The sequence below is a fragment of the Akebia trifoliata genome, chromosome 8, assembly GCF_017979445.1.
Source record: "Akebia trifoliata isolate Shusen 1 chromosome 8, ASM1797944v1, whole genome shotgun sequence".
NCBI lineage: Eukaryota > Viridiplantae > Streptophyta > Magnoliopsida > Ranunculales > Lardizabalaceae > Akebia > Akebia trifoliata.
In genome coordinates, this window is record NC_141382.1 from 7,038,508 (window position 1) to 7,100,670 (window position 62,163).

The 62,163-nt window shown below is 35.5% G+C and overlaps 3 protein-coding genes across 3 annotated transcripts in view; 2 read left to right on the forward strand and 1 right to left on the reverse strand.

The window, feature by feature from the left end:
- LOC147395811 (DUF21 domain-containing protein At4g14240-like) overlaps positions 1–9,239 on the forward strand; it is a 12,104-nt gene extending 2,865 nt beyond the window's left edge. Inside the window, exons 5-13 of the mRNA XM_086450746.1 lie at positions 1,903–1,986; positions 2,126–2,197; positions 3,779–3,846; positions 6,716–6,803; positions 6,916–6,989; positions 7,083–7,458; positions 8,006–8,052; positions 8,173–8,257; positions 8,965–9,239. Coding sequence (XP_086306872.1) covers positions 1,903–1,986; positions 2,126–2,197; positions 3,779–3,846; positions 6,716–6,803; positions 6,916–6,989; positions 7,083–7,458; positions 8,006–8,052; positions 8,173–8,257; positions 8,965–9,069 — 999 coding nt within the window. The 3' untranslated portion in view covers positions 9,070–9,239. The remainder of the gene's footprint in view (positions 1–1,902; positions 1,987–2,125; positions 2,198–3,778; positions 3,847–6,715; positions 6,804–6,915; positions 6,990–7,082; positions 7,459–8,005; positions 8,053–8,172; positions 8,258–8,964) is intronic.
- Positions 9,240–10,169: 930 nt separating this feature from the next.
- LOC147395812 (uncharacterized) lies at positions 10,170–20,277 on the forward strand. Its single transcript, XM_086450745.1, has 9 exons — positions 10,170–10,320; positions 10,835–10,904; positions 12,658–12,883; positions 13,161–13,891; positions 15,535–15,708; positions 17,236–17,352; positions 18,098–18,277; positions 18,399–18,445; positions 19,695–20,277. The coding sequence occupies exons 2-9, from the start codon at positions 10,857–10,859 to the stop codon at positions 20,026–20,028; spliced, it is 1,857 nt and encodes a 618-aa protein (XP_086306871.1). The 5' UTR covers positions 10,170–10,320; positions 10,835–10,856; the 3' UTR covers positions 20,029–20,277.
- A 6,129-nt stretch (positions 20,278–26,406) lies between these two features.
- Positions 26,407–52,915, reverse strand: LOC147395813 (protein HUA2-LIKE 3-like). Its single transcript, XM_086449422.1, has 20 exons — positions 52,475–52,915; positions 51,102–51,178; positions 38,346–40,493; positions 37,631–38,168; positions 36,033–36,141; positions 35,696–35,808; positions 35,420–35,607; positions 34,874–35,318; positions 34,341–34,767; positions 34,026–34,214; positions 33,798–33,901; positions 33,616–33,707; positions 33,470–33,512; positions 31,752–31,823; positions 31,594–31,670; positions 31,422–31,483; positions 29,202–29,320; positions 27,073–27,240; positions 26,885–26,955; positions 26,407–26,687 (listed from the first exon to the last, which is right to left on the reverse strand). Exons 1-19 carry the CDS (start codon positions 52,595–52,597, stop codon positions 26,929–26,931), a joined length of 5,121 nt encoding a protein of 1,706 aa, XP_086305548.1. The 5' UTR covers positions 52,598–52,915; the 3' UTR covers positions 26,407–26,687; positions 26,885–26,928.
- Positions 52,916–62,163: the final 9,248 nt, after the last annotated feature.

Consider the following 62,163-nt stretch of genomic DNA (forward strand, 5'->3'; position numbering starts at 1 on the left):
GACAGACTCCCACCTAAACAAAGAAATTTTCTGTTATTATTTTTCTGATTAACAAACTGGTCAGCTTTATTGAAAAATTATTGGGTACCTTTGGAAGATTTAATATTTATTGGACTGTAAACATAAAATGTTCTAGTTAAAGAAAATATAAGCTGTTCTTAGTCTTTTTTCTTTCTTTCTTTAATTTTTGCCCCTTTCATTGAATTCTTTGTCCTATACATTAGTTGTGTCATGGTTGGTCATTTTGTCTGAACCATGGTTTCAATCAACTATTTTTGTGCCTACATTTGTCAGTTTTCACCAGAAACTTTCTGTTGTTTTTCTGATTAACTGAACTTGTCAACTTTTATAGAATGTTACTGTGTACCTTTGAGAGATTTAATATTTTTGGGACAGTAAATGTAAAATGTTCCAGTTAAAGAAAATATGAGCTATTCTTCATCTCTTTGTTTTCTTTCCTTGTTTTGCCTTCCATTGAATCTTAATCCTTTTCGTTGGTTATATCATGGTCGTCATTTTATGTGCATGCCTATACATCGTGGTTTCACGCAACTATTGTTCGGCCTACATTGGACAGTTTAGCCTGAAAATTTCTGTTATTGTTTTTCTAATGAACTAACTGGTTAACTTTACTGATAAATTAGTGGTACCTTTGAGAGAGTATTGATTTTATGCCACTTAGCTACTTGAATGGGATTTCACATTCCAGCAGGCTGCAATCTTTTGTTGGCTCCACCTCCTCCAGACCAGGTTCAGCTATCAAGAATGCTGGAACCATGTAGTGTTTCAGGAAGAGGAAGAAAGTGGAGGAACCTGTTCTTGGACTAGCCAGCCTGAAACTTCAAACAAGTTCTTTTAAATTTTTGCAGTAACTAAAATTTTGAAATGTAGCTGTCAAATGTCTTGGAAGAATGATATAGGCTGGTTTTAGTGAACTACAGATAACATTTCAAGGCACGTGGAGAACGAACTGCGAAGAAACCCTAGATATGACTGTACAAAGTAGAATTTCTCTATAAATTAATAATAACTTATCTTTTTTTTTGTCAACTACTTTCATTAAGCTAAAAAATCCAAATCTATTACACCCCACCTCCCTGTTCCCTGTTGGTCAAATGGAAACATCGATAAATTCCTCTGATTTCAATCCTACAATAAATCCTAACATTAGGACTACTAAATACTAATAACATGCATACTAAAATCAGATCCCACCAAAATAACCAATTCAAACACTAACTAGGAAACACCCCAAGGTGTCTATCTGCTGGCTTCTCGATCGTTCCATTATGGGCACACTCATCATTTTCTACGATGGAAAATATTTGGATTAGCAGCTTTGTAGCAAGGACCGATGCATCTTGCAACACCAGCTCCCATGTTAAAACACCTAGCACCTAAGATCCTCTTCTGCCGGCCATTGAACTGTATTGCTCTTCCTCATACTCCTTTAGTGTAGGGCTCCATCTTTTTGAAGCTTGGTTCCCTCCTATTTCACACCATTGAGGTGATATTTATTTGGCTCTTGTGATGGCCAGACTATGGTAGTTTGGCATAACCTCTATATTGGGAGTGCTCATCCCTAATTCATTTTTATTTGTTAGTAAAAAAATCTTAAAAACTAAATAGAAGAGATGATTGTCCTTATTCTGCTTCACATGTTTACCTATTGGCTATCACTCTGTGATGGAGGAAAGTATCTCCTTAGACCACTTTTCAAGGTTCTAATTTGTTTTTCTGTTCTTAACCCTATCTCATTTATAAGAGACTGAGTAGATCTTGCACTGTGGAACCTTTACTCATTGTTACCTTCTATGTTGTAAATTATTATATTTTTGCATCTTGAGGTAATTTTCTAATGTTATATGTAGGGTAATCTCTAACCTGTTAAGGTGCCTTCAGGTTTTAGATTTGGTACTAGGACATAATGACGCACTATTTCGGCGGGCTCAGTTAAAAGCCCTTGTTTCTATCCACGGCCAAGAGGTAAGCCTACTTGATATTAGTGGGTGGTTGCAAATATACATTCTATTTCAGTGGATCTAGGAAAGCTATCAATACCAAATATGCCTTGAAACTTCCTTGTGGCTTCCACCATATTAATTTTTCTGTTTTTCCATGTTAGGCTGGTAAGGGGGGCGAACTCACCCATGATGAGACAACAATTATCAGTGGAGCACTCGATTTGACGGAAAAGGTACACATTGCAATGAAAATGAGGCATATCAGAGGCTTATTGTTTCCCTGTTTTCTATGATAAAAATTTCCAATATTGCAGACATTTTGTTTTGTAGAAGATCAAGAGAACTGAAATTTGGTTGTAAGAATGATATAAGTTATGTCTCTAATTTTCACACAAGGGTTAGAAATAGGATGGTATTTTTTATTTTATTTTTTGGTCCGTCTGTTATTCTAGGGTTCCTAAACTTTTGTGGTTGGAAGCTGTTTTTTTTATTTTTTATTTTTTTTATAGATTAAGGGGAAAAAAACAAACGCGCAATAGAAGGAAAGGGTGAGGTGACCAAACCAAAAAGAAACCAAGAAAGAAAAGAGAGTAAAAGAAAGAGCCTCCAACTAGGGCTCGGAAATATTACAAACCAAATCCCAACGGACTTGGAAGTCCTCGAAGAACACCCCCTTGAGCTCTTTGAATACCTTGGACCAAAAGAATAACAACCCGAGAACCGATAAAATAAGCTCATGGCTGGATTGAACCTTTCCTTCGAAGGTTCTTACATTTCTTTCTTTTCAAATTCCTCAATTGATTGTGAACGGGGTGAGACTCCATAGTAATCTCTTGGGGTGTCTGAAAGCCATCCCCAATTGTAGTCATTCCCCCAAAACACCTCTAACCGAACCCGGAAGACAGCAATCAACCCCAAACAATTCTGAAAAGTCATCCACACCTCCTTAGCCACTGCATAGTGTACAAGCAGATGTCTAGAAGAGCGCTCCTCTGCCAAGCACATACAACAACCATTTGGGCCACAAAAACCCCTTCTTCTCAATTGATCGAGCATGAGGATCCTATCCTGAACTGCTCCTATCCTGAACTGCTGTCCAAACAAAGAAAGCGACCTTTGGACCCCACCTTTGTGGATGGAAGCTTTAATCATCCATAAGATTGTGATGCATGAGAGGAAAGACGGGGGCCTCTGAGGGTACCTGTCCCTGTTTTTTTTTTTTTTTTTAATATTTCTAATGTTCTTCCTTTTCCCTTCTCACGGAAACAACACCAGTCCGACTCTGCTGCCACCCCCATTCCAAACCACACCACCTCCAGCGCTATGACATCACCACTGCTGTGGACTACCACCGCAATGCCCATCGCCGCTGTCACTGTACCATGGAGAGGTTTTTATATATAGTTGCTGGAATATCCATTTAAGGTGCCCATCATAAGACTGGGTGAAACTTAGCTCTGAGGTTTTTTATTTCTTGAGTGGAACAATGGCATTACTTTATTTTTTTCAATCTGTTGTTTTTATTCACAAAAATTGTCCTATATATACTTGCTCACTAGCTCACATCTGATCTCTTTTAGCTTTATTTCTATGGATCAGTAAGTTAGTCGACTCTCACTGCCATCAAAATGTGCTTGGTGTCTCATGAAAAAAATCATCTTTTGAAAAGACCATCTCAAAATCTTTATCAGCTAAATGGCTTTCGATTAGTCTAACTTTTAGAATTTTAAGATAACTTCTTGAATCATTCAATCTGCAATATCCACGTGTTGTGTGTCCGAAATTGTGTCTGTTAATTGTCTTTTCGTGAACAGACTGCTGAGGAGGCTATGACACCTATTGAATCGACATTTTCACTGGATGTCAATTCGAAGCTGGACTGGTGAGTTTTTCACCTCAATTTTTTTTCTTGCATTGACAAAATCATTATTATGTGGTGCATGTGTTTTTCGGAAAGGTCACGGTATTATTGGAAAAGGGGTAGTAGAGGAAAGATAATAAAGTTAAAAGTTTTCCTTGAGATTCGTAGCAAAACAAAATCCCAACCCCTCTTTATAGGAGGATAAAAGGAGAGGGGTCCACCATTCTGTTTATATATATATATATAGGGGGCGGTTCACGGGACGTTTAAGAAAACTGCTGAGTAACCGATGGATGTCAATCGTTGGATATGGGAAAAACCACGGTTTGGATTGCGTGCAACGTCATTCCAATCTTTTATAATATTTGTAACAAATTCCAAACACATCCCTCTTTTCTTGTTTTTTTTTTAGAGAAAAGATCGAAACTCTTTCTCTATCGTCACTGTCTCTTCTCTCTATCTCTCTCTCTCTCTCTCGTCACTATCTCTTCTCTCTATCGAAATCACAGATGATAGAACGACGGCTTCAAAGTCTCTCTCTCTCTCTCGATCGATCAACGGCTTCAAAGTCTCTCTCTCTCTCTCGATCAACGGCTTCAAAGTCTCTCTCTCTCTCTCTCTCGGTCTCTGTCTCTAACGATTTGAGTTCTCTCTCTCTCGATCGACTCTCAATCTGTAGCATAATAGTATCCATGCAGTATCTTGTATCGTGTACAGGTCAACGGTCCTATTGCAGGACTCCACGAAGGCAACATCGCCATCGGTCGCAATTGCAATGGAGTCCCAAACAAATTCCGTCCACCACCATTACTGAATCTTGAAGGAGAGGATTGAATTTGGTATAATTCTGGGATATTGTATAAATAATGCTCTACTTTTTCAGACAATTTCATCAATCTAACCAGACATATATTACAGTTTACAGAACAATATTACATACTATACTCTGTTATTCTAACTTTGGATATGGCCATCTCCCTTATTTAATAGTAACAAGAGTCTGTTAGCCTAAAATAGTATTCTTTGAATTTTCTTAGAATTAACTTTGACAACCACTCCTTTTTTCTATTAATTTTATTTTTTCTCCGAAAAGCAAAATTGTTCTAAAAGTGTGAGGGAAGCCTTGCTGGCACCTTCATTCAACCTTTAGTTTCTAATATATTCTTCCATGGTTTTAGTTGCAATTTCTTTCTCTAATTTCGTAGATCATCATTACATCTAACGACTAAAATATGCCAAGGGATCTCTTCTTGCATCTATTACAAATGTAAAAATAAAAAGGCCCAACTTAGATTTGATCTTCTCGAGCAGATTTATCTGTGGTAAAAAATAGAGACTCATGTTTACAAGCTAAAAATTCGTGGACCGTCCATTTTTTGTAAACTGTTTTTGATGGGGTTAGAAGTTTTGGAATGGGCTGATTTTTGGTGATGATGATCTCCTCACCGTAGAGATCATCCTCACCAAAAATCAGCCCATTCCAAAACCTCTAACTCATGTTTTGAAAAATGTTTTGCCAAAAAGTTAGCCATTGATCGCCCCCCTATATATATATATATATATACACATATGGGAAATGTTCAGCAACAAACATTTTGGCAAAACATTTTTCAAAACATGGGTTAGCGGTTTTGGAATGGGCTGATTTTTGGTGAGGATGATCTCTACGGTGAGGAGATCATCATCACCAAAAATCAGCCCATTCCAAAACTTCTAACCCCATCAAAAATGGTTTACAAAAAATGGACGGTCCACGATTTTTCAACTTGTAAACTGGGGCTAGAAGTTTTGGAATGGGCTGATTTTTGGTGAGGATGATCTCCTCACCGTAGAGATCATCCACACCAAAAATCAGCCCATTCCAAAACCTCTAACCCATGTTTTGAAAAATGTTTTGCCAAAATGTTTGTTGCTGAACGGGACCCTATATATATATACCTGATTGTACTCCCGGCCCATGTGAATGACATTTTAGATGATCGTACTGTACATTGAGTCATTCTCAACATGAAACCCATTGTCACCAAAGGTAGTACACTAACATAACTATATTAAAAAGCAACCATAAATTATTGGTTTAAATGAACTCTCCCAATTCTTCATATTCAAGCAAAGATTTAGTGAAGTTTGTCAGAATTGATTGAAATTTGTGACGATGGTCTTCAAAGCATATATAAGTCATTGCATGGTTGGATTGTCTAAAATGATATCTACACGGGCCCCACAAACAGGAGTACAAATAGGGAGCTCTCTCTCTCTCTCTCTCTCTCTCACACACACCCACCCCCACCCACCCACCCACCCACCCACCCACGCACGCACGCACGCACGCACACACACACACACACACATATTGGGTTATTTTCAATTTACAAGGAAATCTTATGAAAATTAGGAAAACAAGGGAAGTTTGAATAGAAATTTGGAATCTCCAATGTTTTGTTCATTAAACTATAGACTTCAATATCTCATCAACTGACCATATAGTTTCAAGAGTTTTGGTACAACAACAACAACAACAAAGCCTCATGTTCCTCCACTCCTCTGTCCAAAGCCAGGTCTTTTGTTATTGAGCATGAGTTCATATCTGCTTTCACTATCTCTATGGTCCTGGTATAGAATAAAATTTCAATCTCTTGCTAAAATATTTTACTTCATAAGATTATTTTTTTCACTTCTGATTTTGAATTGCAAGAAATGTAGCAATACTTTCAAAAGATCCATTATACTTGTGGTAGAGCCTTGGATAAAAAATGAAATTCCAAAATTCTATTACCAATAGTATTTTATTTTATTTTAATCTTTTTGAAATCACAATATTTGTTCTTAGTTTGCAAGTAAGTACTAAAACAAAAGGTACATGAAATATCCAAATCTTTTGATAATTCAGGGAAGCAATTGGAAAAATTCTTGCTCGGGGCCATAGTCGAGTACCTGTCTACTCTGGAAATCCAAGAAACATTATTGGACTTCTACTGGTGGGTGAGAGAATCTATTACATATCAAAGGGATTCATACATTTATTATATATTTCTCGGTATCATCGATTATGCTTTTAATTTTTCTTTTCCCTTCTGAATTTGGGATTAGGTGAAAAGCCTTCTCACAGTACGGGCTGAAACAGAGACTCCAGTCAGTGCCGTTTCCATTCGGAGAATTCCAAGGTGTGTTCATTCAACATTTTTCTATTCTTTTCTTTCTTTTACATTTTCTGAACTTATATCCTGGGATATGTTCATATGTGGAGTGTTTCACAGGGTTCCGGCAGACATGCCTCTGTATGACATATTGAATGAATTTCAGAAAGGAAGCAGTCATATGGCAGCTGTTGTGAAAACCAAAGGGAAAATAAAAAATGCTCTACTGGGTGGTGATGGAGAAAAATCTGAAGAGAGCAAAGTGGTTGAGGATTTCAAATTAACTACTCATTTACTACCTAAGCAAAATGAGAACTCAGAGAGCGTTATTGTTGACATTGAGAAAGTTTCAAGGCCCGTCAACATGAATAGGCAAATCTCCTTTCAGCAAAAAGATGGATCAAGCAATGGATTACTTCATTTGTCAGAAGATATTGAAGATGGGGAAGTCATTGGTATCATCACCCTGGAGGATGTATTTGAAGAACTTCTACAAGTAATCCTCATAGTGTAGTTCATATATGGACCAACCTAATTTCTTACCATCCTGACCAATCTTGAAACATTGATCTATTGGTTAAGGCTAATATTCAAAGAGTTGTGATCCAGAGCAGTGTCCCATTCCTATAAAAACATATGATGTCTACGTGGCATGTTTTGGATGGAGATTAAACACATAGGGCTCCGTGCACTGTAGAAAACTTCTTGGTTAGCCCGATGTGTTTTTAACATCTATTCAAAACATTCCACGTAGACATCGTTCTTATTCTACAGAAACGGGACACCTTACTTGATCCTGTTCCATATTCAAATACACTGACAGCCACAAATAAAAAAGTTCTGTGCGTTTGATTTTTTGGATCATCTGATCAGTGTAATCTTTTCTCTGTATTGTAGAAAATTTTGATCACTGATCAATGAACATGTAGGGAGGGGCTATTACAATATAATGACCCCTGACCTGTCACATTGTTTATCTTTTTCTCTTTTTTACCGGGTTCTGGGTTTAGTAATTTGTGATTGTTTTCCTATACCATTGCCAGGAAGAGATTGTAGATGAGACGGATGAATATGTTGATGTGCACAAAAGGTACTGTAGGATCAATTTATTATTATTATTACCCGCATAAGAAGAGCTTCTTGTTACTTAAATAAACTATAACTTAAATCTTCAAAAAAAATAAAACTATAACTTGTGTTATTTTCTCAGGATACGTGTGGCTGCGGCAGCTGCAGCTTCATCAGTTGCAAGAGCCCCGTCAAGTCGGAGATTGATTGCTCAAAAGGGAGCAGCTGTAAGTGACAACATTTCTGTTATTGTTTTTAATTTTCCTTTCTTGTGCTTTTATTAGTGTTTAGTCTAGTAAGAAAAGATTTACGTTAAGAATTCAGGTTCAGTTGTTGAAATTCTCTTAAGGTCTTAAGAGTTTAAAATTCCATAAATAACAAATCCACCTAATTATACCTTAATGGATATCAATATCTGTGATGGGGGAAACTAGCATAATTGCCGCTCAAAAGTTAACAAAAAAGAGTCCAATTATTCAGATCTTGATACCCGTGATCTATATTCTCTTTGGTAAATTGTTGTTTGTTGGCAATTTATTCATGGTTTGTGGCCAATTCATCTTTTGAGGTGGTTTATATGACTTAAGAGGCAGTATGATGGTAATTTTGCCATCTTAACGAACATATATGGGGATCAGAATAATGAGCCATCTCTTGGATTGACCCCAGCTTGAAATCCAGCTCTACAAGGTGATCCTAACCATCCAATTGACTTCTTATGGACAAGTACATATTTATATCTCCTTTTATGCCCTTTAAATAGTAAACCACGAGTATCAAGCAGTCTTCTTCTCTTATATCTCATTTCTCTGTGTATGTAGTTTGGGACAAACTTTAATAAACATACTAAATAATATATGATCCTTGATATGCTATATATGTATCCCACTATATTCTTATAATAGCTCAAGTTTCTATGATTCTTCTTCTTCAGGGCACCCAAAACAAGCAGGGGACCCCAAAGAAATCCGGTGAAGATGATTCAGGTTCAATGCGACAAGGAAATCTTGTGGAGCCTCTCTTAGGGAAGAAGAGATAAACACGGAGTTTGGTTATGGAAGATAAAGGGCTGCTCTCTTGAAGAGCAGTAAAGACCCATGTTTCTTTCCTCTCTGAAAGAGCTATTGTAATGTAATATTGGAAGTACCGATGGCGTTTTTTTTCGTTTTGTTTTTTTTAATGCATATATCCCCTATTTATCTTTTTCTCCCTCCATTTTTGTCAATGTCAGGTATCTGAACCGAGAATATATTATTGAGTATATTTTGATATCTTTGGGAATATAAATATTGTAATGAGAAAAGTTTAAAATGACGTGGATGAAAGTAGAATAAGTTTACATGGAAACACATAATATTTGAGATAAGATATAGATGATGATTATGAAAATTTGTAGAAAGAAAAGGAACTAAGAAATTTTATATTAATAGATCGATTGTAGAATATATAATAATTTTTATAGATTGTAGAATATATAATAGTTTTAATAGCGATAAACTAAGAGAAAGTCATTTGAGATGATTTTGATGCATTTAATCCCAATTAAAGTAAATATGTAAATTGAAGATTGTACAAGAGGGAGAGGAACATTTAGAAGAACATGGATTGAGGTACACTGAAAGTGGATGTGATCATGTGAACACACTTTAATGATAGATATAGATAGATGGATAGATGTAATTGAAGCAACCACTCTCGTGTACCCGTTGACTAAGGTACGTACATGCATCTAATCAAATCTGATTTGATATAGATAAATTTCATATATTTAAACAAAATAAATAATATAATTTGCATAATTTCTTCTATTTAAAGAAAGAGAGCTTCTATTACCACACCAACTTTTGCTAAGGTTACCTCAAGATGTGTGATTCTTTGTTAATTTACTTATGAATTTGGTGGGGTGGCATTAGTAAAAGTTGGTGTGGAAATAGAATCTCTCTAAAACAAAATTTCTCACATTTTATCGGATTGGAGCACAATTAATCTAGTACCGATCATCAAACCAGATTTAAAGTGAAATTTTTTTCGACTGATATGATGCGTCAAGCAGTATTATATTAAAGTACTATCGAAGCTTAAAATGCCACGTGTTAGCCTTTTTCAACTTTTATTCATTTTAAGTAACGAAACTACCCTCATGAAGTATAAGAAAGGACGTTTCTTTCCTTGATTCCTTCTCCTTCGCACGTCTCTCACTCACTCTCTCGAATCTCGATCACGAAGAATAAGTCTTCAAATAAAACTCTCTATTTCTATAAACCTAAAACCCTAAAAAAACAGTCAAGAGGTGAGTGAAATTCGGTCTCATTCAGCTCTAGGGTTTATTTTATTTTGCATCCAAAAACGCTCGAATTTCGCCTAGTTTCTTCGATATTCATTCTTTTATTAGTTTGATATTTGGTGACATTTTCGATTTGTTTTTTCGTAATTAGTCTCAATTTCTCGGTATTTATCACAACCTAAATGTAAATATTTCGTCTTATTTTCTTCAATTAGTTGTCGCTTAGATTGTGTTTTGTTGATCGGAGCCTATTTTGATTGAAGAACGATAAGGTTATTTGAATTTTAGTCTTGTATGATTATTAGGGTTTGAGATTGAAAATATGATTTCTATGTTCGGACTTCGGACTGCGGTATTTAAACTTTATTAATTAGGGTTCTTGTGTTTGTTGAGTTTCTGTTTCTTCCTGTTATTGGGTTGGTTTCTTTATGGTAATGGATGAAGCTCAGTGTCAGTGAATAATGGATGCACTATGATCATTTTTTTTTTTTTTTGTGTGTGTGTGTGCTTATCTTTGCAGATTAGATTGGAATTCTTCAGATATGGGCTTTAAATCAGTATTTAAATTCCTTGTGGAGGTATTTCCACAGGTATGAGAAATTAGAGATTTTTATTGTAAGGTTATTTTTGTTTTTGTTTTTTAAGCTAATCAGTTGAAGTTTGTTATTTGATTGCATGAACTTTTGCTCTTTGAATTTTATTTTAGAGTCTGTGAAAGTATGGAGAGGTCCCCACACATTATATTGAAGAATTATCTTATATATAACACTACAATTTCTTTTTATTAGTTATTTGATTAAGAAATTGCATTAAAAATCCTTCTTAATAATGAGTTCTTTGCCTACGAAATCGTTCTGTCATGTTATACTTAAACAATGTGATATTTGGTTTCAGTCCTTCCTTCACTTGCAACAAGGGTACCCTTTCTTTCATTTATTTGTTCTTGCACATAAACATGCTGTTCTGCTTATATGTGGCAATGTGACACTATTTAAGTGCACCAGTGTGAATATGATTTGAGTCATGTAATGAGTTCCTTTTACATGCTCAGAATAATTGCTTGCGTAGAAGTTAGAACTGTGTTTTTTTGTCCTGTTTAATATTGATTTTATCTTTTATTTTTTCCTTTCTAAGGATAGTATAACCCAAATGGTTACAAAAGTAGTCCAACAAGGATAGATTAGACAATGTGTGTATCGTCCTTGATAATTAGAGAGTTCTAAGTAAACGCCACATTTGTGAGTTAACAAGTCATTGGGTTCCGTTTGCTAAGGATATGATAAGTACACCGATGACTAATCTAAACATGTAAACCCAATTGAAGATAGCAAAGAGGTGTAGCCCCTAGCAGTATTAATAGTCTTTTTCAGCAACTTGATCACAATGGTGGAAATATGGTTTATTGGATGGTTATTGACTTAATTTTTTTTTTTAATCGGTAAAGATGAATTCATTGAAAATCAAGGAGAAAGCAAGGGGGTCGAGAGGACCCACCAAAAACAGAAAAAAAAACAACAAAAGAACAAAAGTAAACGAAACTAACTACACCACAACTATCCTGCTAAAGAACAGACTTTGTCCCATCTCGCCACAAAATCATCAAAGAAAATTCCTTTAAATTCGTTATAAAGTTTACTCCAGATGAAAAGAAACTCCAAGACCGATAATACCAAACGATCAAAAGAGAAGACTTTTCCTTCAAAGATGCACCCATTACGAGCTAACCAAATACCCCAACGGATTGCAAAGGGAGTCAAAAACCACAAAATCCGTTTTGAGGATGTAAACGAACTTTCCCATGCCACCCAAGATTCCAATGTCTGCTTAACCGAGCAAGGAAAACAACCCATCAAACCGAATAAAGACAAGAAATGCACCCAAATGTGGTTATTGACTTAATCATTATCATTATATATAGGGTTGGATTCAAGAGCCAATAAGATAGCCAAAGTGTTTGTCTTATATGGGCTAGAAGTTTTGGAATGAGCTGATTTTTGGTGAGGATAATCTCTATGGTGAGGAGATCATCCTCAGAAAAAATCAGCCTATTCTGAAACTTTTAACCTCAGTTTAGAAGTTGAAGAATCGTGGATCATCAATTTCTAGCGTTAATTTGTAAACCACTTTTGATGGGTGCTAGAAGTTTTGGAATGGGCTGATTTATTGTTTTAGGATGATCTCCTTGCCATAGAGATCATCCTCACAAAAAAACAGCCCATTCCGAAACTTTTAGCCATACAGGACAAAACTTTGGCTCCCTAAGTTTTGGCTGCTGAATGCTACCCATATAAAAATATATCCGTTGACTATTTCAACACAAGCGGTATTGTTCTTTTGGCACAGGTTGACATTCGCGTACTCAAAGCTGCGGCTATTGAGCACTCCAAAGATGCTGATGCAGCTGCAGAATTTATTATTTCCGAGGTTCTCCCCGCTATTCCTAGTCCACTGGAGGCACCTTATAATCTCATGGATGATTGGGATGTTAAACAACCCTCCATCTACAATCCGTTCAACACCCCTTCTTCCAGTGATAATCACAATGCCGAACATCTATCGACTAGAGGAGGTAATACCTATATTTTTTTTTTAGTTGAGAAGTTACTACAGTTTTGTTGCAAGGATTTGACTTCCATGAGTTGGTGTTATTTTGATCATCTTTTGGTGCTTGTATCTGTATTTTTTTTTTGTGGGTACCTTGCTCATAGTTTCTCAGTCATGTAATACATTAATTGACATATTGAACCACAACTGCCTATTTTTATAGATTTTTGGTATGTATTCATTAGTAAGACATTCATTCAATAGATTAGTGATGACGAGAGATTGTGTGTTTGGATGTGTAGTTGAAATAAAAGAGCCGAATATTTTGCTGAAGCATCAAGAGGCAGTTGAAGTAGCAAACCCTGGTCCTTCTTCAAAACTAGGATCCGTAGAAAGAGAATATCACGAGGATACTGATCATACTAGCAGTGGTCCTTATATTTATTCAACATGCCTGGATGAAGCACTAACTGATTCTTCACTTTCAACTGTTCGTGGAAGAAATAATCTTGATCAGCAATTTTTTGATACTGGCAAGCATCAAGAAATCAACATCACTTTTGGATCACATCAGGGTTCACATACTGCATCAAGCTCTATGATACAAGGAGACATTGTTGTCTCTGACCACTTTGATGATGCTCCGCGTGCCAATATCCAAGACTTGAATGAGCCAGTAACTTATGATTCTGATTCGACTATTTATAGAGATAGCCTTCAAGATCAGTCACGTTTTGAGGATAATCCATTGGAAGCAGAAAAAGTACCAACTTCATTTCTGCTTGATTCATCATCTGTTTACGAAGAAACACTAGATTTTGCTTCTAAAGGTGATATTGTAGCCTCTATTAGTGAATGTGAAAGACCAGAGTGGAGTGGTTTGCTGGAGAATGTTTCCAAAGAAGTGGTTTTTGACTCTGAGGTGGTTGATGTTGAAGATAAATCTTCCTCAACAACTATTGTTACCCAATCTGGCCAAATTTGCAGAATTGATATTCTTGAAGATGCTATTAGTGATGCTAAAAATAACAAGGTATCCTTGATTTCTTGTACTGTTTTTTGATAAGCTACTATACTGTCTGCTGTTGGAACTTGCAAATACTTAACTTGTGTTGAACTTTACTGAACATTTTTTTAATCAGTAAATGCTTGGTTAGTACAAGAATATTGTTAATTGTTAATAGTTAGCATAAGGAGTATGGGTTCGAAGGGTTTGAACCTAGGACTTAGGAACAACCTCCACAAGTCTTACCACTTAGTTAAGTGGCACTTCTTACTGAACCAATTTTATTGCAAGGAATATGACAGTTACTATGTGTTCCAAGAATATGATTTTTCCTTTGCTTTGAACTTTTCTTCTTTAATCAATCAAATTCATAGAGAAAGATCTCATTATATTTGTGTTGTTGGAAGGTTATAGCCAATTCAACCCTTGTTTTTATTTTTTGCATTCAACTTTCCTCAACTATGGATCTCCGTATTTCTCTGTTGCTATAAATACAATACCATGCCTCAGTTCCTACAATCTAAACTCTAATGATTAGTGTATCAGCTGAAAGTGGGCTAGCCATAAATTTATAAACTAATTGGCAGAAATTCATCCAGTGCGATTGCAGTATAAACTAGCACATCTATTATGAAAGGAAAGATGAGTGGCAAGTGCAATAATTTAATGTCTTTTCTGGCTACAAAATTCATCGTCACCAAGATTTATATTATTATTACCTTTTCACTAACAAACTTGAAGAGTTAACTGATGCAATTTAATATCTAAAGCTTTTGGTGAGGATGTGTGCAAAAAGATGAAAATTTATTTGTTTGAGGACTACTAATTAATTTGGGGGTCAGTAAAATCACTAAATTGTATTTGCATACAACAGAAGACTTCAATTATGCAAATGAGGGAAGGAAAAAAAAAACCCACCACTTTATCTTCAGGTTTCTTGAAGGAGAAGGAAATAATCGGATGTCTGCATTATAAATACATAAATATATGGTCAGGTTCAACAGCCAGCGAAAAAAGTCAATGTTGTGTCCTATATGGGTTAGAAAGTTTCAGAATGGGCTGATTTTTATTGAGGATGATCTCCTCACCATAGAGATCATCTTCACAAAAAATATCAACCATTCCAAAACCTCTTAAGACCATCAAAAGTGGTTTACAAGTTTAAGAATCATGGACCGTTAATTTGTAAGCCACTTTTGATGGGGTTAGAGGTTTCGGAATGGGTTGATTTTTATGAGGATGATATCCTTACTGTAGAGATCATCCTCACAAAAAATCAGCCCATTCCAAATCTTCTAACCCAAATAGGACATAATGTTTGCTGTTGAACCTGACCCATATATGTGTGTGTGTGTGTGTTTGGTGAGTGTTTACTCCTTTTTTTTTTCTCTTCTTTTGATGCTATAACAATTGAATGTAGCAATCAATGACCAATGTGAAGATTATGGATCACCGAGCAGATGCACAATTTTGGGATTGTATTTCAGTTTCATTGATATGTAATATTAATTTTTCAATATTTTGTTATATTCATTTCTATTGACCAATGTAAAGTATTCAATTTAGGGCATGGTTCTCATTTATGGCATTATGATTTATGAGTAGTTATCCTTCTTATAATGGGGCTTCACATAAGTTTTTGTAATACTCTTTTTCAAACAATGGTGCAGAAAACATTGTTTTCAGCCATGGAGTCAGTTATCAACATGATGAGAGAAGTGGAATTACAGGAGAAAAAAGTTGAACAAGCCAAAGAGGAAGCTGAAAGAGAAGGCCTTCATATCCTCAAGAAGGTGGAAGACCATAGACAGATGCTGCAACTTGCAAAGGAAGCAAATGAAATGGTTGTGTACTTGTTCTTATCCATACTAGTAAAGATGGACATGCTTAAAGAAAAAAAAAAGATAAAGAAAGCTATCTATATCTATCTAAAACTATAATTTATAAGTTCCTGGCTTTCACTTGATTAAAATAAAAATACCCACTATTCTTCGAATGGTTATTAATGGAAATTCATAAGTAACTAGTATTCTCAGTTCAAAACCCCTCGTTGGCCATCCCCCTGGTGCTTTAAGAGGCCAGTACACTTGGCACGTGTTGGAAGGGGTGACTCACGTGTCCATGGGAATAGTCGGACTAAGTCTGGATACCCATGTATCAAAACAAATAAATAAGTAGTATTCTTAACTCTTCAAAACCATACATTATAAAAGTTTAGAATAAAGGTATGCTTCTGGAGTGCCATGTGATAGACAAATACCAACCAAACTAAAAGAAAACTTCTATTAGAAGACAGTAAGACCAGCTAGCTTTATGGAGCTAAGTGTCGGAAGTTCATGCTAATAGATTAAGCATTGTAGTGATGGGGGCACTGAGATGGATGAGTGAAAAGACTAGGAAAGATAAAATAAGGACGAAAGCATCGAAAAAAATATAGGAGTAGCTCCAATAGGTGATAAACTGAGAGAAAGTTGTCTGAGATGGTTTGGGCGTTTTGTTCAATGAAGGTTGATTACAGCCATAATTAGAAGAAATATTCAAGTTGAAGGTTTAGAAAGAGAAATAGGAAGAAACAAAAGAACGTGTATGGAGATGGTGAAGGCAGATATGAACGCACTTTCATTACCATAACGTGTCCCTAGATAGAGTGGAATGGAGGATCAGGATTTGTTCATCCAACCCCAAATACTTGGGATAAGGCTTTGATAGTGATGATGACCTAATCAATTAAAACAAAACAAACTCTCTTAGTCATACTCTTTAGTAAGCTTAGGACTGTAACTGGTCCCTGTTTGGGTGAGTTAGAGCACAACCAGACTCAACTATTAATTGCCATATTTGACCAGGTTGGAAGTACAACCTTTAGACCCCATATTAGATGGGATGGGCCTAAACTAAGGAGATCTATACCCATCCCATTAAATTATTGGTCAGGTATGGGCTATCCCTATGTGGTTCGATTTGGAAATCTTATTGCACAAACTCAACAAATTGAAATAAAAAACAATGACAAATCAAAGATTTCTAAATCATCTAATTATCTACTTAAATTCGAAATCATCTAATGGTTGGGTCTGGATTAGGTCCACCGTTCCCCTTACATCTCTAAGCTAAGCATCCCATTTACATCTCTAAGCTATGTAACTCTAGCTTTATTTAGTAACTAAATTTGATTTAGCTAACAATTCTAAGGGTGTTGACCAATAAAAAGTTAAACTAAAAATCTATTGCAATTTTAGTGAAGTAAAAGCCATGGAATTTATTAGCTCTTTGAACTTAAGTGTAGATTATGTTCTTACATAATGAAAAGAAGGACTTGCTGTCATCGGGTAATAAGAAGAATAACTGTGTCTATCACTTGTCTTTTACAGCTTGTAGGAGAAGTGTATGGAGAGAAGGCCATTCTAGCAACTGAAGCACAGGAACTCCAATCTCGTTTACTGAATTTGTCGGATGAAAGGGATGTATCTCTCAATATTCTTGATGAGGTTCAATACTTTGTCATTCAGTTCATCATCTTACTGGTTGCCATTAATTATTGTTACCACTTACCATAAATTTTTAATTCCTTTCTTTTCACTATATGTATGCTTGATTATCTGGTTACTTAGAAGTGCAGTCTAGGAATATAATTCTTGCCAATCATTTTAGTTAGTCATTAAAAACACTCATACTCCACTAATTTTATTTTACAACTATGAAATAAAATTACACAAGTAGGAGTCATGATTTTTTCCTAAAAAATGTGCCTTTTTATTCAATTCATGAGATTTGATCATGAATCGCATACTCAAGTTATGAAATTCACAATATAATCGTCAGTTTTGATTTAAAGGGATTCATACATGAAATTCAAGTTGGCTGGATTAAGATTTAATTTTAAATGTAGGATTCAAATCATAAATCATATGATTTTAACAACACTGCCCTTAGTGGTGTTTTGGGGTAACTGCTATGGGTAAACCCTCTAACTAGGATGATAATTTCAGTGCCACAGTTTCTCATGTGGTGGGTCACTGAATTCTGGTTCAAGTCTATGTTGTTTCTTGGATATGTGGATCCAAAAGTCATTCCTAGTGTTGAATTCACAGAACTTCAGTGGAAACCGAATGCTTTCCTACTCCATAAGCTACTCTTGGCCTGGTTATACCTGATACTGGAAATTTCCACTTGGATGCCACTTTAATTAGAGGTCCCTATCCTTTCTTAATTGTTGCATTTTTTTTTTAACAGATGCGCCTATCACTCGAAGCGCGATTAGCTGTTGCAGAAAAAGTGATGAAAGCAGCTGAGCAAGAGAAGCTAGAGAAGGAAGAACATGCGAAGAAGTCTCTTATGGAGGTAGAACTCGAAATGGACAAGGTGGTCCAAGAGTCAAAAAGACTACAACAAGAAGCAGAGGAGAACGCCAAGGTAATAACTATTGCCACCGACAGAGCTATGTTATACTAGTAGCATTCTTGGCGGACCCACCACTTAAAAGAGTTAGTCAAATGCATCAGTAACTTGATTTTCTCATTTTTCTGTGCTGTAGTTACGGGAGTTCTTGATGGACCGTGGCCAAGTTGTTGATACATTGCAGTAAGTCTTTTTGCTCTTAGTTCTTTCGAGGAAATTTGGATTGGGGCGGTAGCTTACCTTATGGTGGGCCCGACCCTACCTCAAGTCATTGAAACAGTCACTGATCCAGAGGCCATCCAACTGATTGAACAACTCATCAATGCGACACACCTACGGACATGCCCAATGTCATATCTCTACAGAGAGGATCCTTGGTTGGATGGTCAGGATCATTTGATGTGACTTTTGGGCTACATCCCAGTGACTTGATGGTCTTTGATCTATGAGAACTTACATCTATTTGTGTCTCATGCTGACCTGTGTCCTTGCCTCATCTATTTGTGCTCTCATACTTCTGGAAATGTTACATCAGAGCTTTAGCCTATGATAGGTCAATTGTGAAATACCAGTTAATGTCAAATGTTTTGGATTGAGGTCAGATCTGATTCAATTTGGTTGGATCAATTTATATTAGTTAAAAGATAAAAAAAAAATATGCATACTTTTTTCTTAAATTACTGTCATTTATTTTCATTGAAAAATAACATTCACACAAACGACGGTTCATTGATACAACATGTTTTATTACAAAGTTTGGTCGAACCTGGTTGGACCAACAGTTTGCTACAATTTTTAAAACACTGGTTAAGGTATGGCTCTGGGTGGGGTGCCAGATTCCCCAAATATTAGGTTAAAGGATAAAAGCCTATGTGACCGATCAACCAATGAACTGCCAAGTTGGCATAGGTACAGGGAGGGTAAGGGGATTGGGATTTTAAGGATACATTCTCTCTTACCATATGCATCAGTGATTTTAATCATTTTGACAACGTAATGGTTGTTTGAATTAATTTCTGATCATTAATTATTCCCTTTCTTGATCCAGACACATTTTTGTTCTCATTGATTCTTTTATTTCTTTACTTACTATTTCCAGCCTCAATTCTCCATGTTTTGGGGTTGCATCAAGGAAATTTGTGCACGAGTCCCTCCACTTTATAGCTTCAAGGTTTCAGTATTAATAAAATGAGCCTTGCACTACGGATGGGGTAGTCCTAAGCTACATATTGAGAAACAAAAAAGATATTTGCTGCTCTAGGGTGACAAGACTTGCTACATCTAACTTGATGCTACAGATGTGGCTTGGTCGTTTGAGAAACACATGACCCTTGATAATCTGGGGCAGCAAGAATTAAAATCTGAAATCAGCGTGAGTATCAGTGTGTCATGTTTCACAAGGTAACAAACCCTTTTGTTCATGAATTTGCAGGGGAGAGATAGCTGTTATTTGTTACGACGTGAAGTTGCTGAAAGAGAAGTTCGATGAGTGTGCCCCACTCAGCGAGTCGCTATCCTCAAGCCAGACGAGTTGCATCTTGGCCTCGTCAGGCTCATCTGGGAAGAACCTAGCATTTGATCAAGTTCTGGAGCAAAATGAGTCGTCCACTACACCAATAAGGACAAGCCCAGCACCCTCAATTGATGGCAAATCACCAAAAAGCAGTCCTGAAGGGAAGGAAATCAGAGATGATCGCAAGGTGCTTTTGGATGACGGTTGGGATTTGTTCGATGACGCAACCGAGCTGAGCAACAGAATTCCCTAGTGGCCATAGAAATTTTCTAAATACTTAAAAAGTGGGTTCATACTGCTCTTTTGAGTTTTTTGGGAAACATATGGATCGAAACAAACACCTGAACGTTTCAGTTTTATAGTTTAGGAATTTAGGTATTGGTAAACTATGCATCGTTAAGTAATTCTGTTTGTTTATAGTAAATTTCAGATTTCATCTGTACATAGCATAGATAAAGATGACATCGAAAACATTTTAAGCAGAAGTACATAGCTTCCTATACTTAGTGCTCTGTTCTTTCTCTATTTCTGTTCCAATAATACTATTGCTTGTGCTTACAAGATAAGCTAATGATCAAAATGAGAAGTATTATTCAATGGGGATGAACTCCACGAACCTACTATGGGGCATGACCCTTGGATTAATTTGATAGCCCATCCCATCAAATTGGGTTTGATTACTCTTTTCATTTGTAGGAATGTTTGGTCGTAATAAAATTGCACTTTGACAGATTAATTAGAGAGGGATGCTTGATCATTATTGACAAATGGAGATTAAAAATATTCTCGAGTGGTGTGTACTCATCAAAAAATGTAAATGAAAACCCCATTCCATTGGGGGTGTGAAACGTCATGTGTGGATGTTGGAGTCTTACTTTCTAGACTCAGTTTGGATCAGGTCATCAGGATGACCCGATCCACTGGCAATTACTACCCAATTTCCCATCTTCATATTCTGTAAAATGTGGATCATGATTACTAGGCTCATATCCAATGTCTAAGAAAAGATTAAAAACAATATAAGACTTAGGAGTTAATTATTTACATTCCTCTTCTCAACCCAAATGAGTTCTACATAGATGGAAGATGAGAACAACATCAGTAGAAAAATGCACATAGATATAAGTTGATATCTTAAGAGTACTTGTGCCAACATAAGAGCATAGTAACGCACACCCTCATAATGTAGAGCTTCCCCATTTGGTTTCTCACCGTTCTCTTCACCTTACCAACTCTCTTGCCCATACTTCCTCTTTGGATTGTTCTAACACCAACGCCACCACTACAACTACTAAGTATGGCCATATAAGATGGAATTTATAAAGCACCTCGTCGTCTCCCTCGCAAAGATTTGACTATCTTATTGGACCCATTTGTATACATAAATATCTTCATCACAGGTCCACCACAACCTTCATAACAAGCATTATGTCTCTCTAAATTCTGACTTAAACCTCTTTCCATGGGAAAAATGTGCCGGCCACTGATCATTGTCCCCGAAGACAAATCAGTATGAAGTCGCTAACATGAATCTTATCTTTGTATGGTGGTGAACCCTACGCCGTGACCTTTATAGTGACACAGGATGCGATCCGTCATACCTTACAACTTCAAATGACCTCTAATGTGACCTTCCTAGGAGACATTAAGGGAACATATTTGGTTCATGGGTTGAGAGCATGACAAGTGTCATTAGAAGTCGTTGTCCATGCTGGATAAAATTCTATTCGTGGGACCTGTCCCACGTGTTAAACCATGCACCAATGCCTTGATAAAGAATGGCAAAGTAGAAAGGTAACCCACCACCCACCTTATCTCCTGTAGAATAATTATGGATATGGATTTAGATAAACCTTTGGCATTTTTTGAGGAGCCTCCAGGCTACATAAAGTGTGATAATTTTGAGATATTATTGGCGTTTACAAAACTGATGACATATTTCTTGATCATGGTCTTCTATGAGAGATTTTTTAATAGAAAATGACCAAAATACCCTCATCTTTGTTTTCACACAAAAACCTTCGACTTTCCTTATTGGTTAAAAACTTTGATTTATTTGGCAACCCTTTTGTCATCATAAATCTATAGTCTTCAATCATGATTTATTTAGTAATCCCTATTTCTTTTGCAAAATTCATGGATTTTTTTACAACTTACAAAGGGTTGAAGTAAGGGTATTTAAGTCATTTTTTAGGTCTCTCACCGAAGATCATGGTCAAAATGGTATGTCATCAATTTGAAAACCCAGGGGTTGTCTGAATTATATAGCAAAACCTGGGGATATTCAAAACTATCCTAATATATGCATAAATTACTACATATATAATTAGCTGATATGGGCTGAATTTGGATGGACTAGATGAAATTTGTCCCTACTGACAAGCTTAGTGTAGACCATTGAGGGCCATACATGTGGCAATTTTACGACACCCCAAAGACCACAATTGGAGACACTGTTGGCAACATGGAGACCATTTTTTCTAGGCATTAGAATGTTATTTTTCTTCCACCTTTGAATGAGCTTAAAAAATACAAGATAGAGTGTAAAAACTCATCTTTGTTGGATTTGGAACTTTACAGTACAAGAAGTATTTTGGGTGTGGGGGGAGAATTAGTTGAATGATTAGATCACAATGTGAATCTCAAGGATTCATAAATGAGAATCTATAGGTTTAATGATGGCTCTTGGAAGGAGAACTTGTTACTGTCTATAAGATATTCATTGCACTTTATAGATTGTAAATATCATAGTTGTGCCAAAAAAGGGAGAGCTCTTGAGTTCAAGACCCCTCGTTGGCCTTTCACAGGATTTTTCTGTCTTACTTGGTATACATGGTTGGTGGGGGTATTGCATGTACCAAGGGGATTTGGGCTAGATATTTACTTTTTTGCTTATCGTGGGAATCCTCACCCTACGGATGAGAATAATCTCATGGCCACATGTACCGCCCCCTTGAAAAGTCCTATGTGTAATTGGTTGAGTCAAGGGTCAACCAAACCCTGGAAGGTTGCCCCTAGGAATTCATAGCTTCATGGGGTTTCAAACACTTGACCTAACCTTCTTGAGAAGCTTATCAAGGCTTGGCTTACCACAAGGCCAACCCCTTGAGGTTGATTTGGGCTAAGATATGGTGCTCAAAGAAGCCAGTTGCCTTGCCTTTGCTAGTCGGGCCTATCGGTCCAGACACTCCTATAATAAAAGAAAAAAAAATGTAAATATCATAGTCATGTGTAAGAATCGAATGTTGTAAAATTGAAAGACAGTCAAAATGCATATAGTAATCCCCAAACGAACACCTGGATCAAAAGTTATATCCTGATCAAGACCATAGCAGATTAAGTTGTCAAAATTTTGAATATGTTTTGTAGGCTAAAAATCACAAATCATTAAATGTATCTTAACTCATAAGAGACATTGAAAAACTCATGTAAAGTAAAAGAGGTGAAAAAGAGTCCTTTAAATCTGTTCTTGAGGTGGGAGCATTTAATATAGTTGATTTTTTCTTACTAATTGGATAATTAGCAAGAAAATCTTATGGTAGGGTGTATTAATTTATATTAAGATGTAAGCATGATTTTTAAACTCAGTATCGCGTCTCGTCTCGTTCAGCTCTGATACCAAGTCGTCTCGGACGAGTTTTCCGATACGTTTGAGACGTCTCGTGAGATAATTCAAAAAATTGAACGTGAGACATAAAACTCGGTCAAAAAATGACTTTTGTGAGTTGGTCTTGTTCAACTTTGATACTGAGTTAACTCGGGCAATATGTCTCAGTCTTGGACGAGTTTAAAAACCATAGATGTAAGACCATTTTAATTAAAATAGATCTATTTTAGCTTGGGATACAAAGGTAAGATGCAAGTGGCTAGAGCTGTAAATGGAACAGGTCCGAACCAGATTGAGGTCAGTTTGGGTCCAATTGGACAAGGATTGGATCAAACTATTGTCAGATATTAAGATCCAAATCTGATCCAATAACAATCGGATTAGGTCTAGATTGGATCAAACTCGATTTGAAATATAAAATCTAAATAAACTTCATCTGTAAAATAAAGTGAATAATATAATGGTCTAGGATTTCCTCTAATTGTTGATGGGATTGACTTTCCAATTATACTCATGATTTGATGAACTTAGTGTTTTAATTAGGTCATTTTGATGAATAATGTCCATCTCTTTTGAGAGTGGAATCCACGATTATACTATTTAGTTATTGAGTGGCTCATTTTAATGAATTTTTTTTATCTAATAAAGGGTCATCTCATATTCTTAGATGTGTAAACTTAACGAACTTTTATGAATTATGAATTACTTGGACATATTCGAATCATACATTTGATCTACAAATTACAAGGGATCGCATCATCTCTTACTTGAGCCCAATGTGGATGCATAAGAGCCATTTAAGAGAACACCACATGAAAACCAACAAGTATCATTGATAAAAGAGAACAATAAAAATTAAAAATCTAACATATTTACACCCACTACCATCATCTTCGATCAATTTTTTTTTTCCCGAAGAGATTAGAAAATTTAAATAAAGTTACAAAATCGCCCCCCCCCCCCCCCCCCCCCCCAACATGCACTCACTCATGTAATCTGTGATTTCAATCTCCACCGTCAAAAAATTCACTCGTGCCAACAGAGAAGCATCACCGTACATCTCCATATGATGTAAGCACGTGCTCGCTGCTGCTGAACGTTCCTCGAACATCGTTTCCATGTTCGAATCCTTGGGATTCTCAACAAGAATGAGTTTGCGGCCGCCATGCTTACTAGAAAATTGAAGGTATGGGTATGGGAATTTGGTGATTGGTTTAGCTATGAAATCAGTAGAGGTCTTGGAGACAGACAGGTTCATATAGAAAGAGGAGGTGAGTGTGTGTTGGCCCACATTGTGTGTTAGATAACAAAGTTGACATAGATCGTTTATCAACTAGATGTTGTAGAGGGCCATACATGTCTCTCATCTTTATTACTTGAAAGCGAAAAATGAAAACAACTATCATATCTTTGGTCCATTATTATTTTTTCTTTTTCAAAGGGATTTTGTTAAATTAAGTTTTTATAAATTAAAATTTGTTAGAGAATAAGATATAATGTATCATAGAGAGAATCTTCACGACTAAGGAAGGAAATGTAGTACAAGAAAACTGCCAAATTGAGGGTTTTTGAAAGTGCCTTTAATGGAATAATTAATTTTATGTGCTATTCAAAAGGATTCTATCTGTCTAATTGGACTCACTTGTGTGCAAATTGGAAGTAGAGATCATGATCAAGGGTCCACCCCGTACCCTGATACCGTCCCTGTGTCACCTAAACTCAACTTAAAACTCTAGCGTTTCACCTACGTGTGTCGGCCACTGATCATTGCCTCCGTGTGACAAATCAGTTTGAAGTCTATCGTCTATGACATTACCAGCCCCACGTACCCGTCTATAGGGGGACACAGGGACACGGCTCTTTAAAAGCTTACAACGACTTGAACATGACCTCTATTGTGTACTCCCTAGGAGACCACAAGATGAGTACCACCTTTATCTTAATTGTAAGCATGACACGTGTATCTCCATATTTTCGAGTCCTGATTATATAACTCGCTAGGTGGCATGTTCAATCGACTCCTTGACGTGGACAAGTTTGGTGTATGCCTCGGATACACAGCTCCCTCGGGATACATTTTTTATGGGGAAGTGCAATCGTGTATCTTGAGACATACAGATCTACAGTTCCCAAACTTATCATGTCAGAATAGTCGATTGAGTATGCCACCTGGCAAGCCATATTATCGAGACTCTATTTTCTAATAATGATTCAGTTACCCTTTAGAAGATTTTAATTCGATTGGGATCCATTTGAATAATGATCTCGAGGGTCATATTGTTTTGAAAATATAAAACAAAAGATCTCTTGATAGACTGTATAAATCTTCTTAGATTCATTTTTTTAGAATCTTGCCATCATAGTTTAAAGTATCAGACCATATTAGTCGATACACATCGGTATCTACTGAGACTAATACAAAATATTGACTCCAATGTTTAAGACCACACGGATTTGCGGTGCGCTTCTATGGTCTGAAAAGAACCCCAAGGGGTTGGCCTAGTGGCAAGCCGAGCCTTGATAAGATCCTTAGAAAGAGTAGGTCAAGTGTTGGTAACCCCATGAAGCAATGAATTCCTTGGATCCACTCTCTAGGGTCCAGTTGACCTCGACTTAACCAGTTGCACGTAGGACTTTCTGAGGGGACGGTGTGTGTGATCTTGGGATTAGTCTCTCCCAAAGCGTGGGGTATACCCACGATGAGCAGAAAAAAAAAAAAACTGGTCTGAAAAGGCTTACTTATCGTCTTTGAATTCATTGCTTGTTACTTTGTTTAGTCAATAATACCACTTATCCCGGTGAGTCTTATACGCGAGGTGGACCCGAGGCTTAAAGCATTCACTTTTTTAGTTAGAGACCAACATCTTGGGGCTAACATGGGATGAACACAAGGACCTACTGGTTTAGGTATGGTCACAATCCTATTTCCTACCCGACGAGCACAACCTCACGTGGAGGAGTAAAGATTGATGTAGATTGCATAAGATCTTCTTCCCATTTTATGGCCTAAAATTTCCTTGGAAAGAAAAAAAAATATCAATTGTCATTGACGACGTGTCTTCATGAACAACAACAAAACCTTATCCCGAATATCTGAAGTTTATGGTATAAAATCAGCCAAGTCTTCCAATAATTCAAGTGTCTTCAATTAGAAGACTCAAATTAACAAGACACTTGATTGAGTTTCCTAACTGAAGAAACCCAATTTTATCAAGTTCATTACATATTCAACCGAAGAATTGCATTATAAACCAGCGCTTTCCGAACTTAGCAACATGTAGGGTAGAAGATTCCTATCAATGGCACTGCAAATAACAGCCTTAAGTAAGCACTAACCATCAAAATTATATAGCCACTTAGAGAAATATACAATGTAGGAAAGTATCTAGAATTTCTAAATTCAGCCTTATAATTAATAGATCAATTTACTAGATACCAATAAGTTATATAATTAAGTAAACAAATTAATAACTTAACCAAAAGAATAAAATGAATAACATACTCCCCAAGGATCCAATCGTTTGTATCGAAAAGAAAATCTCACATCTATACAAGTGCTTTCGTGATGTCCTCCTGTATTCGAAGAAACGAAGACGAAGAAAAACTATAATATTTTTAAGAAAGACAAACAGATAAATATGTATAATCAATATATAATTTGGAGCGAGCAAAGAAAAGAAAGTAACATACCTCAATGGAAAGTGGGGGTGTTACAGTGGCATAACGTTTGATGACATGACCTTCCTTATCGACGAGAAACTTAGTAAAGTTCCATTTGATTCTGCCCCCCAAAAAACCAGGTTTGCTTCCTTTGAGGAATTTGTAGATGGGTGCGGTATTTGATCCATTCACATTTACCTAGAAGATCGGACAAAAGCTCAGCATCTCATCAAGTTTATATGAAAAGTAAATTATAGGTGCATTGTGGAGGCAAAACTAAATAAAAGTAATTTCAAGTATCAGAAAACTGCTTCAATCCACTCCGGGTTCCTGAAGGCCAATGCATGGCCTCGTCACGTGGGGAAACTTTAAAACCATCTGCTGTGTTGTTAATAAGTTCGACCATTGACACTGTTTTTTTTTCCTTTCAAGCTCTATACCTCGTTTGAATTTGTTCCAACTTTCCTTCTATGGTGTACCTATATTGAACTCTACGATTCCCTTGCGGCTACTTGTGCATCACACAAATGACACCAAAGTCCTATCAAGTTTTGACTGGAATTTTTTTTTATTAAGTTGTCATCTTGTAGCCTTGAAAATGAGTAAGATTTTAGAATTGTTCTGGCTAATATATGACATCATATGCTAAAAAAGTGAGATATCTTTATGTCTAGCTTCTAGTGTTTCTTTTTGAATAACATTCCATAATCTGTGAGATACAGCTTCTTCAGTGGATATTAGAACTGATAACATAACCATCAGAAGAATAACCAAACTACAACAATATCAACGTTTCCTTAAAAAAAAAAAACGAATATATATATATATATATATGTGTGTGTGTGTGTGTGTGTGTGTTTCATAGGAAAGAAATCCAAGAAAGAACATGATAACATAAGGAAAATCACATTTGGTATTTTCGGATGTTGAAAAATTCTTTATTTTTTTCACTAGGCAAGCAAGATTAGTGGTCAGTAATTAGTAGGTGAAGGCCAGTTTTGAACCAAGTTGTGGCATCAACACTCACTAAGACTTTAACCAACTTAGTGAACTAGCACCTTCTAGATGTCAAAAATTCATATGCGACAAGACTTAATAACTTTAAAGAATCTGAAGTTAAAATTTGTCCAAGACTCCAAGGTGCCTAAAATAAAATTAATTTATGAATGATTGGTGAACTTGTCGATTCAGGACCTAATGAAACAAAGTTCACCTTCAGGATCATAAATTGAAACAAAATAAATTGAACACTTTTTTTATATATTGTCATTTTTCTTTCTACATTTAGTTTCTTTCAGATGTATAGATGAAAAAAATGACCACTGCTGCGGGAGCATATATCCATGCTATGTGGGGTGACCACGAGATGGGACCCTGTGATAGGGTGGTCCACAAGGTGGGGCATGTTGGTGGGATGGCCCATGAGGCAAGATCCTGTGATGGGGGTGACCCACGAGATGGGACCTACTAAGGGGGAGGGCTAAGCCAGATACTCTAGGCGACGAGATAAATGAATTAATCGCACACTCCTCATCAGTTGTGACTTTTGTGGAATATTGGTCAGTCGTCACACTCTCTAATTTGTTCTTCCCCTTCAAGCACAACTCCATTGTTTGTCAATCTAGAGATAAGATAAGCCTGCAATGACTATTGACAACCCAATATAGGTTTTCTTGGAGTACATGGTTTTACAATGAGGTTTGACATAAAATGTAAAACATGGGTAAGGGTTTTCATCGCACTACTTTACTATCCATGTATTAGGATACTGGCTGGTGTCTTTAGAAGTTCAAAGTTTCGAGAAAAGCTGATCTTTCCTCTAGTTCCCATTTCATCTTGGCTATGAAGGTGTTCAATAGGCTCACTAGAAGGATAGAAGATGGAGGTTTTTTAAAAGATATTTGGTGAGGGAAGCACATGGTTGTACCTCAACTTCAATTTGTGGATGACACAAAACTTTATTGCAAAGCTTCCACCTTGCAAATAAGATGTTTGAAATGCATTCTCAGGCGCTTCAAAGACACACATCACATTACAAATTAACCTTTGAAACGTTTACATATTTGATTAAGAAACACTGAAACATCATTCAAATTCACACATAAGTTGCAATCCAAATTGTGTTTTAAATCCATTGAATTAACAACATTCTCCTTTACCTTTTGGAAAACAGGAAATTCAGCCTTGAATTGTGTACACGCATACTCCTGCACCTCCTGGCTAGTCCCGGGCTCTTGCTTCAAGAATTGATTACAAGGAAATGCCAAGACTTCAAAACCTGAATGCACCCACTGAAACATTTATAGCCCTTCAAAATTTGCATACAAAAACAAAAAGAGCTCAAGAAAGGATGAAATTATTTACTTATAATAAGTACTTGGGAATGTCTGTTTCGTCAATGAAAATAAGTTCATTAAGAAACCTCTCCATGGATATTTATTTAAAAACAAATCCCTAAAGAAAATAATAACACATCTAGTGGAATTTTCCTAGTTATTATATCATGTCATAAACTGTTCTCACAGAAATATATATATATATATATATATATATATATATATATATATAGAGAGAGAGAGAGAGAGAGAGAGAGAGAGAGAGAGAGAAATCTTCAGGGGTATTTCATAAATACTCCCAAAAAAGGGTAAAACAAGGAAAACAGTTAATGGACATCATAACCCTTGTTAGCATTTTGGAATATGGCAACAATTCAATAAGTGAAAATTTTGAGTTTTATTCAATTTTGGGTAGCAAAAATCCAGTCAAACATCCGCCAAACGGGAAATATGTGACATATGCCTTACACATGTTTTATATGACTCACATCAAAAGTTCGGAAACAAATAATTTGGTATATTTCGAAAGGAAATCGACCTATATAGTAATATTTCAAGTTAGGAAGTTTCTAATTATGTGAGCTATGACTCTAGAGTCTAGAATACATGGCAAACGTATAATAAAATTTAGAATCTAAAAAATAATCAATGCCTCCTCCACTTAGGTAATTGAGCAAACAACTATGATGATTTAATTATAAATCTAAAAATCCAAGAAAATATTTACAATATTTTAGTAAATTCTTAATCAAATAATTCCTTGAAAAGATTTGAATAATTAGAAACATCAAAACTTAATTTTTTTTTTTAAATACAACTTAGATCTCATCTAACCATCGAAAAAAACCCAAGACATAATAAACTAAAAAAAATCCAACAAAATATATGGACATCCCTTGTGCTTGAATGAATGAGAGAGAGAGAAGTGCTTGTTCCTGTTGTTTGGAGAAATAAAAATAAAAAGAGGAGAACCAATCAAAAAAATTCTAAGGAGTTGCATAGATCGATTCTATTTCAACTCTTCTCTACGAAGTTGTAGAAGATCAATTTAATTTCAGATCTACTTCTTTGTTTCTTTCAAGTCTGATTTCTTAGTCGATTTGCTGGAGAGGGGGGCGATAGAGAAAGGGAGAGACCTGTCTAAATGGGCACTAGAAAGTGGAGATGATGGACAGATTGAGAAGTCCAACTGATGGAGGAGATTGGAGTTTTGTTGGTAACTTAGGTTAATGTCTTTTTTTTTTCGAAAAATATTACAATATTCACAAAAAATTCGTTTTCTAAAAAAAAATCATTTTATTCGTTTCCTCATTAAAAATCGTGTATTTCTCCAAATCATTCAATAATTGAATTCGGAATATGGTAAAGTAGCTCCTGGATGGGGAACTACCCCTTTGATGGGTGTTGCAATGGCTCTATTTGCGGTATTCCTATCTATTATTTTGGAGATTTATAATTCTTCCGTTTTACTGGATGGAATTTCAATGAATTAGGTCCATAAGAGCCATGAAGTACTGGATTTTCAATCCAAAATGAATCGCTTAAGTTAGGACTCGGATTTCTAGGCCATTCTGGTAGTTCGACCGTGAAATTCCTTTGTTTCGGTATTTCCGGAATATGAGTGTGTGACTTGTTATAATTGATCCTATTGATAGTACAGAGAATGGGTCTGTCATCTTGATAGAGATGGATGAATAGTACATTTATTGAAAAATATAAAAAATTCATGAATTTTCACAGATAAAACGACATATTGCAAAGAAAGGTCATAACTCATCCTCCCCCCTCCCAAAAAATAATAATAATATTAAGTAAATAAATAATAGCAAGCAAAACCCAACATGGTTACTCCATAAATTTGCAAATCCTTCCACAAAAGAGAAAAATAAGCAGATCACATCATGGGTATTTCATGGATTATCCACAAAAGGTAAAAACATTCAAGAATTAAATTAAATGAAAAATCTTGCATGTATTTAACAATGGGTACTTCCCAAATTGTTCCAACAAAAGATAAGAAAGAGATAAAATATATAGTCTTACCTTTGTCCTTGTATTTAGTGTAAACCTCGGTCAACTGGGTGTAATTGGTGTTTGTAAACCCACTGTTTTAGCTCCAAATTATACAATCCCACAAAAACAACAACAAAAATCAGAAAAACAAAAACAAAAAACCAGATTGATGAATGGGTAATATTTGAAAAAAGGGTAGTACCATTGGGAAGCAACGTTAACGACCAGGAGAACCTTTCCTTTATAAATGCTGAGATCAACATCCTTCCCCTTGCTATCCTGCACCCACCATAATAAAAAATAAAAATAAAAATGACAACTTTCAGATATAGAGATTTCAAATTGATCAAAGTATCTTACCTTGACAGTAAAATCATGAAGGGATTCTTCTTTGGATGAAGATTGAGAAGCACCCATTTCAAACCTCACACATCACACAAACACACATTCTTTCTCTCTCTCTCCTTGTTTTTCTATTGAATATTTCTCATAGCTCAAATTATGCCACGTGGCACATTATCTCTCTTGGTGGACGTGAATACCAAAATTAATTATCCGGTGATTGGTGATTGGTGATTGGTGATACATATTCAGCATTTTGTTGGTTGGTTGGTTGGCTTGCTGGCAATCTAGTATAGTATCTTTTACCAATTATATAAGTTGACCCATAAATATCAATTATCAAGCAAGCTGCTTGAAATTATCAATCAGACCGATTTATGTGATGTGTTGTAGTTTCAATGAAAACGTGGGTCCAGTCAGATATTTGTTTGTTTATCAGTGGGGTTCAAAAGTAAAAGGACTCTCTAACTTGAAATCACGTTTGAACTGAAGCTCTCTATCAAACAAAATTTGTAGGGCGAGTTTACTTTCTAACTAATTTTCCATGGTATTTTAGACAAATATTTATGAGAAAATTCAACAAAATTCTGAACTCTCGAGCTTACTGATGTTAACTTCCTTTTTTTTTTTTTTTTTTTTAATAGGTAAGCTGGACTTGAACCCACTATGTTGGGGTATCTGGAAGGAGTATCATGAGATTATTATCAAAGTTATGGGGTATTTTTTTTAATCTTTTGGTTTAAATTTTTAAGAAGTTGGATATTATTGGCATATTCTCATTGGAATTGGCAAAAAATTTTAAATTATAAAAATGAACACAACTTGTGAAGTTAGATTATCCATATGTGAAAATTTTAAAATCTCTTAAATTAAAAGTAAAGACACCTTACACGGATACTAAATTTAAAAAGAAAATAATTTGTACTTTTTAATTATTGACAAGTGACAAAATGTGCTAGCTTAGTTGATGACACCATAGACCTGGGTTAAGTTATTGATTTAATTAAAATCAGGCTTACCCATCTAAAAAAATAAAATTCACAAAGTTGTTCAAGTTCAGACCATTAATTTAATAAATATTAAACAACTAAATTTAGAAATTGCACTTATTTTGGTTTCTGGATCACCATTCTTCGAATAAGGGAAGAACAGAGAACATGTGTGAAAACAGTTACATGTCATACTCTGAATGATAGGTGAGGAAGATGCCTGATATATGATATCAATGTATGGTAAAGAAAATAAAATCCAGTATATCTACCTAATACAAAAGAACCAGACACATAAGATACCATTTGAACAAAAATTTGAGCTCTTCAGAAAGCATATCAAATAAAAATTTCAAACATACTAACGATCACTTTGAACAAAGATTACTCCTTCCTCTCAAAGATTCTTTTGTTCCTTTCCTTCCAAATACCTTGACAAACAGTGAAATTGAAAGGTGTCAAAAGCCCCACAAAATTCTTTACATGCAAAAAAGATTCAGCCCAACCAAAAAGGTTATTTGGGCTGGCCAGCAATTGAATCTTGAAACCATGATGCATCCAATTGGACCAGAAAAGGGCAAAAAAATTGATATGTAAAATAAGAAGGGGAATTGATATGTAAAATCAGATAGAAAAAATTGATTATGTATTGACAAAGATCATCGACAAGATATCCTAAGTAAAAAACTAATCACATTTTAAATCAGAAAAAGATTGATACATGAAAGCCTATAAACTAGAGCCTACATCTAAGAGAACAGCTCTTCCCACAAGGATTGTCTTTCCGCATCTGCATTTGCAGAATGATGATAAAATACATATGTACAATGAGGTGGTCAGCACTCAAAAGTGTTGTTTACTCCTCCCGAGATCGATCTCTCCCACTCACTCACACTCGCTCTTGTAGGGAAGCAAACGAATTCCCAGAAAGAAATATCTCAAGCCTGAACAAGCCACGGGATCCCAGATCAAAAATGGCTCGCACCTAGTAACAAAATGGTGGTAAAATGAATAAGAATTTACAAAAATATGTATACAAACTTTGAATAAAATGAGATTTTAAAAGCATTGATACACCAGTAGTACCTAAATCACCGATGATGCTTATCTTGGTCTCCAGAAGCTGGGAACTGCAAGACCAGAACCATGATCTGAGAAGCAATCGACTATTAAAACAATCTTGATGCAATATTGTATAACTTCAACAGCGGTAAATGCTAAGTGGAATTGGAACTAAAAATATATAAAAAATGTTGCAGGGAGACCGACAGAGTAATATATTAAAAGTAACAAGATAATGCACCTCCATTTGCTCTGGGGATTGTATTTTCAGGTGGTGGTCTAAGAGGTGTAGGGTGCATATAATTCAATGTTCTGGGTGGAGGAAAAGACCACCCACGACTCAGTATTTGTGAGGAGGGTGCCCGTGGTGGTGGGCCATAGTAGGAAACAGGAGCATACGATCCCTCAGCGTTCTCACAGTGTGCAGGGCCTGTGTAAAAGAAGCCATTAATTAATACTCAAAGACCACAGGAATAATAAGACTAAAAAATCAATTGATAAGGCAATAAAGAAAGATCCTACAAATATCAAAAGGGCTAGTAAATAATACTCTTACCCGGATGAACAGGTGCAGCACAAACTCTAGATCTCTCCCCAATGTCATGTCGAATCAGTTCCATTCTATCCCGATTGTCATATATACTTTCTCTACGCACATCATGCCCAAACTGAAATCTTGAAGATGAAGCTTCCGTCCATGATTGCATCCGCTGGTGGTCTGCTTGAACATAAGAGAACTGATTTGAGAGCGTAGGAGGAGGGGGCTGTAGATGGTAGCTCTTACTAAGCAATGCTGGTGCACCATCCATCTGTTGTATGTTGTTATTCCCAGCAGCCTGCATAGAAGGTCTTTGCATCTGTATAGCAACATCCGTGGCTCCAGGAGCATAATAATGTATCGTATCCAAAGTAGTCGACGAGTTGACACTTGACGTGTCTGGCTGCTGCTGAGGTACATGGTGGTGAAAATGGTTTGGCAAACTCTGCTCAATACGAATCACATTGGAAGGCAACCACTACAACCATTAGCATATGCAAATGACAAAAGTAAAACTCAGCTAACAGAAACTGAAAGTACAAGATACTTACATGTCTACTCATGTAAAGGTTTGAATCAGTAGTGTCACTAAAGGAACAAGACATTGCTGAAGGAGGAGGAGGGGGAGGTACCATTGGTGGTGGGGAAGCTGGGAGGGGAGGAGGAGATGGTGGAAGGTCTTCAGGGAGTGGAGGGGCAAAGGAAGACGGAATATGTTGCTCCGATTGACAAAGTGAAGCATCCACGGTGTCAACTCCAGTGACGTGAACTTCACAAGAAGGGGCCACATCCTCCATTTCAAGCTCACCATCAACGTCCTCCAAAATATGATGATGCTTCTCAATAGTGGATGTAGGTGTTGTTTCCCGCTCTAAGGAGATCGGAGGGTCCTGCTCGGGTGTAACAGCCTCGAAACTCTTTTCATCAGCATCGCTTTCTTCTTCATCTTCAAGCATACGGGGCATAAAAAATCCCGGAAGCTGAAAACTAGCATTGCTGAGACCAGGAAGTGAACACCAGTAAGTGGTAAGCTTAACAGAATTCTGTATGTAATGTAATCTATCAAGTGGAACAATTGAGGATAAACAAATTCACACCTTCCGTACTCATCAACAAGCATACCCTCCATTTCTCGAATAGGATCATTTAAACTCCTTTCTGTTCTTAATGGGCGCCGAGAAAAAGCACTAGAAAATGATACATCAGTAGAAGAATCAAGTTCTCGCATGTGATGACGAATAATGGATTCTGGAAGGGTTTTCCGCTCCAGCCAAAGCCTTAGAACCTTTGTCATCAGAAGAGGAAAAACTTAATAATTCAGCTAAATAAATTAACTTCAACAATAAGAACCAATCAAGTTTCACTTTACTTGCCTTGAGGCATTGCCTACGATTTTCCCTAGCAGCACTTCCAGGAGGAGCAGCAGCAGATAACAAACGAGGAAGTACTGCTTGGACTGCTGAAGGGTATATATCTCCAACATCACCTGAAAATTTTCAATCAAATTCCTTGAGGGCATCATCATATACATAGATAGAACTGAATCCCGAAATAGGATGTGTAGTCAACAATAAAATGCCCTAACGATGAGAACAATACATGTAGTCTGCTTTGCTCCTTGTGCTTTTTGAGGAAAGCTTGTCCTCTTATCAATAAATTTTCATTTATCAAAAAAAAAAAAAAAATTAACTGAAGCAGCAGCGGAAATACCTTTCTGACCACGAGAACACTGAGTGATAGAATCCACCAAGAAGAACAGGTCCACTCTTCTGTGAAAACTTGATTCGCTTTCCAACTTTCGAACAAGAATTTCCAACACCTAAGTTGAAAATATTATGTAAAAAAATACGTTGCTATAAATGTATTTGTTCCCTCCATGAAGTTGGCAATCAAAAAATAAACTAAAACAACAAGAAGCAAGAAAAATGGGTAGAAAGAAAGCAGTTCAGGGCCTTCATACCAAAAATACTCGTAAAAGAGGCATAACTGAAGAACCAGAAGTTTTACATAATTTTTTTTTGATAAGTGTAATATATTGAAAAAAAAAAAAAAAAGAGAACAAAGTACAAGGAGGCCGAGGAAGCCTCTTAAAGAGCAACAAAACAAAGGAAAGCTAGAGCATCAATGAGTACATAAAGAGTTCCATCTAAAAACTAAGTCATCAAAAGTAATCCCCATGAATTCTATGTTATGTTTCGACCAAAGATACAAGAAGCCCAAGATCTCCAAGAAACTACCGTGAGAGCTTCTCATCTTACTATTGAACATCATGTTATTTTTCTCATTCCACACCCCCCAAGCAATAGCCAAGGGAAGAATAGTCCAAAGGAATCTTTTTCTGGAAGAGAAAGCATTACTGACCCACCCTTCTAACAACGAGAACTTACGAGGAAGACCTAATGAATACGGAAAAGACTAAGGAAGTTTGACCAAATATGATGAGAAAATGAGCAATGAATTAAAATATGGTCGACAGACTCCCCATCCTTCAAGCAGAGAGAACAACAATTAGGAGTGATCCAACCCCGAACAATCAAATTGTCCATCGTAAGAATCTTCCCAAGGAAAATCAACAAAACAAAAAAAGAGATTTTAAAAGGGACAGAATTGGACCAAATGATGGGCCCCAAGGAGGATCGCTCGGCATAAGGGTTGAGCCACTTATGGAACAACCTGACAGAAAATCTCAAGTCCTTAGCCCTCGTCCATTCCCACCTGTCCTGTTCACTTTTGTTTAGAAGACACGAATGCAAGAGATCAAGGAAAAATGTCACCTCTGTTAGCTCCCAATCGCTAAAGTTTCTCATGAACCCCAAATCCCAAGTAGACGTGAAATCGTTGCAAATCAAACACTGCTGGATTGAGTAGTTCTTTTTCAAAGAACAGGTGTACAAGAACAGAAATTGAACTGCTAGAGGCGATGTGCCACACCAACTATCCTCTCAGAATCTGATCTTGTCACCCGTGCCCGCTTTGAACCTAATCCCTTTCTCAAACTCCTCACACACTTTCAGAATCCCCTTCCAAACACTACAAGTTTTACATAATTATAAATGCACTAGCATATTTTGTACTTTCTTTTATTGTAGTGTCCCCTCTTTTGTATCCTCCTCTCCTACTTTTAATAATACTTTATCTAGTTACCAGTGAAAAACAGATTAACTAATAACAACATTTAAAGTAAGGTTATTAATAACAATAAGAGTTGAGAGAAAGAGAATTAAATAAACCATGCTCAGCCCAACTGTAATGCTACTAGGGGAAAATTTACCAATATAACTGGAGAAGGTAATGTAACATGGACCTACCTCACCGGCAATGCCATATTTTGCACAATCAATTGCAACACGGGTTGCTCGACCAATACTCTCCTTTGTTCTTGATAGTGTTTCAAGCATGGACTCGAAAGATTTCTTTGCTGCATTTGCATCAGCATTAGTACACTTGCCTAATGATTTCTGCCTATGAAACACTGATGATTCCGAATTTCTTTCTTCATCAATCTCCAGTGCATGGGTAGCTTTCTTATGGATTGAAAGAACATCTGTACCTCCATTACAATTATGTAGAAGAGAATTCCCATACATCGTAGATGGAAGGATGATCATGGGATTTGGAGGGACTGCTTGGTCATAAGAATCTACCGTATGCATTAAAGATGGACTTGACACATCATCATGAACAGCCTTATCATCCAAAGATAAATGTCGCTTAGCCTGGGCAGCAGCAATCAAAACTTTCATCGATGTCTCATTTGGAGATGTCTCGTACAGAAATGCCTCATATGGAGGATCGTCTATATCTTTTTGTGTTGATTTCAACTCAACTTCTTTCACGACCTCACACCTATATACCAAAAAGACAAAGTAGAATTTTAGAGCAACGCAAATCTAAGATTTTTGGCAAGACTAGAAAAAAAGAAAGTTATGTAACAAGGATAACATCAATCAAAAAAATATATACAATTGATCCAAAACAAAATCAAAGACAAATAACAACATACTGAAGGATCAAAATACTTACATGCCCTTAACTTTCTCATTTGATGGAGAGGATAAGGGGTTGGTATTTTTACAAGGATCCCCATTTGCGAGAAGCGCACCACTACCATTTTGGGTTGTAAATTTCTCAGCTTCTTCAGCCTCCAAAACAGAATCTAATCTCTGGTGATTAGGTGGTGACGTAACATCTTCTTTATCTGATTTGTCTTCTTGAGAATAGGCAGAGTCCTTCAGGATTTCATCAGGGCTCCTATTACTTGGTCCCACAATGTCATGTTTATCTTCCTTCATGGAAGGTGAAGACAGATTCTGTGAGTCTCGACTGGATTCAAGACCACCCTGCTTCTCATCAAAATTATATGGAGGTCCTGGACTTTTGATATTGATCTCAGTTTCAGCAAATTGAGTATTAATAGATGAATCGTCAAGGTTTTTGAGATCTCTAAAATGCCTAGCCTCTACTGCAGTTTCTTTGCAATCTTCATGACTTGGACAAATGGAACTACTAACAATGTGGTCAGAAGGTTTCACCCTGGAAGAAGTTTTTTCTGAAACCTCAGAAGTTGGCAAGGTAAAACCAGGAGACGGTCCAGAAATACCATTAAGATATGTATCATCATCATCACCAGAAGAGTTCACATTCCGAACTTCCAATCCATTCCCTGCTTTGTTATCCATAGAAATATGAGATGAGCTCTTCTCGGACAAATCCTTGAAACAATTAGAAGAAATCATTTTTGTGCTGCCCTTTGTTTCGTCAACATATGCTTGACCATCTTCAACTGCATTGGCAGACATGGCTTCTAGAGCCCGATGAAGGCGTTTAGAGGGAGGCAAAGCAGCTTCACCGTCCACTGAACAACCACGCAATTGATACTTCTTAGCTTTCCAAAACTGAGGCTCATTTTCTGTATGAGTGCAACCATTTGGAGGTGAAGTGCTATTTCTAGCTACCCTAACGTCTAGTGAGGTTCTCTCAGTCAAATCATTGTTGACACAACCAAAGGACGAGGAGGCTGGATCCGAATGATTCATCAATACCTCCTTGGATGATTTTTCCTCAGCATCTACTAAGTCATTAAGCTCCTCCTCTGTTGGTGGTTTACCCATGCGAACCCTAGCTCGTTTAACTAATGGCAAGTGCTCATCACCGTCAGCTTTGGACGACGGATCATGCATTTTTTTTAAAGCATCGGGTGACTTTGGTACAGTTTTACTCACTAAAACCTCCAAACCAGACTCTTTGACGGGGCTTGAAGTATGTGCCGCTGCATCATGTGCAACACGCTTTCTGTTTGGTTTCCTTTTCTTCTTAAGGACAACTGTCTTCGCTTGGGGATGAAGTCGTGCTCTCAATTGAACATCCCTCTCTACATATTCGATGTCAGGGCGTTCAGTTTTGCAACTAGACTCTAGCGTGCTACCCTCGTTCAAACTAATTGTATCGGAGTTTGTTGCAACTATTTCAGAGCCATTGTCTTCAATGCTAACATTAGAAACAAAAGCAGCAGAATATCCAGGTGACTCCAGATCATGCCAAACAGACTTATCTGGTGATTTCCTGATCTGTTTATTCCTGCTTATAGATTCTTCCCGCATTACATTAGAGATTGAGCCACCAGGGTCAACTCTTGATGTACTTCTAGACCTTCGAACTGCGACCCTTTTCTGTGGAACACAGCTTTGAAGTGGGTTGTCTCTAGATCTCTTTCTTAAAGATTTAGTAACACCCAAAGTTGCTTCTCTAAAATGATCAAGAGATGACGCAGTTTCCACTGGCTCCTCAGATAGTGTCTCCATTTCATTCAGATCAACAAATTCCTTCGAAGCAGCAGGAACTTCAATGGGATTGTGAGACTCATTTCTTTCAGCAGGGGTACACAAGTTTTCCGACGTAGGAGAGGGTATTGCAACTGAACTTTGCATCTGAACCTTCTTCCCTGATTTGTTGCCCATGGACTCATTAAAATTCCCAGCATTTGAGACGGCACCACCTTCATCACCCAAGTTTTCCCCATCAACCCGGTCCTGTTTCTTTGACTTCTCATAGCAATCAATGATCTCTTGCACTGCACGAACAAAATCAGCCCCTTTACCCTGGAGTTTAATTAACAGGGATTTCTTTTTCTCTTCTGTAAATGCTTCAACGTCAACAGGATTGCAGAAGGCACTGCATATAAAAAAAACCCATCAGTATGTAACTTCAACAAAAAAGAGTCAATAAGACCCAGCTTGTTAACCTTATTCAAATCAAACTTTAAAAGTATTCCATAACAGAAAATGGCCAAGGAGAGAAATAATCATATGCACATCAGTTTAAAAAATGAAACAAAGAGAAAATGGTCTGCTCTCATTCCCCAACAATTAACCCACAGAATATGACAAACAAAAAGAAGTTTAAACTTGTAGGGAGTAGACACCACGCCCACAATAAAAACTAGATGTCGTAAAATTATGTTGAAAAAATGCATGTTTATGAAAAGCAGATGCCATGTCAACAGCCAAATTGCTTTTCAACTGAAATAGTACAAAGCAAGTTAAAGACCCAAAACAATCACACAGATCATCCAGGCATGTTTTGGGTGCATGCACACCCATGACGATCCTCTTCATTATCTACTCTGTAAAACCTCACTTCTTAAGTAAACTACGAAAAATACAAGAGCTATACATTTCCAAAAAGAGTGTAACTGATGCAGGACAACCTATATTTGTTCAACTCTAAGGTCATGATTTGCGTCCCTCGTCAGTAACCTTGCCAACCCTCCCACGAAGGGTGAGGTGACTGTACATAAAGGTCTGGAGCTGTAGTTAAATATGAGCTGAATCTCCTTTCAACTTTCCCTTAAAAGTATACAAGATATCATAGACAAAAACAGTGTACCAAGAACCAATGCCTTGATTTCAGGCCCATTCATCGATTGTAAATGGTCAAGGTCATTTCAGGGTTAAGGAATAAGTCGACAAGGAGAAATTTTGAAAATATCTGATAAAAAATCGAGAAAAAAAGATTGGGCTAGGATTAGGGTTGAGTAACTGTTCCTCCTAAGTGGTCTTCTCATATTATATAATCAAATCCGACCATATTAAACTACAATAATAAATCACCAAATCTCATATTATTAATTTTCTTTTTTACAATTATAAATTTCATTGAAAAAAGAGAAACAGTACAAGCGTCGGTTGAGATGACCAACAAGACAAAACAACTAAGGATTACAAATGAAGTCCCATCTAAAAACAAAATCCTCAAAAAACACCCCTTTAAATTCATGGCACATCTTACACAACAGGAAACATAAACCCATAATGTTCAAAATAACTCAAATCCTCTTACTAGTGCATCATCGGGACTAGATGTGAGAATGCAGAAATTTTATCTGGACTGACATACCTCAGATGACTAAAACAATGTTGAAATATCCCTTTTACGTTTTTCCCAATTTATAATTGTTCAAACTTGCTAAAGACCCCCTCTCCTCTCAATAGTTAGTCAATAGGAGTGAGGCTCGGTCGGGTAGGGGTCATCATGGCTCCTTCCAGTCCAAGTTATGAGCTCATGGGAAGAAAGCGGCAACAACAAAAGTGGAAATAGAATTGAGAGTACAAGGGATGTTCAGAATATCCAAGACATCTTTGTCCTATGTTATACTCAGCCACCTCTCTTTTCTCATTTTCACTCACCGACGTCCAAAACCGGGCCTCATTTCACCCTTGCTATGGCTTAACTAGTATCATCATCGTTCATTGATCTCACAATCTCCAACTAGCCACAACAAAATAATCCTCGATCGATATTATTACTCAATAGTCAACAAATATCCTATATAAATAGAACACTTCAACTACCATGAAAATTCATAACTATGAAAACATTTTATTCTCTTTTCTCATTTTCACTCACTCATACCCACAGAATCATCAAAGTTACAGCACATCAGTCTCACAATCCCCAACTAGCTACCACCAAATAATCATTGATCAATATTAATACTCAGTTGACAACAAAAATATATTTATACAAAGAATATTTCAGCTACAACAAAATTCCATAGCTATTAAACCATTTTACTACACCACTGCAATCCTATCAATGAAATTATTACAACTATTGTTTGTTTATAAATTTAAAAAAAAAAAAATGGGTTGCCACAGGGTAAGACTACTTGTAATGGGATCAAAATAACTCGGTGTTGGGTGGGAATTGAACCAAGGTCAATGGTATCATCACCCAAAGGCCTTACCAAATAAGCTAGTTGCCATCTGCTATCAAAACTATTGTTCCTCCACATGAAAAAAAAAAAAAAAAATTCTTTTATCACCATTAAAGAGTTGAAAGAGACCAACGTGGAAGATGATGCAAAGTTCTTCATTTTAGGAGTCAGTTTCCAGCCTTGTGGGAGTGCAATTTGGATAAGGATTAGCTTTAAAGTGTCAATTCAACGTTTCATTGCATAGAAGACACGCCAAATAGGTGGTCGAGTTACAAAGCTTTCAGAAATTTAGATCAGATAATAGAAACAAGAGAAGCAACATAAGCAAGAAGAAAAGAGCTAAAAAATGTTTTAAAAAAAATACAGAAAACATGAAAACATAGGACATAACCCAACTTCATATAAACAAAACTTTTCCAAAATCCACTAGTCCAAAAAAAAGAGCGATAATAATCCAAATAGGGTAAAAAATGCAGTGTTACCAAGACACATGACACGAGTGCCTTGGTGTCGATAGGTGTTTAGCACGCCAATTTCTAAAAAATAGAATACAAGCATACAATAATATGAATGTACAAAATATTTATATTAAAAAAAAGTAGAATGGGTACGATCCAATACCATTTTAGACATCATGCTTTTATGAACTATTAGTCCTATAAAATTTGAGGAAGCATAATGAAAGAAGACAGAAAAAGACGTGCAAATTGCTTTAATGAAACGAAACTGTAGGAAAATCTTAGAGAAACGATTGAAAACCTATTTCATGAAAAGAAAATATAAAAGGTTAATTGTTTGGACCTAACTTAAATTATTCGACATCAAACAAATAGCTTTAAAGGTTTATACAAATATCTTCTATTTATGAAGTAACACTATACACAATACTTTAAATAGTTTTGGAAAATGATTGTAAAAGCCACATTTTAAAGAAAATTTACCAAGAGTGTCACAATGATATACGGAACCCATAACAGAGATCTAAAGAATTTGGGCAATTGAACTTCTTGCCCAAGCTAGGGCTAAAAACAATGTTTGCAATGAAACAAAAGATATAATATATATAGTACGAGTCAAAAAGAGACACTACATCCCAAATGAATAGCCATTGAGAAACAAAGGCTAAATAGTATTAGTAACCTAATGCAAATAAACTTTCATCTTGTTCACGCAATTAACTCTCTAATTGTAGGAATTTAATAACACAAAGAACTTGTGTGATTCTAGTATGTAATATATCCACGTCAAAGGACTTTGAAAGGTTATCTACAACTTTGTTGGCATCAGAAAAAAAATGAAAGATAAATAAAGATTTATGAAAAGAAAATGAGGTCAAGAAGAGATGCAAAAATCCAAACAAACTCATTACCTATTGCCCTTACAGAAGCCCACTTGAACAGAAGACCTCAAAAAGAACACAAGAAAACCTCTTAAATTCTATACCAAAAATAAAAATAAAAAACCCAATAAACCAACAATTCAAATAATAACCTCCAGAACTAGGTCCAGTAATGGATCGGATCGGTACCAAACCACTACTGATCGAAGTTTTTATCCCCTATGATCCTGATCTAATGCACTCGGACCAATAAAATTCTAAATCTGATTAAGAATTCAATCAATCTGAAACTGATCCGATCCAATTAAATGCTAAACCTAATCCTATGTATAATGAAATTGAACGATGAGGATGAGTAGGATTTTTGTGTGGAGTAGATGATGGAACAAATTGAAGATGTTGGGTGGAGATCCGGTCGCAAAGGAGGATGAAGGTATCAGTTTTGGGGTTACGATAGGTTTTAGAGAGGGAGGGAGGGAGGGAGAAGGAGGAGGAGAGCATACCTGGTGCTTGACTGGTTCAACTGAGAGAGAAGAACACAAGGAGATAAATACAAAAGGGTGAGAAACTTAAGAGAAGGATTCTCATAAGAAGAAAAAAACATGATTTTTTTTAAGTTTTATTTCCTTTAGGTCTCAACTGTTGTTTTTGATGCTATCTAACGACTGTTGAACATTGTTAAGAATATTAGAACCTGATTGGGATCAGATTTTTATTGGATCAGATTAAGGTTATCCAAAGCCGAATCGAAATTTTATTGAATCTTTAAATTTCAATCCAAATCCGATCCAAACTCTATATCCAAATCCTTTTTTCGATCGGATTGGGTATCGGATAAAATCCGACTCATTGCCAGCCTTATCCATAACGGAAGGTTCCCTCTGAAAATAGGATGTTCCTCCAATCCCACCAAAACTTTTGAGGACACAACTATCTTATAATCGTGTTAATTAAAAAAGGATTTTGTACATAAATGGAGAATATGAACTTATCTTCACCAACACTTATTAGTTTTGATCAATGGGTGTCTCGTGGGCGTTTTTGGGGCACTAGAGATTAAGACGGGGATTTGTTTTCTCCCGTCCAATAAATCTTACTAGAAGAAGCATGTGTCAAATAACTTCAAGAGTGGTTGAGAATGGTTCCATGGAAGAATTCTTAGTGGGTGAGAATGGCCCAACCTTATCTCAGTTGCAGTTTGTGGTTACTGCATTAGTTAACAATAGTATTAAATTTTGACATATTTCCACAAAATATACTGAAATACTTCTATTCCATTTCCACAAGGTTTTGACATGAAATGTAACTGACAGTTTCTTTATGTATATATTCCAATGGAAAACACTATTCATTTCACGAGATACTTCGATTAATAATGAATTCAACCAAAATAATTAAATGTCAGGTAAAAAAATGTAAGATTTTGATGAAAATATTTCAATGAATAGCAAACTTAGACCAAAATTTTCATAGAAGTATGCGCATACAATCATTCATGTTCTAACTAGTTAGATATACTAGTACATTATTCATACATGTTTAAAAGATAAAATATATATGCATAGTAAATTTTTTTATAGATTATGATAATGTGATAATGTAGTACAGAATACATAGTTTGTTCAAGAATGTGGTACATATTAAATTATTTGTAGTTATGTGATATTATTATTCTCATTTCAAAGAATTATGTAGTTGTCTCAGGTGTTGGACTCTTAGGTATCCATGCCAACGCGTAACGAAATGTTACTAATCTACATTTCCACAATTCATATGGTTGTTTAATATAGTTTGATGACTTATGAGTGTGTTTTCATGTATTGATTTCCACATTGGTCAAAATATTTCCATTTTCCAAGATGATCAAAATTGAAATTTAATACCTCTTATGATAAGCATCTTATGAGCAATTGCAGGTCTTAATTCAAGGCAGCTTATGGACTTAGTATTAACTTGGAAAAAAATTGGAGCAAAGAGGGGCATAGATTCAAAAGAGAAAATGTCAGGTTGTATATCTACAAGATAACAATCCTTCTATTTGTGTAGGTCGTAATTTACAGGTCCCACGCAATGGACCCAAATCATAAAAAGATTTGAGCATAGGTTGGCCTCCTAGAAAGCTAGATAAAAGGGGAGGTGTATTGATTAAGAACACCTTATGTAGTTTGCCTTTCTATTCTACGCCATATTTCCAGTCCTATGTATGAGCTAAATGATTAGACCTACCAAAAAAGGGGAAAACAAAATGACTAGAAAGAATGATTAGAAATTGCTTTTGGAAGTGAGGGAGGACACCAAAAATGTCACTTTGTGGAATAGGAGATTGTGCATTCCACTAAGAATAATCGAGATTCTAGTGTGAGAAAAAACAGGTCATGAATCATGCTTTGTTGGGCAAGTGGCTTTGGAGGCTAGAGTAAAACTAGTTAATCTTTTGAAAGTATGGGTACAGAGCTTTTGATTGAGATAGTGAAAGGTAAGTTCTGCGTAAGGGTGCGTTGTGGGAAGGACATCCAAAATGGACATCTGAATTCTACAACTCCATTTTAAGGTAGGTAAGAGTGATACAAATCATTTTTAGGAAGACAGGTGGTGTGTAAGGGTGCCCTTTAAGAATAGTCCATGTGTCCTTATGTGCTATTTAATAGCAACAAGAATATATGGTGTAATCAGGGGTTGAGAAACCTCACTAACGGAGCAAGATTCAGTTTTTGGTTTGATTGGCCTACTTAAAAATATCCCTCCCCCATCCTTTTTATAAGCAGATTTAGTAAAGGAACAACATTGCTTTTTTCATATTTATATTTGTCAATCTCAACTTCTACTCCCAATTGGGTCTTATTTTCTTTTTCTTTTTCTTTTTCTTTTTTGATAGGTAAATGGGCCTTGTTCAATGTGAAAATCTTCGAGCAAATCAGTAATCATCAATTCTTTCAAAGTGGCCTGGCTAGATTTTTTTTTTAATGATAATTAAGAATTTAATTTCAAGAAGAAAAAGAGGGTCAAAATGGCCATCCCAATAAACAAGAAAAAACCATAAGACAAAAAGAACAAGGAAAAAAATGAAACAACATACACTAGCAATTTTGAAGTGCATTGTATTCGGTGTTGGGTGTCAGGATTCTCTTCAAGAGGTAGAACTATTTGGAGATTGCTTCCCTTTGTGGTTTTTCAAGGCCTATAGGAAAATAATAAGAGCGTATTCGAGGGAAAGGAGGAAAAGTAGCACAATTACTTATCCAAAAAAGTTGCATGGTATTATCATTAATATGAAAGCATATATTTTCTTATTGTCTAGATTATTTAAAAAATTTACAGGCAATTTCTCGATGAAACATCATTGTCATTTGCGGATTTTATTTTGAAATTTGAAATTTTCTGAATTTATTTAGAGATAAGAGAGTTAAGACAAAGAGTTGGCTTATGTTTTCACGTAGAATCAAGAGCACTATAACACTGGGAAGGATAAAAACAATAATAAAAACTCCATGACAACAAAAAGATTACCAAATCGATGAGGCAAATCATACAAATTAGGTGACTCACAAGCCCCTATTTAACTTCACTTTGTTGAAACCTTAAAACAAATTTATCAAACAGGAATAGTGAAAAAATCATGTCTATTCCAACAAAGACCTAAATAACACTTCCAATTAATAAAACCAAATAACTATAAAGAAATAGATCTACAAATTAAACGAACCCAAACTAACTAAACCCCAAAGTGCTACCCCAGAGAACCGGGTCTCATGCAACTGTGCATAAATTATCAAACTGCCATTCAAATTATATGTTAACAAGTCTAAATATCATAAATATCGCTCCCATTATGGTTCTTCAATTTTTAAACAACTGGTTAGGCATCATGGGACAAACAAAACAGAGGTTTTATGAATATTCTTGTATGTTAAGACTAATTATAATGGAAAAAATCCATGACATACAATGTTGTCAAATAACATATGCAACCAACAAGTGTTGTTCGCATATGTGATTTTGCACATCTCATATGCAGTGGAATGTGCTGCAAAAAAAAAAATTCCTGACCATTGGACAATATACCATTGCACATGGAAATATGTCATCGCATATGCTACAAAAAACAATTATGACCATTGGACGGTATGCCTTCATATACAAAAATATGCCATCGCATATTTGTCAAATAGCATATTTTTTTATATGCGATGGTAGCCTATGCAATTTTTGTTTTAGAAATAGCATGTGCGATCACATTTGACAACATTGATGACAATAACTTCACTACAAAAATATAACTCTAACAAGAGCAATCTAATAAGCATTAACAAGGTAGGTTATGGTTCAACAAATTATCTCAGGTGTATACTTGTGAGCATCTTCCTTCACCATCTTCTTCTTTCTTAAAAGTTTTAGAAAGACCAACATTTACTAATCCCACCCCCTGCACCCCAAACATAACGAAGGTTGGACACCTTTTGGATTAAGAATATTCATAGATCTTATCATCAAGCAATAGATTAAAAGAAAATAAAGCATAAAGCTAAAAGAGTAATTAAGAGATAAATGATAATTGAATTAATATGTTTGGAATTCATTGAATTTCATTTAGAAGCTCCTTATATAGATAACTTCATCATAACAACTTAGAAACCTTCTAAAATACCAAAATAACTTTCTAATATATGTATGATATAATACCAACTTTCTAAACCTATATTAACACACTTTGGACACTTCTAAATACTTTTAATTATATCCTAAAGAATATAAACGAATTTAGAAAAAATAGAAACTAAATAAATTAGAAACTAAAAAGGAATAGTAATAATCCTAAAGTAAATATGAAATAGAAATCCTACTAGAACTCGAAAATAGAAATAAATCCTATTGGAATTATGAAACTACTTAGAATTGTAGATGTCCTACACCAACCCCCATTCTTGAAGAAAACTCATCGTCGAGTTGTTCTTTTCTCTTTATTTTCCATTTATTTCTCGCTCTAATCCACTTCCAGTGATATCCATTCTTCAGACTTAGTTTAACGAATATAATTCACCATAGTATATCATCAAGCAAATCCATCACATAAATATTATTGTTTATAAGTGCCACTTAGCTAAGTGGTAAGACGTGTGAAGAGTTGTTCCCACATCGTAGGTTCAAACCCCTTTGAACCCATACTTCTTATGCTAACCACTAACCCATCTTTACCTATAAAAAAAAAAATTATCGTTTATCTTCTTCAAGATACGAAGGGATCCAATTTTCTTCAATTTGATCTTATTGTAAGTTTTTGGAGGGAAGCAATCTTTACTAAAATAAATCATGATCAAGTCTCTTTATTCATAACTCTTGATGTTTTTTTCTTTTTCTTTTTTGTTCTTATTTGGGGGCTACTATCTCAGGCTCCCTTGTTCTCTCCTTTTGATATTTATAAAATCTTTATACTTATCAAAAAAAAAAATTCTTCTATGCTAATCGATATCAGCTTTGTACTTGTCATTAAAAGCTTCAAGGTTCATCTTTACTTGTTCTTCCAATATGTCGTACTCTTTTGGACTCATGGGGCAGATTTGGGAGACTTGTACCTGGCACCAAATCAATATCGTGTTGTATAATCTTCATGAGAGATAATGAATCCAACAAGGAACAATTGGCTTGTTTCCTTTAAGTCTTTATTAATGCTGGTAGAAATAAAGCATGTTCCATTCTCCTTGGGCTTAGCAGAGGAAGGGTGGAAAATCACTTTCACACTATTTTGCCTGAAAAATAGGTGTTGAATTTTCTTCGATAAGTGATATCATTATCATGAAACAAAGGCCTTCCCAAGAGGATGTGACATGCTCTCATTGAGACGATATCACAAATAACCTCACCTTTATATTGCTCAATGCTAAAACGAAGGGAGCATTGGCTTATGTCTAGGGTGTTGCATAATGGGCAGCTTGGGTGCATCAGTCATGTGGCTTGAAATTATATTTTCTAAAGTTCCACTATCTATAATCAATTGGCATAACTTGCCTTGCACCTTGCATGTAGTCCAGAAAAGACTATGTTGAATTGAAAGATCAACATGTTCTACAAGCAATAAGTTGTGAATAACACGACTAAGAAGTTCACATTTTTCAAACTTCTCGAAATTGGCTTCTGATTTAATTTTAGTGATGAATTCTCCTTCACCAATCATGAATGTGGATCGTAGCAAAAGCTATAATACCACTTGACGTAGCGAAAGCGTGTTAATCAATAGATTCAATAGGTAAACAAGCAATAGTTTGAAAGAAAATAAAGCATAAAGCTAAAAAAGTAATTAAGAGAGAAAAGATAATTGAATTGATATGTTTGGAATTCATTGAATTTCGTTTTTGAACTTGCTTATATAGATAACTTCATCATAACAATTTAGAAATCTTCTAAAATACCAAAAAGTAACTTTCTAATATATTTATAATATATACAACTCAATTTGAACACTTCTAAGAACTTCTAATTATATCTTAAAGAATAAAAACGAATTTAAACAAAAATATAAACTAACAAGGAATAGTAATAATCCTAAGGTAAATATGAAATAGAAATCCTACTATAACTTGAAAATAGAAATAAATCCTATTGGAATTAGGAAACTACTTAGAATCATAGATGTCCTACATCAATAGCAATGTATTGGTGATAACAGAAACAACTCACGTGCAAGAGAAAACAGAGGAATAAGAGTATCCAAAAGAACTTAAGCATGAGGCTTGTCTCCCTTGAACCAATCAAAGTTTTCCAAGGCTAAGGTGAAAGGGAATAGGTTATAATTACAATCTATTTTAACACTCAATCCCTGATTGAAAATCTTGGAAAATAAGAATTATATAAAGTACAATATTTATTTGCATGTGTATGTATTAAAAAATAAGAAAGGTGATGAATGAAACATCTATTAATGTTTCATTCAAGCTTCCTGTAAAGCCAGACCATGTTTCTAAGATCACAATCCAGGAGATACTCTTTCTCCAATAGCCATATTATGCTCAAACTATAATATTTGTGCTTCCATAAAATCAGTTAAAAACAATCAGCTTACCTCGAGTTACACCAGTTACTTTTCAATCATGAACTAAAGTACTAAACAAGTTCACATAACACCTCTCAAAATGAATCACTGCTACCAAATACAATATCGAAAATGGGTACGGTAAACTGCATATAAACCACCAACAGAATGAGAAGTATACATATAGGTCTGACTACTCACATTTGTTTGGTTCCGAAAAAGTGTACGAGCACTTTCTTCCAATCAGTTGAATAGCCCCACTTCTCCGGTTCACTTACCTACCATAGGCAATAGAATTGATTAAATCAAACACCAATGATATTGGAACAAACCCACAATGATATAAAACCCCAAAACGAACAAGCAACCTAACTACTTCCCACAGTTTCAAAAACAGTGAAATCAATGAAGTTTCACATTGTTTTTTGATAAGTATAATTTAATTGAAAAAGAGCAAGGTTGAGCAAGATGAAGAACCAAGCAAAATAGCGAAAGAGACTAGCCAAGTTCCATACAAAAAACCCTCTCCCAATTACTAACAAAGTCTTTAAAAAAACATACTCCTCTAAACGTAATGAAGACTATACACCAGTAAAATAAAAGGCCCAAAATCAAGAAGATGGCCGTGCTCCTTGCTTTCAAAAACACAATTATTCCTATCCTTCCAAATTCCCCAACAAACTGCAAAAGGAGTAATGCTCCAACGTAACCTTTTAGAACCTGAGAATGCATCTCTAGAAAGGAGCCACGACTCAAACAAATCGTGGAGAAGTTTAATAAGGCAACCCGACATCACAGACAACATGAAGAAAAATGTGCCCAAATGTCTGACGCAACTTTGCAATGAAGCAAGATATGATTAATTGACTATCCATCAATTGTGCACAACAAGAAACAATTAGCACCACATATATGGGCTTAACTTTCCATGCCACTAACACCTATAAATTTTTGACGTATCAGTTGGGTTCATATCATTTGATATCAGAACCAACACCATGTATTGAGTTCAAACCTCGAAAGGACAGGGCTACCTTGGGGACCAAAAAGAAGAGTACCAGAGTGAAAGCCGCAACGAAGTGGTCAAGGGGGGCATTAGTAGAAGGGGCAACATGAGTAATGGGCCAGTTGGGGCCCCAAAAAGAAGGGTACCTATGTGAAAGTCTCTACGACCCCAAACACTGACATCACAGATATGGGGCTTAACTTTCTACATCACTGACATCTAGGTTTTATCAGTGGTATTCGTCAGATTTGCATCACACTTTCTACATGCAATAAATATCAAAACATGCAAGAACCAAGCTACCAAATATACAACTGCCCATGATTAAATCGAAACCAAAAAAAAATAAAAAAAAATTTACCCAAATCACTGAATCATTTCTCCTTAACAATAGAACCAAAAATTTCCACACCCAAGAACCGTGACATGCAGTGACAAAGAAACAATAACAGAGCCCAAAAAGAAGTAATCAACAACACATATCATTTAAAACCCTAGCCAGGTCAAGTCAATTCTAGTTGGTACCCATTAAGAAAAAAAATATAATTTTAATAAATCGAAGACGTACTGTTGCAGGCCAAGCAGGAAACCCTTTAACCTTGGCAAGAACGAGATCTCCAACCTTCCATTGTTTACGAGCGGCAGCGGCGGCAGCAGCTTTGCCAGCACCTCTCTTGCGATTGGGCGCCATTGAAACACAGAAGAAATAGGAAATTTATGAAACAATAGGTCATGCAATTAGAGAAAAATTCGGAGAGAAGAAAATAAAATTTGGGGATTTGTTTGTAACAGTGAAACCGAAATCGCCCGCCTCTCTGCAGAGAAAGGCAGCGGTTTCGGGCTGATTAGAACTTCTTGAGAACAATAAAAGGAGAGATCTTGCAGGCATTGAAGCAGATATCAGAGTGTGTGAGATGGAGAGAGAGGTTTTGAAACCCTAGTTTTCTTTTCAGAGAGATAGAGAGAGAGGGGGTTGGGCGTGTATGTTGTGGAAGAAGCCCTTTCACATCTTCTCTAGAAGATACGGATATCTATGAAATGTTGTACGCTATCCTGCACCGTATGTATACGGTTGGACGATGCTATAATACAATAAGTTCCATCAAAGTTTTGATAAGGGGATTAACAATATTCCACGTGGCATATAAATTTTAGGGAACATTTGCTAATGTTTGGTTTTGAAGAAAAAAAATTGGGGGGTTAATTCAGCCCAAAAATAAATTAAATAAATAATAATTTTTGACTAAAATTGGTTCAAATAAAGAGTTACCTGATGATTTGAATCGATAAATCAATTTTCGGTCTACCATTGCGTACTCGTTTTTTTCCGATTAAGTCATTGTAAACCACCTTAGAGACCTATTAAGAATCAAGTCTCCTTCGAAGGTAACTGAGTAAGTAGTGGATTTGTTTTACTTATAACGCTTTTATAAAGACACTAAGTAGTTTAATTGAATATTAATCACGACACGACTCAAATATCATCGTAGGTTGCAAGCATCTGGTACAAGAGTCATATGTGTAATATTATTCATGTTTGTTGAAGTTTTGCATCACATTATGTGAATCCATTGATTTTGACTTGATTGGAAATTTGTTTCAAATAAGTTGATTTTACTGATAATATACCAAATTATGGGTGTCGATAGGTACCTAAGCCAAATATATCTTATGTATTTGTACTTGATTAATCGGTTTTGGGTCTATCATCATGGACTCGATCATTTTCAGTTCGATTGTGACGAACAATTTTAAAGACCTAATGAAAATCTAATCTCCTTCGATCGCCTGGTGAGTAAAAATGTAAGTAGCGGATATATTTTATATATAAGGACATTCGCCTCAAGTTCAAGTATTTTGCACAATATAAGAGGTTGTAGCCAGATACAAAAGTCAAATCTATGTTACTTGGTTTCGTTCGTTTTGAATTCAAGATTGTTATTTGTGGTTTGCCACTCTAAAATGAACCCGTTTCGTAAGGGTGGGTAGAGATAATTTGCTCGTTGATTCACTTCGGCATGTATATAATTCAAGTAACAAGTTATAAATTCAATTATAATGTTAAAAAAATTAAATTAAATAAAAACAAATTAATATAACAATCTAAATTCTAACATAAGCAACGAAAAATGTATAATAAATTGGTTTGGTTCACCGAACCAAATTGTTCAGTTGGTTAAGTCAAATGCTTTGATCCATCGAACCCAACCAAAATTCAATAGGTTCATGATTCGATTGATTTTACAAACCCAACACAAATCGTACCATGAACTGATTAGGTTTGTATTAATTCACTATTCAGATTAGCACCAACGAATTGGGTAACATAGAATCAAATCTCATGTGATTGTGATATCATTAATGTTACGAAAAAATCATAATGAAGGTGAAGTTTTACAAAACAAAGTTAAGATTCAAAAGCATCCAAAATGCAAATATCATTTCCCTAGCTAATAATGTTGTTGGAGAGCCATCAAGTTCATCAAACAATCAATTTTGATGTGGCACATGTGCTTTGGATGTACCTCACAACCTGCAAATACGAGTAAAAACTAAACCGTCTATCATACTGGATACACAACGAGATGGATATTGGGTATTTGTACGATTGGTTCTGGCTCCAAGTATCTATCATCCTTTGAACCATAATCAATAAGAATTGGAATCCAAATGTTATTTGGGTTTCGATTATAGTTATATGTGGAACCACACCAATTATGTTGTGTTGACCCCCTACAAACTTAATTTCTTGACAAATATAGATTTCCAAAATCAAATAATGTTTTGCAGGTTTTCTGGCAAACTATACCACCACATTGTGGCTTGAGTCGACTCGAGCAGAGTTTGCAGAGTGAGTTGAAAGGTAGTTTACTTTAGTCAATTCTCGTCTTGACCTTCATTTTTTTAAGCAAATGTTGAAGGGACTACGTTGCGCAAGACATTGCGTTGACATGAACCTGTGCATAGAACCATTGATACTTTCCTTGAAATACAAACAAGAAGCATTTATGATTCTGTGCACACCACATCAGTGCAATGTCTTGCATAGTTACTTCAACATAATTTTTTTATACATATAACGACTTGGATTAGACGTAAAAGCCAATTATATTGAAAGAGTCATGATGTTCTGACTCCTCTAACATACTCCTTCCCCATTTACTACCTAGATGAAGTATGTGATAGAATTGTAAATTTTATTTCCTCAGGGTGCACAATTGGACATTCCCATAAACATGAGCATTTGTGTATCTCGAGAAAGAAAATTTACAGTTCTGCCACATACCCCATGGAAAGAGTAGAGGGGGAGTTAGAAAATCATTATTCATATAGAAATGTATAGTTTTTTTTTTTTTTTTAATAATGTAAATGTTTATGATTTATATAAAATCATCATTATTAAAAATCTATCCAAACAATTTGGAGTCGACTAAACAAATCTTATTCCTCCACTATTACCTCTCTAGAGCCATGTCTTCTCTCCAAGATAGTTATATTATTTACTAAGTCCAATAAATTTAAAAAAGAAAATTAATTAATTATCTATGAGTATCTAAATATATATTGTCAAATTGATTTAAATAACTTTTTGAGGATTTAATTGGTACAGTCAGATTCAACCCAAAAATTAAAATCATCCTTTGTAATGTACAAATCTAATATCATACAAGGAAAGATTGTGTCAGATGGTAATTCTTAGATTCAAACAAAGGAAGGATTGTGACAAGTTGTAATTTAAGATGTATTATTAAATTTTGATGGAAACATCTTTATTGCACGACTCATTCATGGTCTTTTATGGAAAAAGCTTTGATTAAGACATTGTAAAAAAAAATGCCACCTGGCATGACATTAGATCTAGTGACCTTATCAAATTTGGAATTTTCTTAAATCTTTAATGAATCTACCATTCTATAATTAGTATCATTGATACTTTTTGTAGTTCTATTAATTAAATAAATGTCTTCATCTAAATTTGATAAAGACATCTTTGTCAAAAGTTCAAATTATGTGCTGTCTTACTTTGTTAATTATATACACTAGAAGGTGGTATGAGTAAAAGCACACTTGTAATTTTAAAAACTAATTAACGTGATTTTAGAGTCCAACAATTGCAAATTTCATGGTGTTTGACACACATGATCTTGATTATATTGAGTTTAAATGTTAAGGTAGGGGAATTTTTGGAATCCAATTTTTTATGTCGAACCACTTCTACTCCACCTTCTCTCGTTATAATAATAGTAAAAAGAGGTGGGGAGACTTGCCATGTCATGGGCTTGAATTGGGCCTCAGAATCTTAACCTAAACTCACCTTATCAAATGGTCAACCTACGCCTAGTAGCAAAAGTCTGGGGTTAAGATCAACCTAGCCTACATTTGTTTAGGAATATAAGGTATATATGGTTTAGGATTCTCATGAAAAAAACATATGATCTTGACCATTTAAACACAAAATCTAATTATTAAGATTTATCATTGGGATAAGTATCATCAAGATATGTGTTGTCAAGATACGTATAAATCTCAATTTTTGGATTTTGTATCTAAACGGTTGGGATCATGTGTGATGAGTTCTCACGAGTCAGTTTCCATGAATCAATAGATCCCAAACCTATAATAAATAGGTTATTGGGTCGGTATTACTCCAACGTTAAACAGGAATCGGGCCTATCTTGATACATAAACAGATTTAATTATACTACCCAAACCCGATCTATGTATGTCCAAGCTAAACTAAGGGTTCAATTGGGTAACCTAGATCGGACCGAACTTGATTTACAATTTACCATGTTTTGTTCAATTCCGGGTTCACTCAGACCGATGACCTAAAGGTGAACCTAAACCTCGTGAAATCAATTCGGGTTCAGTTACCATCCGGGTTTTTGTGTGTGTGTTTTTTGTTAGTTTTTTTTTCCGTAAAATTGAGTCAAACATTGTGCCACGGCTCCCATGTTTTTTTTTTTATTATAAAAAAATGTCAGAACGAACTCAAGCCCGTTGGAGTAGTACAAAAAGGGTCAAATACTGAGATCAATCTCATACACCTAACCCGAATCGAACCTATGAGGATCGAGTTGGTCACGATTCAGGTAAGTTACCAATTCCAATCCGATTTTTGGGTTTAAAAATTGGGTCGGGTTACCGATTCCAGAATTTTTGAACACCCCTAGGCCAGACTAAAACCGTGTTCATTCCCAAAAGTACTATCGTGTAATGAGGGTCTTACGATTGGTTGAGTGTATCATAAAGATCGTGTTGATTTAAGAATCTTTGGCATTTTGTGGCTTTGGGCTACACAAGTTAGCATTAAATTCACAATCAATCATTGTTATTTTTAGAGGGTCAATTCAATGTTTGGTTACCAAAAATCTAATTAGGATAAAACTTAGTTTGTGTTTGGAAGAGGAATACTAGATACTACAATTGGATTGAAATGGGCATCGTTCAAACTATATTTTTTTATCCCCATCAAGACAATCGAAACACATCCAAGTTGATGTAACTCATTTGTTTTTCAATGTGATTCAACCCAAAATTCGTTTGGGCCAACTTGTTGAGTTGTATTCGAAATACGCCACCTCACGGTTAGAAACTTACCACTCTATGAGAATACTTTTAGTACTTTTCTATTAAAAAAAATTATTTGAAATACTTAATTTTTTAAATAAATTTAACATGTGTAGGTATTCAATTTTATTGTCATCGAGTTGACTCACTTGGTGGATGTTCAAGTTGAGTGGATGCTTTTCGAGTTTTAAAACAATGCTTGTGTTTAGTACCCCTTCAAATCATCATAAAATGTAGTAAATGCAACACATTTTCAAGATTTGCTTATTTTACAGGTGTTTGTCTGCAATATTCAAAAGTGGTTTTAGATGTAAGAGCATCTCCAATAGTTTCCTCTTCCCTATTCTAAAACATAAGGAAGAAACACTATACAGAAAGGTCAAAAAAGTAAGGTGTTGTAGTAGTCTCATCCTCTGTATCCTCAAATATCACCTTTATTGACAAAATTGTCGTGTATTCATTTAAAACATACTATCTTAAAAAAATTTGTTTAAAAGCTAAATAAATGCTACATGTTTTATTATTCCCTCCACTTTGTCTCCCTCAATAGTTGAATAATAAATTATGTGGTTAGGTAGTAAATATTTGAAAAAATAAATAATATTGATAAATAGATTGCACTTACTAGTAATTTTTATTATCATTAATGAACATTGTCATACATGGGGTAAACTAGGGCTGGCAATGGATTAGTACCAAACTATTACTGATCCAAAACCATTGTTATGTAGTCCAAATCTGATCTGACCCAATCAAATAAAAAATACTTTGAACCAAATTCGACTTGAAAGAAGTTAACACTAATCCGATTCCAATCCGAGTTTTCACGTTCAAACACATATTTTGAATCTCTTGAAAAATATATTAAAAAAATCAAAATCTTTGGAAAAAAATCCATGAAAATTGTTGTCTAGATCCCAAACCACACATGAAAATCGATTATTGAACTTAATCCATTCTAATGCCAAAGCAATTAATTCCAACAACAAAACCCCAAGAAATGTGTTGCAAAGCAAATACAAGTAATAATAAAGAAAGTAGAGAAAATAACACAACTACTACACAAAATACACGTACAATGGCTCTACATCCATGGGCAAGCCGACAAGTAGAAATCTATTATTTATAGAAGAAATTATAAAAATAGTGGTTTATACTTACCTCAAATTATCCGGTGAAATCCACCAAATCTCTACACCCAACTCTAGTAAGAACCCAAACGAAGATATTGATCTCACTCCATTGTCACAAGAAAAATTTGTAAGGTCTACACATTTTTTATTTCAAATATAGGGTAGAAAATAGAGAAAAATGCAATAGGGTACGAAATGAGAAGACTGATGGGAGGGGGTTTTCATAATTTTCTCTATGAATAAAAGGAATTGATGAAGAAGAGGAGGTCGTTGCAGATGTTCTAAATCATGGTAAAATCCTGTAAGAAAGTAAGGAAAAAAGTTAAGATTTTTTTAAAAGGACAAAACTTTTTTTTTTTAAAGGTCAACAGGGTTAAGACAGACCCAGACCAGTTACAACCTCAGGAAAAGACAACCCATTTTATCCTGGGAAATAAGATAACAAGGGAAGGCGAAGATTTACAAGTGATCTCCGAATAGCCAAAGAAAGAAGAAAAAGAAGCAAGGTAGTCATCCACCTTGTTGGCTTCTCTAAAAACATGCATGAAACTAACAACATTGAAGCTGGCCAATAAGCTCTTAATCAACACAACCAAGTGCTGGACGTACCAAAGGGTGTTCTATCTGCCATTTAGAATCTTAACAGCCATAATGAAGTCCGGTTGAACTAAAATTTTAGAACATCCTTTGGATCTAGCAAACTTAAACCCATGAAGAATACCTTGCATCTCATGGTATATAACTGATTTTGGGTTTTCACATCTAGCTAAGGCAACCACAACCTCACCATTTTGGTCTCGAATAACTGTCTCATAGCCTCCTCTAATTTCTGAATACAAACCATCAATGTTAAGGGCATGCATTCTCTGATTTGGTTCAACCAATTGCATAAAGTACCAGGCTTGTGAACAAATGTAGCATTAGTACCCCAAGCATGCAAAAAAGATTTGTTGTAGTCGGAGTCTTCTATTTTGCTCAAGGTGTCTTCAAACTTAAACTGAACATCTTCAACAATTTTTCTTAAGCACTTGATTTGGGCCACTGAATTTGCCTTGGTAGATCCTATTGCATATTTCCCTCCATATGTGGTAAATAAACGCACAAAAAGCCACCTTTTTATTTTTTTGGATAAGGGCACCTCCTGTAAAGTTTATGGCAACCCACTTTCCAACAACTCTACTCACCAAGCATTTCTTGAGAATTTCGGTCCATATCCATTTTGCAAAATGACAGCTTCTAAGTTTGTGGTTGGTGTCTTCTTCATGGGATCTACAAAACCAACAAGTCGCATCAACAGTTACGCCTCAAGACTTGAGTTTCATTAAGATTTTCTGTCTACCTTTGAGGGCAAACCATGTTATAAAACTCTGTCTAGGAATGTTGTTCCAAATCATGTGCACCCAAACAAGTAGTTAGAATGGGAAGACAAATATTTCACTGCTGAACTAATCGAGTATAAACCATCTGCATTGCCCTTCCAAATCACTCGATCCAAAACTCAATCATGATGGGAATTTGGCTAAGGAGGGAAGAAATATGAGACAAAGGGGAATCCCTCCCCATAGGAATGCCCCAGTTACAATTTCTAATAATGGCTGAAACCATTATTTTAGGACCAACTAACGAATAGTGGGCTAGTTCTTCGGGAAAATCACCTTTTAAGATCCCTAATGGGTACTAGGGGTCATCCCACAAAGAAATAGATCTTCCATTGTCGATCAAGTGTAATGTGTTGTCTGAAGCTAACTTCCTAGCTTTAAGAATTTTCCTCCAGCTCTATGATGCTTTCCTTGGAATTTTGAGAGTCCAGAAGTTCTCGTTTTTAACAGGGTGGTGTTTCACCTATCTACTCTATATCGTGTCTTTGTTAAAGGTAATCATATAAGCATATCTAGATAATGTAGCTGAATTCCAAGCAGAGGTGCTCCCCAATCCCAGGCTTCCTTATTTGAAAGGTATCTTCCCAACTGATCAATCTATTACTTATGTGATTGCCTGATCCAGACCAAAGAACTCTAACACACACTTTGTCTATCCCTTTAACAACCAGGAATGGAATAACAAAGTAATTGTACAAAAAACCTTGATGCTTAAAAAAGTAGACTTCACAAGCTCCAGCCTACCCGCATATGAAAGAAATCTTTCCTTCCAAGAGTTAATTTTCTGAGTCATTTTCTCAACCAGAGGGGAACAATCCTTACAAGATAGTCTTGAAGAAAGAAGGGGGAAGCCCAAATATCTGATAGGCAAGTTGTCTTTCTTAACTCCCAGGATTGATGAAAAATCATCAGCCAAACCTTTATTATTACTTGCCATGAAAAAAACACTTTTATCAAGGTTGACCTCTAATCCAGTGAATTCTTTAAAGCCCTCCAAGACATTTTGAATAGCTAAACCACTTTTGCGATTTCTTTTGGAGAACATAAGAAGGTCATTAGTAAAACAGAGATGGGAAATGCTATGTTTCTTACACTTAGGGTGGAAATCAAACTAATCATGTTAACTTGCCTTTGGAATAACAAATTCAAGACTTTCATAACCAGCACAAAAAGGTAAAGGGACAGAGGGTCCCTTGTCTCAACCCTTTTTTACCATCAAACCATCCTACATAAGAGTCGTTGAGAGAAATGGTGTAGGAGACACTCGAAATACATTTAAGAATCTATTTAATGATTTTCTGGGGGAACTTAAAGGCAATGAGACTAGCTTTGATGGCATCCCACTTCACGGTGTCAAAGGTTTTCCTTAGGTCCATTTTAACTATCTCTATTGGGCTAATATTCTTCCTGTGGTAATTCCTGATAAATTTATGAGCAAGTAAGATGTTGTCCGCTAGGCCATGCCCTTTGATGAAGGCAGATTGGTTCAATCCCACAAACTTATGAGTGACCTGTCCAAGCTCATAGAATGATTGGTTAACAAAAAAAATTGTATCTAGTCCAATAAAGGTGTAAAAAGTATAAACAAAATGCCAGAGTATTTAATTATTTAAATTACTTATAATTCATTGATTTAAACAAAAAATAATTAAAAGTAGTCAAATTTATCCTAAATCTATATATATAAAAAAAGGTGAGTGACCCATAAAATATCAAAAAATAATCAAAGTTTCTAAAAATAATAAAAGTTATCGAAATATTTGAAGGAACATTTAACATTTTTTTCAGGCATGAAAATATGAATATTTAAATATTAATTTATGGGTCACATTCTCGTGTAAAATTAACAGTGGGTCTCAAGGTTATATGAAATATATGTTTTTTCTTCTGTTTTGCATTTTTAGATTTATTCAACATCTTAAAGGTGTTTTACAAACGTTTCTTGATAATCCTATAATAAGTTCATTTTTTGTTAAAAAAATCAAATGCATCTTATTTTCTATACGTTATTTATGAGAAAATCATGATGTTTCATTTTTATCCAATTTAAGATAGTTTACTTACAATTCACCTGTTTTATTTTGTTTTTCTTCAAGGTATTACATAATTCATTTATTTTATGAGAGTTTATATACTCAATGAGCTTAGTAAGAACAAATGTTTTAGTAGGTAAT

Excerpts from the sequence above, each read along its gene's own strand:
- LOC147395812 (XM_086450745.1), top strand. The coding sequence starts at position 10,857 with ATGGGCTTTAAATCAGTATTTAAATTCCTTGTGGAGGTATTTCCACAG. Across the intron at positions 10,905-12,657 it reads TTGTGGAGGTATTTCCACAG|GTTGACATTCGCGTACTCAA; the intron begins GTATGAGAAATT and ends CTTTTGGCACAG. Across the intron at positions 18,278-18,398 it reads AAGCAGAGGAGAACGCCAAG|TTACGGGAGTTCTTGATGGA; the intron begins GTAATAACTATT and ends TCTGTGCTGTAG.
- LOC147395813 (XM_086449422.1), bottom strand. The coding sequence starts at position 52,597 with ATGGCGCCCAATCGCAAGAGAGGTGCTGGCAAAGCTGCTGCCGCCGCT. Across the intron at positions 40,494-51,101 it reads TTTTTCGGAACCAAACAAAT|TGCCTTCTGCAATCCTGTTG; the intron begins GTGAGTAGTCAG and ends TTTTATATGCAG. Across the intron at positions 31,671-31,751 it reads TTCATGATTTTACTGTCAAG|GATAGCAAGGGGAAGGATGT; the intron begins GTAAGATACTTT and ends TGGTGGGTGCAG.